The sequence below is a fragment of the Xylocopa sonorina genome, unplaced genomic scaffold (assembly GCF_050948175.1).
Source record: "Xylocopa sonorina isolate GNS202 unplaced genomic scaffold, iyXylSono1_principal scaffold0014, whole genome shotgun sequence".
NCBI classification, from domain to species: domain Eukaryota; kingdom Metazoa; phylum Arthropoda; class Insecta; order Hymenoptera; family Apidae; genus Xylocopa; species Xylocopa sonorina.
Genome location: NW_027490090.1, coordinates 316,949 through 371,727, shown reverse-complemented (window position 1 = coordinate 371,727; position 54,779 = coordinate 316,949). Strand labels below are relative to the sequence as shown.

Below are 54,779 nucleotides of genomic sequence, written 5' to 3'. Positions count from 1 at the left end.
TATGGCGCGGGATGTGGTACAATATCGGTATTGCTTCTTCGTTTTGTATGTAGCCTTTTCTCTCCAGAAACATGAATGCTTCCGCCGGTATATATCCTGTGTTAATTGTTTTTTTAATGTAATTGTCGTCCGGATGCGGGATCGGGAAAATCGTACTATTTTCTTTGATTGTGACTGCTGTTGCAAAATAATTTCTAATAATTTTTATGATAAAATTGTCGATTCGATTTATTTCGGCTGCGTTGTAAATTTTTGCATTGCTTATATATTTTTTGTAGTTTGAGCTAGCTGATCTATAGAGGCTTAGACATGCTCTTAAACATTTCCTTTCGAATATTCTGAGTTTTTCCATTTGATTAGCGGTGATGTTAAACCAGATTTGGCAGCCATACGTGAGTATTGGGCGGATCAGGAGTTTATAGCAGAGTATTTTGATTTTATTGTTTATGTGTTTAGATTGGAATAGTCGTTTATTTATCGTGTAAACGGATTTTGCTTTTTGTAGTTGCGTTATGATGTGGTGGTTGTAGTTTAGGTTGTAATCTAGGTGTACTCCTAGGTAACGAACTGTATTTTTATGTGGGATTTTTATGTTTGTGTTTTGGCTGTCTGTTATGCAAAATTTTTTGGCGTATTTTCTTATGTCGGAGTTTGTGTAGGTGGTGTTGGATATGCTGGGTCGAAATAGTATTGTTTCGCACTTTTTTGTGTTGATTTTAAGTTTCCATGTGAGTAGGTATTCTTGTATTTTTGTGAAAGTGTCTTGGAGTAGCGATTGAATCTGTAAAGGCTTGTTGTTGGCGATGTAAACCACTATGTCGTCTGCGAAGGCTATTGCTTTTTTTGTTGGGTCGTTGTTGAGGTTGAACAGGTGTAGTAGATCACTGATGTATAGGTTAAATAGGATTGGGGAGTTGACTGTGCCTTGTTGGAGTCCGTTTTTGGTTCTGAATGTTCTGATGGAGGTGGCTTTTCCTTCTGTTATTATGAATTTTTTGCTGTGAACCATGTTCCTGAAATGAAAAAGTTGTCACGTTTTTTGAAGTCTTCGGCTGGTAGGTTTGGGTACTCGTGCTTGGTGTCTGCTGAGAGGACGTGTCGCAACTTCTTTTTGGGGTTTGTTGGCCGCGGGTTTGGTGCCTGTCCCGTTGTCGGAGGGCTTTGCTGGGGGTTTCCTTCTTTCCTCTTTATACCTGTTGAGGATTCCTTTTCTACGCTTTTCCTGCGTGTCCTTCTTGGGGACGTAACCATTGTCCACGATGTGTCCTTTGGGTTTTTTGTCTGGGAGTCTAGGTATTGAAATTCCATTTCTTCTGAGGATTTGGACCTTTTTATATTTGGAGTTTTTTCGGCCAGGGGCGTGGGTGTTTTTTCATTTTTGTGTTTTTCGTCCAGTAGTGTCTGTATTTGGTGCGATAATTGTTCTATTAGTTTTGTTAATTTTTTATTTTGATTTAGTAATTCTTCATAGGTTGGTGTGGTGGTTTTTTCTCCTTTGTCTTCTGATTGCTGTTGTTGTGATGGTTTTTCCATGGTTGATGGATCGGTCGGTTCTGTGCTGTCTTTTTGCCTTTTTGCAGATAAGTTGGGCGCTGGATTTAATCTTTTTATTTGTTTTTTTCCTTTTAGTTGTTGGTTTATGATGTGTTGCTTGTGTGCTATATTTTCTGTTTCGAGTATTTTTGACTCCTTGATTAATTTAGTCAGGTTTACTAACTTTATCTCATCTTGTTTATTATTATATTTATTTATTGATGTATTGCTTGTTTTCATTTTCTTGTGTTTTCAGTTTTCCCCTCTCTGTGGAGAGGGGATTCCCCCTTTGGGGGGTGCTCTCTATTTCAGAGAGCCCTCCGTTTGATTTTTTTTTTTTTTTTTTTTTTTGTGTATAATGTGATGGATTATTATTATTTGTAGTTACGAGACACTGTGATTTCGCTGTGGTGGCACTTCACTGCACTGTGACACTTTTTTTTTTTTTTTCTTCCTCACACTTTCACTTCTGATCGGTTTCTATTGCCTTCGCTTTCTTTGGAATTCGCACTGACCTGGGAGACGTCCGCCTCGCTCGAGTGTCAGGGAAAAAGTGATCGTTGACGAAGGTGAAGCAACGGATGTTGCTTTTGTTATGTAAAGTTGCCAACGTGTTGTTCGTGGCGCGTTGTCTCCTTGTTGCGCGCACTTGTGACGTTCTCCTGGTTTCGAGTGGATCACGGCAGGACGCGAATCCCTTTCAGTCAGGTACAAGACGAAGCGATGAAATAAAATTAGTGCGCCAATGCTGACGTTCCTCTTTGTCGTGGACGCAGCGAACGCTTCTAACACCTTTTCGCCCTTCGATACCGAAAACAGAGGAAATCGCAGAGAAAATAATTCTCAGAACGGACAAAAAGGTAATAAGAGGCAAGAAAAAAAAGGTGTAAGCCAACAACACGTGGAGTTCCCAAGCGGTCACCCATCTAAGTACTATCCGCGCCCAACGCATCTTAACTTCGGTGATCGGACGAGAACCGGTGAGTTATGCTTTTTTTTTTGTAATAATGCGTTTATTGTGCCAAAATTAACAGTATTTACAAGGAGTACAATAAACAGAAACGCACAACAGTTTCCTATCTAAAACTTATAACTAGATTAATGGCTTTATTGATCTAAAGCACTCGTAATCAGATCGGTAACTTGGTATTTGGTGATTGCACTTAATGCCGCTTATTTTCTGTCTGTGGTTGTGACCTGTTTGGTAGGGGTTTCTTGGGATTTATTTTTTTTTTGTAGATTCCAGCACGCGATCGTACAAAAGGTCGATTACATATGTTTTTGTGTAGAGCTGTGTGTTAATTGAGATTAGCCGAGGTAGACTAATGAGATGGTCCTTTTATTGGAGCCACCAATATTTTTTAGTGTTGGTTCTGTGTTTGTTTTTCGTGTCGTAACTTGTGAGTCTGCTTACGAACCGTAGCTCTTTGTGCGTGTGAGGAATGTTTTTGTCGTATTTTATTGATTTGTCGCTGATTTTTCTGTTGTAATGGTATATTAGGGGTAGGTTGTTTCTGTTTTGTATTAGTTCTAAGCTGTCCAGATGTATAAATGCCTGTGGTGGGGATAGTCCTGTAAGTATAATTCTATCGTAGTAAAGTGGATTTGGATAGGTGGAGCTGTATATAAGGCTGTTCTCTGTAATGAGTGGGATGTTTGCCCAGTGATTTCTGATTAGTCTGATTATAAAGATGTCTATTCTTTCAATTTTTGCGTGTTCGTATAGGATTTTGTTGTTTATGTATTTGGTATAGTTTGTTTTAGCCGATCGGTACATGTTTAAGCACGCTCTTAGGCATCTTCTCTCGAATTTTCTGAGTTTTTCCGCGGTGTTTGCGCTTATATTAAACCAGATCGGGCTTGCGTATGTTAGTATGGGGCGGATTAGTAGTTTGTAACAGAGGATTTTGACTATCTTATCTAATTCCTTTGCATAGAAGAGTCTTCTGTTTGCTATGAAGGCTTTTTGTGCCTTATTAATTTGGATTTCGATGTGTTTGTTGAAGTTTAGGCTAAAGTCTATGTGTGTGCCTAAGTATTTAACAATTTGTTTGTGTGGGATTTTTGTGTGTGGGTTATTTGTGTCGTGTAGATGAAAATGTTTTGAGTGTGCTCGGACTGCGTAGTTTGCGTTAGATGTACTTGAGATGTATGGTCGGAATAAGATTGTTTCGCATTTTTGTGTGTTTACTTTGAGTTTCCAGGTTCTTAAGTAATTTTGTATTTTGTCGAATAGGGTTTGGAGGGTGTTTTTTATTGTTGCCGGGCTGTTGTCTTGTGTGTAGATTACTAAATCATCCGCGAATGCTATTGCTTTTTTGTTGTGTGTTGTGTTTAGTCCGAACATTAGGAGCAAGTCGCTGGTGTAAATGTTGAAAAGTAGGGGTGAGTTTACTGTCCCTTGTTGTAATCCGTTCGTCACTGTGAATGTTGTTGTCGATGTGTGATGTCCGTCCGTTGCTATAAATTTTTTGTCATGGGTCATTTTCCATAGGATTTTTATCATGTGTCTAGGGAAGTTTTTTTTTATTAATTTGTAGAAGAGACCGTCCAGCCAAATGGTGTCGAAAGCTTTCTCCATGTCTATTAAGACTGCTCCTAAACATTCGTCTTTGTTTCTTGCCCAGCAGATGTCATCTATGAATTTGGTGATTGCGTGTATTGTGCTGTGTTTATGTTTGAATCCGAATTGATGTTCCGGTATAATGTCGTTTTTCCTACAGTGATGGGTTAATGATTCGTTTACGATGATTTCAAATATTTTACTAATGTTGGGTAAGAGTGAGATTGGCCTGTAACTTGACGGATTGCTTCCGTCTTTATTTTTCTTTTTTATGGGAATCGTTTTTGCTATTTTCCAATCCTGTGGGAAATGTGAATTGTTTAGGCAATTATTGAAAAGTATTGTATAGTGTCTTGTATAATTGTGTGGTAGGTTTTTAACACTAGAACTACCGACGATTGACATATACCTACTTGTACCGGAGGGGTCAAAATGACTTGTTTCTTAAATTACTAAGACATTTAAGAAAAGACAGCAATTTTTACGGTTTTATATATTTTTTTACTTTTATGAACAAAAATTGAATATAATCTGAATAATAATAGTAATATAATAGCAATAATTTATTAAATAATTATGCATAAAAATCAAAGACATTTTTTGCAAGTTATAGTTGTTTTAGCAGAACATTTACCACAGACTCGTTTATGGCGTGTACCACAAATATTGCTCGTTTTATTATTAGTACACTGTGCGATTTGACACCGTTTACGTTTCATCGAAATATGTGTCTGGTTTTGAATAAAAAATCTTTTCTTGAAATATTTTCTCCTGTTGTCTCTTTATATAATATCCAGGCATTTATTCCGGCAAGATCTAAGATATTGTAAAACACTTGTAATGGCCATCTTCGAGATCCAGCTTTCACAGTATATTTCCCAGCCATTTGATCCGTAACATCTACGCCAAATTTGGTATTGTTATAAAATGTAACCGTTCCAGGTAAACGTTTGCCATCTTTTTCAATTTTCACTGACTTATGTTTTGAACTGAGCACTAATACTTTTTTTATTAGGTTTACTCTTGTATATGGTCAGAGTACATTTATCTGTTTTATAAAGTACTGTCGAGAAACGAGACACGTTATCCTTTTTTGATTTTGCAAGTTTAGGTAGTTCCCTCTTATTTTGTCTAATGGTGCCAACTAAGGAAGTTCTTTTAGTTAGCAGTTTTGTTGCTAATGGCAAACTTGTAAAGAAATTATCTGTTGTAACTGTTCTCCCGCAACCAATATATGGATCTATAAGTTTTAGGACAACAAATTCACCTAAAGGTACGGATAATCTCATTTCATCTTTTCCCAAGTAGGGAAATGCATTTACAACATATTTACTTTTTACATCCGACGCCAACCAGAATTTTATACCAAACTTATTCGGTTTGTTTGGCATACACTGCGTAAATCTACATCTGGCTTTGGTCGGGAATAATTGCTCATCAACTGTAATGGTAGCACCTGGTTTATAACACATCTGACTGCTTTCAACGAATTTATTCCATACCTCTGAAACTAATGCAAATTTATCTGTTTGCAATCTTTGGCTTCTTTCATTTTTCTTATCGAACCGAATTAGCCGAAGAATTTCGACGAATTTATTTCTGCTCATTGTCTCAGAGAAAAATTTCGGACCATAAATATGGAAGTTTTAGGTTTTTTTAGGTTTTGCTTCGTATGCACCACGAGCATATAAAATTGCTATAAACGCATTCAACTCTGCTAACGATACAGTCCAGTCATGGTTATTCAGAATTCGACGACCTTCTGCTTCAGTGCAACTTTTTATATGTCTCATAACACTATTGCAAAGTATCAGAGAAAATGCTGTTCTTACACTACCTTTCATGATATGTCGTTTCGCGTATGCCGTTGGACCTGGCATTTCTTTGAAAATGTTGTGTACTGGTAATCTTCCTGGTGTTGAACCCTCTTGTAGTTTTTTCCACATAGTGCCGTCAACAGATATTTCTGATTCTTGATCGATTACAGACATTTCAACATCCTGATCACTTTCACTTTCAGAATTAGAAAAAGCTTGGATATTTTTACTTTTTCTACGCAAACGTCGAAGTACTTCATCTTCACTGTCAGTATCGGATGACTCGCTTGGACTTTCGTTGTTTGAAGGAAAGTATTCCACTTGTACTTCCAACTAGATCACTTTCATCGTACTCTGTATCGGAACAATTTTGTTCCAAATTATTTATTTCTTTCAATAATTTACTCCTTTGTGCAATTTTCCCCATTGTTTCTTTCGAAGTAATTTTATGGGTTCTAATATTTCAGCAGTTTGCGATATGACTTGCACAAACATATACTTCTAAAACTTTACAGAATATAGTTGTATAGCGAATATAGTTTGTTTCTGATAGACGACTGAGTTGTATATGGCAGCGTTTCTGATGATCGACTGAAAGTAATCTGACCTCTGATCCATCTGAACGTGACCTTGACTGAAGTAAATACTGCAAGTAATGGCCAAGCGTAAACAGTAGGGTGGTCAAAATGACTCATCTCGGTATACGTAAGTATACTGCATACAAATTTACAACAAAATGATAAAAAAAAGAAAACTGTTTTACAGAATTAATTATTTGTATGTCTTAGAAAAAGTCGTGCAAAATTTCCAGAAACAAAATGTACCTGAAATGAGTTATAATTATAAGAAATGTCAAACAAGTCATTTTGACCCCCTTGGTAGTTCTAGTGTTAGAGTTAACCCTGTCCATTCTTATTATATTGTAATCTTGAAAATTAACGATCTGTTTGGAATTTAGTTTTATTTCTGACAGGTGCGTTATGTCTGGTGAATATTTGTTTAAGCATTCTAAAAGTGTATGCCTTCGTACGTTTGAAATGATTGAATTTACATTAATCTGAATAATTTCTAATGTTTTTAAATAGAGATTTTTGTTGTTGTTTCGTCTTCCTGGGTTCGCAATTTTTAATTCGCGAGGTCTATTCCTAGTGTTTCGGAGATTATGTTAATTTTTATCGAGTTTTGTTCTACACATTTTGTAATATTGGATAGATGGTTGGTTAAGGAGTTGGAGATGATTTCTTTGATTTGTTCTATTAGTGATGTATTTGTGGGAGAGTTGTCAGTTTCTGGTTCTTTTATTTCTGCGTGTGCGGTTTTTTTATCTTTAAATATTATCGCGCTGTAGGAGATGAGCGGGTTAACGAAATTATTTATTTTCTGTAATTTTTTCTCTTTCTCTATTTTTTGTTAGTAGTACCTGCGACGTTGGGTCTTGGGGTTTTTCCTTCCAGGGCCGTGGCTGTTCCTGTTTTCTGTACGATTCTGGCCTTCCGTTCTTCCTCTAGTTGTTTAGACAAATTCTCAATCGTCTTGTTGAGATTGTTTATTATTTTTAATAAGTCCTCATAACTTGGTCTTGCCGACTTCAAGAGTACTCCTCATAGAGGAGCAGTACGACGACCTCATTACAGCAGCCCAAAAACTACAGCATCCAACTACTACGGGGAACTAATCATCATGCATCTCCCCATCGATGACATCTAGCGGACCCAACGGGGTGAAGCTTCCGAAGATCGATCTTCCCCGATTCGACGGAAGAATTGAGCACTGGTTAAACTTCAAGGCACAGTTCTCCTTCATTGACAATCAGGTATGTCTCACAGACACCCAAAAGTTTTACTACCTCAAATCCGCACTATCCAGCGAGGCAGCCGAAACAATCAACGCAGTGGACTCCACGGGAGATAATTATCCACATGCATGGGAGCTACTAAATCGGACCTACGCGAACAAAAGGTTAATAATATGGCGCCACGGCGAGCTGATACTAGAAACTCCACCCATCGAACGAAACTCGTCATCGTCGATACGTCGCCTCATCAACAATGTTCGACAACATTTAAAATCTCTAAAGTCTCTCGGGAAACCGGTTGACACGTGGGATACTGTGATCATTCTGAACCTGCTCTCCAAGTTAGATCGAAAGACAAGAATGGACTTCGAGAAAACACTCGTCGCCGACCAAATCCCAACACTGGACTGTCTTCTCGACTTCCTCATGGACAAGGCCAGACACCTCGATGCAGGAGAACATAACGCAAGGCAAGCCACCTCCTTCGCAAAGATAGCCTCAAAACCTTCTACCACGGAAGCGACAAGAAGCCGTTCCAGGCCTCAACACACATTCAATACTTCCATCATAGCCTGCCCATTATGCAAGAGTAGTACACACCGGATATACGACTACGAATCATTGCGAAGCAAACCAGTACCAGAACGAGCAAGAGTAGTCGCAGAGCCAAACTTGTGCTCAAACTGCTTACGCAGGAGTCGCTCATCAAGTCAATGCAGATCCATGAAAAGCCGGATATGCATTGGCTTGCACCACTCTCTATTACACCAAGAGATTGAAGAGCCCTCAACAGGTACGGAGCCAACAGTGTGACTCAAGGAACCCGGGACCCCTCAGCACCTGTCACTAAGCGCCAACCTGACCACGGACGAAGTCATGACCATCGCAGTTATAAAGGTGCGTGGCAGGACAGGTACGCTTCTAGACTGCAGGACGTTACTAGACACCTGTTCAACAGCCAACTTCATCACTGAAGCCCTGGCAACCAAACTCAACCTGCAAAGGAAGCGCTGCTCGGTCCCGGTAGGAGCACTAAATTCACTACATACCACATGCAATCACTACACAACAACAACCGTTTAATCAAAACACTCAGACATTCGCAAGACACACACCTTCTATATAATCAAAATCATATCAACACTCATTCCTAGCCAGTCAATGAATCGAGAACACATTCCAATACCAGCGAACATTAAACTAGCTGACCCAACGTTAGCATTCGGAGCTGGACCAACCTTATCATTTCTCAGCGTAGGTTAAATCCAATTATCAAACACACCAAACACAGACTTAATACTTCAAAAGACACAGCTAGGTTGGAGAATAGGCGGCAGCATTCTCGGACATGACAACAAGGCAAAACCTGCATCTCAAACGTACTGCAGTGCCAAAATGCAATTTGATCTCGAAAGGTTCTGGAAAATAGAAGAAAACGCAACTCAAACACATCTCTCACTCGACGAAGCATTTCAAACAGCACATACAACGGCTGGAAAAGGGCAGGTACGTAGTAGCCCTGCCATTCAAAGACAATCACAACCAATTGGGCGACTCAACGCAAACTGAAACGAGACACATAAGGGAAGAACCGACGACCAACCAGGATACTACCTGCCGCACCATGCCGTCATAAAGGAATCTAGCCAAACGACCAAGGTACGTGTTGTCTTTGATGGGTCGGCAAAAACCTCGTCCGGCTTGTCGCTGAATGACAAGCTACTGATCGGACCAACCATCCAAGGCGACCTATTATTCTCACTTATCCTGCGATTTCGACTATAGAAATACGTGCTGACTGGCGACATCGAGAAGATGTACCGGCAATTCCTTGTGCGAGAAGAGGACCGCCGTTTCCAGAAGATCCTATGGAGGAACTCCAGTGGCAACATTCAACCATATCACCTCGACACAGTGACGTTCGGACTCTCCGCTGCTCCGTATCTGGCGACGCGATGCATCCACCAATTAGCCAACGGTGAAGCAGAGCAATACCCACTGGCAGCCAATACATTAAAACAAGACCTCTACGTAGACGGTGGCGGTATAAACATACGACAGTAGGCATCCAACGACCGCACACTACTGGAAGGCCTGCCAAAAGCGGCTATACGGCTTCCTCTCCAATCAGAACAAGAGGCGACAATAAAAACACTCGGCATCTACTGGAACTCACAAACAGACACCATCAATTATTCGGTAAGTCCAGTTTCCATCGGCAACCAAGTTTCCAAACGATCTATTCTATCCGACATCGCCAAAATCTTCGACCCACTCGGTCTGCTCGGTCCGGTGGTCGTCAAGGCAAAAATTCTCCTACAACAACTGTGGCTGCTGAAACTACATTGGGACGAAACCAGTTCCACCTACAATTCACACGGCCTAGCAGGAATACTAGGCCACTAAATACTAGGCCAGGAATACTAGGACAATAAAACAACACTGGACGAGGCAGACGACATCCAATTGCACTGCTTCTGCGACGCCAGTGAGAAGGCATTCGGAGCGTGCATCTACCTGCGGACGTTCAAGAGAGGCCAAGTGCAGTGTACCTTGCTGTGTAGTCGCATACGAGTTGCACCGCTCAAGGTAATTTCTTTACCTCGATTAGAGCTATGCGCCGCTTTGACGCTAGCAAGGTTATATCACTCTGTCCAACAAGCAACCAACATCAAACCGAGGAGAACAATTTTTTGGAGTGACTCGACCATCACGCTACACTGGATACATACCCAACCATCACTTTTGAAAATCTTCATAGCCAATCGAGTCTCAGAGATACAGGACAAAACAAACGCCGCAGAGTGGCGACATATCTCATCAGAGCACAACCCAGCGGATCTATTATCCAGAGGAGTGTCCCCTGAGGACTTTACCACTTAGTGAACCAGAAACTCTTCCAGAAGTCAAAAGGCAAGTATGCTTGGGCAAGACTGCACACAATCGCATTCTCTATTTGGTACAGGCCGAATGTTTCCCATCAGAAATGCAAGACTTAAAGGAAGGAAGGGTGAGACCGGAAAGCAAACTAAATGCTCTCAGTCCTTTTCTGGATCCAGATGGCCTGATACGCGTTGGAGGGCGCCTCCAAAATTCAAATCTCACTTACGATCGCAAACATCCGATAATTCTTCCACAATCACACCACATCACATCATTGATCATTGAACAAGCACATATCCGCAACCTCCATTCAGGCATTCTGTCCACTCTACGCAACATCCGCCAGAGATACTGGCCGTCCGATGTTACCGCCTCTGCCCTCCGTATTCCAACTTTAACTTATCTCAATAGCGGGAAATACTTTCCCTGTATTTACTGTTATATATAAGTAGGAATAATTAAAATATTATATTAAATACTTTGTAAAAGGATAAACTATGTATTTATTGTAGATTGAAAATACAAAACAAATTTATTTCCAAGAGTAACATTTTATGATATAATGCTAAAAACAAAAGGTTGTATCATTTTGATGTAACACTAAGATTCTAACACTTCTGTAGATTCTACTATGTAATAAATTTAAAAAATTACTAAAAGAGCAAAATAGCTTTGTTTCGTATACAAGCTGCTGAAATATAAATTTACCTTAATAGAAAGTTGTATCTCGGATTGGTAACATCTAAAATTTAATACATAAAAAAAAGAATTATTTTGCACAAGGAGACAACTTGTAATTTATTATAGAGGAAAAGGTAAAAGTTATTATAGAATTGTACAATTGTTTGTAATAAAAGAAGTTATAATCATGAATATTGTTACATATGAAACATAAGACCAGATTGAATATAGAAAACAAAACCATCCCAAAAGTGTTAAATTGAAAGGGAAATACTATAATGATGCAGACAATTAAAAAAGTCTGCGTGTAAATACTTCACACAGTTGGCTTTAAAAATCCATCATAAAAATGAGGAAAAACCAGTGTGAAACAATGCATAGACTAACGAGTAAAATTAATTTAATAGATTTAATAACCCAAAGTCAAATGGCAAGAAGAAAGCCATATATAAATGAAATAAATAGAAGAAAAGGATTGACTTTTGCCAATGACTTCATTAAAAAATTTCAAGATTGATGGTAAGATATTACTTTTACTAACAAGAGTAGATTTTTGGTTTATAAAAAAAAAGTATAGTAGTATGGAGGCAAACAAATAAAGGTTTGTAATCAACAAATTTAAAACCTACTGTAAAATACAAAGGAGGTTTTGCAATTGTATGGGCATCCATTTAGCCTATCGCAGTCAGCGTATTTGTAGTTATCAAAGACATTTGAGATAAGACCAGATATGTGAACCTTCTAGAAAATAATTATTGGAAATGTTTAGTTTGTGATGCCATAGCGTATAAGTTGTCATATCTTCCATCATCTTATAATCTCTATCTAACAAGTGTAGTTGTTTGTTTATTTATTACAATGTGTTACCATAAATATATAATTAAAAGACTCAAAATAACCAATAATAATTTACTAAAAATAATATAAGAATAAATGCGAATAATATGCAAATAAGATAGGAATCCAAAATGTATTCAAATTTGATCAACATAATGATCCTAAACAAAAGACAAGAATCGTATAGGAATATTTGTTCTATAATGGTTTAAAAGTTTTACATCCATTTTCATAATTTCTGGTTTTAAATCCCATAGAAAACTAGTAGGTTAAATTAGTCAAATCCAAATAAATTCCAAAATTGAATTACAAACAAAACTAAAAGAATACTACTGCTTCATTTTCACAACTTCAAATCAAAAGAAGAGTATGACTTCAGCAATATTTCTTCAAAATATTAGAACAAACTATTCTTAATACGCCTAAACGATATGAGATTATTAATCCATTCGCATCATATGATTAGCTGTACTCGTAACTGTTCCTACGCCATGTAAATCATATGCAATATATACAAATGCGTGTAGCTTCCTTCCTAGCTGATAAACGGCTTTTAAATGTATCCTACAGCAATGTACAAATCTAAAGTTTACTCAAAATCATTTTTTCTTTGTCTGTTACACAGTTTTTTCACAGAAAAATAATTTCATTCCTTTATACTGTAAGGAGCCAATGGAATGGTTCTGAGCGAAATTTAGTATTGCCATGCATTACAATTATGTTAGAGACCATCAGTGATAAAGATTTCATGCTTTCATTATTACACATGCAAAATTTCAGATAAAAATATTTATTGTTTTTTTTTATATGGTTTTTCTTAATATTGCTATGCTACTATCTCTGTTACTAAAAGATTTCAATCAGATTTCATAAGAAACTAAAAGAAAAAGTATGATGTCATTGGGTTAACCACTATAGATACACGATAAAATATTAAAATCACAATCTTTCATAAACTTTATTTACAAGATATTTACTTTTCATAAAATGTCTGAATATTAACCCATTAATGCCAGTCATCCATATTTAAGGACGATTAGAATAATAAACATTGAATAATTTTTGTAAATTATTCATGAATTCTTGTTATCGCTTCGTCTATGTATAAAAATGAAGTGGTGCATTTGCACCAATTTGTCTAGGTTAAAATAGTTTAGTACCAGTTGTGTGATTAACTTGACAACGTTTTGGTTAAAATATATTTTACTTGTAAATGTTATTATTGGAAAAAAATTTGATTTAAATTTCAAACTACAATAAATAATTTATTTTTTTGTAAAACAAGTAACATAGTATTTAGATTATTGTTACTTATATATAGAAATAAATACGGGAAATGTATAATGACCGAAATTAGTTGTATGTACATATGTATGTACAAAATCGTAAGCTCGTATCTCCACATTGCCATTTTGTAAGTCACTTTTCAATCAAAATACTAACATTTTACATAAACTGTTTTACTAACCTTAAAACAATCGGCATGTCCTCATATGCATCCCCAACAATAATATAACACAGCAAACAACTTACATTAACAGGCTTCTGGAAACTACTGCGACAAACTACTTTCCTTTCCAAGTGCTTCCAAGTAATAATCATAAACGTAGCAGGCAACAAAAGAATTTACTGTACTGGTATTTGTGATCGTTAATGACCCCAGACAACACAAGATAAGATGGTGGCAACACCATACCGGCACTGTAGCGACACTTCTGAAGAGTTTCAGCAGATCCGTAGTCATCTACGTCCGCACTTGTTAGCTAAAATCACAGTATACAGTAAAACCTGTTTTTGTGCGGTGGATAGGGACCGCATAAAAGAAATCGTACAAAAAAATATTTGCAAATTTTACTAATACTTGCATATAATAAAAAACTTTGTACGATATACAACCTAAAATTTTTTTATGCGGCAGACAGGGACCGCATAAAAAAAGTCGCACATAGAAAACACATCAATTATTTACGAAATAGATAAGAGAATGCTTTCAATTAAATGGAACAATTAAATTATACCTGGAAAAATTGTAAAAACATTTAATTCTTTATTATACATATACATGGAGAAGTTTCCAAATTACATTAAATAGTTCTGCTACTCGTCGTAATCCAAAACGCGCATCTTCTTCTGACGAATTGGTCCAAAATCGCTTTCGCCGCTTGAAGATAGGATTTCAATTGATTTGTTTTTTGGTACCATAATGAACAAAGCATCGCGAAGTCCAGATATATCGTCGTCAAGGAGACCACGCAATAATTAAACTGATGCCAACGCCGCTGAGATTCATATACCGCATAAAAATAAATCGCACGAAAAAAGTCGCACAAAAACAAAATCGCATAAAAAAGGACCGCACAAAAACAGGTTTTACTGTACAGTAGCGCAACTTGCCCGATTTTATGTGTTACAAAATTTAATGCGCATGCGCGAAACAGGGCACCGAATCGCAGTGCCATCTGAACTTCTGTCTCACTTGCTCTTTAGTTTTTCTTTCTCTCTCTTTCTTAGCAAACAAAACGACGATTGAATATCTAACCAAACCTGAAGCTGAATTTCGAGGGAATTCAATATCTGTTGAAAGCTGCTTGAAAGCGTTGAAGCACGTTCAAGCTATTTCGAAGATTTTAAAAATACGATATCTTCGTTTTTTTCATTAATGAAACCTTTACTTTTAAGATATTATATGTTTGTTACCGATATATTTGTATACATAGGTATTAAGTATATATAAAATAACTTTAAAATAAATTTTAAAATAAAATATACAATGTATAATATATTTTTTGTATTTTTCATTATATTTTTTCTTGTTTATCTTGTATAATATTTATGTTCTTACATTTTTATAGTTATAGTAACATGTGTATTTTATATTTTTTCGATTTTTGCTTTCTTTCCTTGTTTTTCAGTGTATTAGAAATAATACATTTATTATTTTTATTAAATTTTGATTAACTAAACGTAAAAATAATTTGGGCAGATAGAGAGTAAAAGAATGCAAGTGAGATTGAAATCCAGGTGGCACTGCGATTAGGTTGCTTCTGTCGCGCATGCGCACTCAATTTTATGGTACACCGACATCAAAGATGCCGACAGAGAGTTTCGCTACTGTATACTGTGCTAAAATGTTGGCACGCAGTGGCAGCACGTTCTAGTCACCAGCGTAGCACGCGTGCGAATGACACTGCGCCAGCACCAGCGTGACACGCGTGTCATCGTTCCATTCAAAAATTTTTTCTGCATTCGCGTAGGCGTCACATTTGTTAATGGGGAACCACCTGTTATTCCGTACAAATTAAATACGTCAGAGTTTAGATATCCGCATACGAGTACTGACAGACGTTTTGGTAGTTCTTTGCCAACATTTATAGTTACTGAGAGAGCCATATATATTTTTTCAATTCGTCAGGAAAATTCATGCCAATAGAGAGTATTAAATACGATGGCAGCATATTGTTTAAGGAAATGTAATAAATGATACATTTACTTATAAAATGTTGAACTAATTAAGTTACGTTTACTTTACTAGCGTATCACAATTTTCAGGTGAAAATATTCAACGTAATTATTTGTTTTCCTTTGGTACATATATTCTTGTGGTAAATGGTTTTATCGTTTGTAAGGATTATTAAATATAAAATATACCTTTGTTAGATGAATTTTTAACGATGAGTTGAAAAAAATATTTATAAAATAAGTGTATGTATTTTTACGATAAAGCAATTAACGACTTTTCTGAAAAAATCGCTGTAATAAGTTATAATTTATAGAAAATAATACAAAGAAGTTTTTCTATCTTTCTTTCGTGTCAGTGTATCTATTTTCGAATAGAAATAAATAAATTGCTTAGTTTAGTCATTTTTAATATTCGTTTATAATTTTTATGCAAACAGCTTCTTCATTGGTATATATTAGCCCACGCCATTGGCACGCGTGTCACTATGGTGAGCTGATAGTGTCATTGATAGTGCCATGACACGCAGTGTCGCTCCAGTGCTAGCCCTGTGCTGTTACGAGAACTGAGAGGCAGCACCGTGCTAGCACAGTGCTTAGAGTTCCATCCGGTGCTATTGGCGCTACAATCGCTGGTTGTCTGGGTATGAAACGCTACCCCGTTTTAAGGAACTGTAAAATTCACATTCTTTGAAGTGTAGAAGCGGATAAGCATAATGCATTGCACAGAACATTGCATCTTATTTACTTTGGAACATTGAAATGAGAAGCGCCATCGCATTGCATAGAGCATTAGAATGTTTGCTTTGAAACGTAGACGAGAAGTGGAGGAAACGTGCTTGTCGCTCGCGAACCTGCTACTAGAGCCTTCTATTATGTAACTTAGGCTCGGTCGGGCCGCAACAGATCGTTTAAGCTTTTGCATTCGGTGCTTTTTCAACAATTTTCAATTGCTGGTAAACGTTAGCAATAGTTTGCATAATTTTCATTTCAATAGAAAACTCTTTTGACAAATATAAATTTCTCAAAAAATTACGGTGGAATAAGTATAACCTTCATAATCACTAGTCAGTTCCCTCACAGGAGACGACCGAGTGTCATGCTAATTATTCGAGTGCAAGGGGTTAAATTCGTTTACCGAACCGATAGACATTTCCACATTTTTAGAAAACGATTGTTCGCCTCTTAAATGCCCCGTATTGTATAGATTCTCAAATGATCAATTGGCTAGTGAATAAAAAAAATATATATATCAATTTACATAAGAGTGAATTCGTATAAATATAATTGTATAATGTATAAGTATGCATATTATGCGATTGTATAAATATACATATAAATAAATTGTATTTATATGTTCGTACATGTGCAAACATTAAACCAATACTATCCTGTGTATATATGTCGTAACCTTTCATCTATAGAGCCAGATTTGTCTTGTCGTCACCTATAGCAGATTTATCTGAAAAAGAAGAGTTTATACAAATACATATGTTACTGGTGCAAATAGAACGTATATGCACTAACTATACACAATGCCATGGATAAATATACATAGTAAAGGGAGCATGAAACTTATATTTTCTAATGCATAAGATATAATTATTACATATAAATATGTACGTATAATAAAATAATCCGTTACAGATAACAGTATATAATAAATATAGTATTGAAATAAAGCTACACCGTTGTCTTTGTTAGTTGTAATTATCACATTACCGTTGTTCCTTTAATTATTGCCATGAATATTATCGAAAGCAAGCAAAATATCAGCCCATATTACTCTAAAGTTAACGAAAACCGTTGAAAGTGGCCTACATTTTGTGGATGATGTTATTAAAATTCATCAATCGATCATTTCTCACAATCGACCACCTCATCGTCGTCGCTTTCAGAATAGGATCGATCAAAATCTAAATGATGCGAGTGGTCGAGTCATACGTGTCTACGTCTTCATCGTTGGTTACAGCAGTGTGTTGGTTCGTAAATTATTTAATATCGCTTGCGAACTTCTCTGCGCTACGATTTTTCCTATGAATGCTAAAGTATATGGCGCCACCTATTATTTTTTTTAGCGAAAGTTAGAAGCATTGTCGCGATCGACTGCTTCATTTTGTTCTTATTCTCAACATGCAAAACGTTAACCAACGTTTTACACATTTTTACAATTAGTCAATCGTAAAAATATTGGTAGACTGTTTGGATGGATATCCATAAAAATGAAATGAGAAGCAAATTTTCAAATTATCCGATACAATAATTTACTAACTGCTTTTTGCAGCAACTGGTTAACGTCTTGTGATCTGAACGCAGGTGTATATTTCATGCTTTATAGTAACTGAGGAAGAACCCGAAGCGTGATCAGATTTTCCATTGGGTTTCTCATCTTTACTTCCATTTAATTTTCTGATGTTAACATTATCGCCTTTGCTAGTTTGTAATAAATCATTGGTTAATTTATAAATAGTGTGGCAATAAGAACGAATGTCCAGGGTCCTAACATTTGTCGCGGTACATTGAAACGATGAAATTGGAGCAATGTACAATTCGTTGTCTTCGTCTATCCTTTCGGAATAAGCAATTCTATCTCTTTCGTTAGCTACGTTCTCGACATGCATGTCCCTTCTACGGCCAAAGGAGTACGGATTCCTTTCCAAGTGCAAGTCGCTCATTAGACTTAATAGTCGGTTAACCGAATCCATGAACAGGATACTGATGAACGAAAAGTTTTGAGCTCTCCTAAATTGTAGCTTTCCAATTATATGTCGTTTGAATTCCCCTTGTATCCCATTGTAATTACCACTCCAGGTACTAAATATCCTCGAGCATAAACCTTCTTTCGCGTCAACAAAAAGCAGGGCAAATTCTGATGGCACGCAATATTTGGTTAACTTGCCCAACTCGAACATTGCACCATGCTGCGAGTAAAATGGGACATTCAAAAACGGATGGTTCGCGATAATCGTAGACAACGACTCGCCACCTTCTTCTGCAACTGTGGATGATGATTCAGAGTTATCATTGGTTGTTCGTTCACCGTCGGTATCACAGATCCTCAGTAAATTACTCTCAGAACGGAAGATCAATATGCCCAAGCAAAAGATGGACCAAACGTATAAACTCGGATAACGGTCATACAGATGGGAATATTTCTTTGTATACACATCGCTCAACAATCTAAACAGATATTTTTGATCTCTAAATAAAGAATGTTTCTCGTGCAGCATAGACAACACTGTTCCATCGTCTAACAATGTCATTTTTTCAATTTTTTTAAAATCTTGTTTCAATGTATCCGTAATTACGCTATCCATGACCGTCTCCTGTTTCTTTACATTAGTCATGTCAACGGTTACTCGTCTATTATTATTCACGATTTGACTGACGGAACTGCTCGTTGGATGTTGACCCATAACTTGGTTTGTACCAAGGTTGAATGTTAGATTATTTATATTCGTTGCATGCGACATTAGCCAAACACCCTCAACCTCTTGTTTCAAATTCATCGACATCGGAGTCATGCGTTGGTTCTGGTTGGACTGCCCCATCTATGAAACAAATGTAGTAATTAAGTTAAGTCGATCACAAGATCACGCACTATTTACAAGAAAGCGTTATTATAGAGACGCACGATACTAACCATGAAACCGTTAATTATGACTAAATAATGTATCGTTTTAAGAAAACTGTTAAACGATGCTTCGATAAACAATGTCTTGATCAAACAGCTGGTGTTGGATGAACTTGATATATTAGAGCGAACCAACCGAATTATAACGTTACATTTATGACATTTTTTTTTACAAGAAAATTTCAAGAGTAGACGATTTTTCAAATTTTATTTTACAAATGATGAAACAGTTCGATCTTGAAAAAATTTCAATAAAATAGATGTCACATTTCACTATAATAGATTACGCGAAAGTATACAAGTGTATAGACATATTACCAGATCTATTGTTTTTGGTAGTGATACAAGTGAATTTTTTTTGCTGTTGAGATAATTATAGGTTTGCATTTAAAAATATTGGCTAACGCTCGTTTTTAACGCTATGAACCTGTTAAAATTTATTATTATATAATAGTAATTAATAAAAGTGTTAAAATATAAAATGATCTTTTTAGCTACAAGTGGACTTATATCTCTTTCAATGATAATAGATTATAAACAATCAAAACAGGAGCAAATTTATGCCCATATTTTAATGGAAGTTGGCTTTTCTAAAATGGATTATTTAATGTAAATAATCTTGATTAAAATGGAGACATCCAAGAATTAGTTTCAGTTATGTTATAAAAGGAAATGTAAATAAACAAGTGTAAAAAGTAAATTACTTTACTAAGATAACTAAAAATAATGAATTCATTTATATTTCTTCTTTATATTTAGCCTAGTAAAGTAATAATGGTAAATTGGAGATATGCAAGACAGTAAACTCATCAAATAGAAGAGTAACTTCAAATGGCATGTTTTCTTCCATACAGATTTTTTAAAAAACTTTGCGCGACTAATCCACGCATATTTTCAGTCAATTCATAATTTCTTCGTACGCACTTGTTTTCCTATTTTATATTGCTTTTTCTAGAGATTTGGTTCAGAAAAAATCTTCTCGTTTCATTACGTGTAAAAGGAATCTAATTTGTCGGCTACTCTGCATTACTAATGGACTTGTTTCATTTTCAAATAAATAGGAAAAAAAAGAGATCTATATCTCAATGTTTAACGATCGAATAGTTGTAAAAATATGTTTTTCCGTGTTGAGCATAACAACGATAATACCCTACGATTAAAAACCTTTACCTAAAAAGTAATAGGAAGCGCTATATAAATTCTGGACATATGTTCGTACGTACATTTTTAGGCTTTACGTTGTAGTGTAGACAGCAAAATTGAGTGTAGTGTATCGTGCACAAAAAGTATAAATGAGACAATACACACTAAATAACGTTTCGTAATTTTGTTAGCCACTGTATTGTTCGAAAAGGCTTGTCTGGCTTGTCTCAGGGACTTTAATTGACATACCTTTCCATCGAAGTGTGCAACACAGGCAACGCATTAAATACATGTAAGCGCGTGATACAGCGTTGTTTTGCACTTTGACGATAAAAATTTATTACACCCGTGTGTTCGACTGAGTAATGAATCAACCACTATAGTTGCTGCTGTAAATTTGCAATTTTCTATGTAATTGTATTTTTTGTTTGCTCGCATCCTCAGTTCGCCACTATAACGAAGTAAACGATTCGACCACAACAGTTCGCAAACTTCTCTATATTATCATCGATGCGAAGGGAATTTACGTATTTACACGTATTGTACATTTCATAACATTTTAATTCAAAAATTTCTATTGAAATTATACAGATGTTATGAAAATTTGGTGTAAATAGAATTGTTCTTCGTTAAAATATTTTTACATAAAAATTAATATTGATCAATTCTAATGAAGTATTCAAATTTTTCCTACAACTCTTTCGTCGATATAAGGAAATTATGTTATACAAATTAGTAACAAAATTATTTTACAACTTCATTTTAATGATCACGTGTTTGACAGTTACTTAAATACCATTTAATTTTTCATTTAAATAGATTATCAAGATAGGAATTTTATGAATACGCAATGAAATATTTTGGTATTTAATATACTGTAACTATATCATTTAATTTTCGCGCGTCGTCACGAAGAGGACGTAAGAGTGTTTTAAGAAAAGTATTATGTCGCAGTTGTACCATTTATGTTTACTCTACTTTACTTTACTTTATTTTTTTCTATCTGTATAATATATCTAGATTAGAAAGTGGCATTTGTAAAAGTTGGCTATCCTTATGTTGCTCAAAGGAAAGCTGTTTGTTCTTTTCGTACGTACAACATACAAAGGTCTTAGAACACTTACATTGATATAACAAATTTACATATTTGACGATTGCAAAACGTACACAGTTAGGTAGAATATATATATATATATTTTATTGTACTCATATTCTTGTACAATATGCTGTTGATAATTATGTAAAGAACATTTTGATCATTTCTTAATTACAGCATCAAGTATTCTCATACAGCTTTTTCATATGTTATTAATAATTTCCATTAGAATGTTTCGCTATTCTGTATGCAACACCTCAAACAGTTCATCCGCATTCTTCTTGCTCTGTCTAAATAAGCCCAGACATGTTCAATAATAATTAAGTCAAGAATTTAAGCTGCCCAATTGTGGACTTTTAATATTTTTGTACATATTATTTTATTTAACTGAGGCTACACAAACTTGTAACTATTATACAAAAATTCCAATAACTGAACGAATTCAACACTGAGTTACGTCGCAGTTACAATCAACATATGTTCAAAATTATATGCTGAAGATAACTATCTAATCTAATCTAAGTATATAATCTCATGATTGATGCATCACTTTTGACCTCCAGTATATGAATGACAACGTTTTATTACCAGCTGCAGACAAATTAGAGTTTGGACTTTCATATGGGCCTCTTATTGCTCCGCCTACCAAGAATTTGCATTCACCAATCATGAAGGTCTGTCTTGCGACCGTCAACTTGGCAGTGAAATGTGCCTGAATAGTTGACACTGTTGGGTGCTTGTAATATGATAGTAAACGCGTAAATAGAAGCAGGTTCAAAGTGGGTATTTTCTCTTTAGTAAATGCCAATTCTGTTTCCCTACTGTAATATCTTCGATAATTTCTATATACCTTGTTGCACGCATCGATGTTTATTATTGGAGCTTTCAAGTTTACAGAGTATTCAATTTCGTTCGAAATCACCGAATACTCGTAAATAACCGTGATCTCGCAATAAATCTTGAATATCGACGATCATCGAGTCGTCTTTAATTTTCTTCGAAACCACAAACATATTTTTCGTTTGATCCGTTTCTAATTTCGTATTATCGACAGCACTTGCACGGTTCCCGGTGTCAAACGTGTTTAGACTGACGATGTCCGTCTTGAACAGCTGCTTACCTGTTCCATAAAGTTTCGTGGCTTGTCCACCATAGCGTAGTGTCTAATCAAATAATTCGCGTTGTGTACGTGATGAAAACGATGATGATGCTTGATATTGTACACATATTACTCGGATAGTTAACACCGGACTAACGCTTCCGCAGATAAGTAATAACGTTCCTTGGTACGATGATTCATTGTTCGGAACAGGTAACAACGACGATTGATCGGAGTCACTGAGAACGCCAGTTACTATTACTATGATAACTGTAATCGATAAAACATAAATTTTTTTCTGTTGCCACGATAATCATTAATGCGATAGTTACGAAATACATGCGTAATATAATGTGATCTAAGAAATGATCTCAACTTCTATCGATCTAAATATCATATCGCCTGGCGTTATGGAAAACATCGTAACGATACAATGTAGCTTCAGTCTCGTATCTTATAAAATTTTTAAATTGATCCAAATAAATTCGAAGATACAACACTCCACAAGCATTTTTACATATTACGATTTTTTATTTCTGAATTATTATTTTTCACTTATTGGTTTGTGTATGAAAGTAGTAAAAAATACTATTTAAAATGATGATGACGTGCATAATTAAAGGAAATGTAGAAATTAGGAAAAAATCAGAGACGAGGGGGTTTGAACTTAAGACCTGTGGGATGTTAGCGAGGAACGAAACACGGTATTTGTAGTAAATAAATAAATAAATAAATATCTTGTTTACTGTACACATATGCTCCAAACAAAAATGGCCATCCCTTTATGGAACTTCTCAGCAGCATAAATAGTTGCACCGTCAGCGAAAGAGTCACATCTTCCATGGTAAACGATCATCTAAAAGCTGGTTATATAGATAGTACACATATAAAACATATATAAATCGGAGAAGATATTATTTGACCCTAGTGCAAAAACGTCCGAATAATGTTGCGGGCAAAAATAATATCGGCATCTGTCGACATTAAGCGATAAAAAGGTACCTACTAACGTTGACTACGGATGATATTTTCAATTGTGGGGTCAGGTGTGTTTGTGTGCTCCTTCTAACCGTACGATATAACAACGTGTAGTTAAATTTGAAGAGAAGAGGGATCATGTATGAGGTAGAGATAGAAAAAACAGTGTAAGATCCGTGCAGGCAGAAAATGTTCTGAAGCAACCGATAAATTTCACAACACAAAGTCGTTCTTTGCAGCTAGCGATTAAACAACGAGACTTATTGCTGGAGGAGACTTTCGAAAATCACGGAACACCTTACATAGCTATATCATTAACAGAATATAACAAATAACAAATATCACAGAAAACATTAAACAAAACACGAATTCATTGAACGTAATAGTGGAAGCATTGATTTTCTAACAATGGACCAGCTCTTGAATCACAAAAATTTGCAGAACAATAGCACAAATAAATGTGAATTTCATTATCAGAAACGAAAGAACAATTTCTAGACAAATACTGCCCAAGTGTAGTACTATTATCAGAACCTAAAGTAAATCAGAAACACATATTCCATTTAAAAAAAACTAAAAACATAATCCAAACAAACAGGTCATAATTCCAACAAAGAGATGAAACAGCCATAATTCTAAAGCAACCTCTCAAATATAAAAATATACAACCAGAAAATACAATCGTACACTCATATCTTGAAACCACGCAAATACAAATAACACTACAAACCGAAATTAAAAACATTACAATCATGTAAAGTTTGATATTAATTAACATACGTAACAAACACAGGAAAAAAAGAATTCACAGTTGAGCTAAGCTAGCTATTAGAAACTCGAAAGCCTACCCAATTATTATAATACCTACTAGCAGGAAATTTAAATGCGAGACACATTTCATAGGGCAATACGATAAACGACAACAGAGGGAGAACACTGTAAGGATAAGTAAATGATAACAAAATGAAATACAGAGTACAACTACACAGAACGGAACAACCATCATTCCCAAAAACGGGGGCTTCTATCTACCTTTGCTTGGTCGACATCAGACTGGATTTTATAAACTTAACGAAAAACCAACAACTCCGTTCCCGACCATAAATGGTGACAAGATAGAGATGACGATAGAGATATGATACAAATAAAAAATTTAAATGAGTTGCAAACTGAAACCGAAGTCTACAAACCAAGACTGATCCTCAACAAGACCGACTGGCACAAATATAAAAAATTTTTCACTGACAACGATAACGCGAACATCGCAAATAACAGAATCCTAACAAACATCGAAATAGACAGACAACTTCTACAGATAAACTAAAACGTAATCTAAGCATCAGAGCAAGTAACCCTCAAAATAAATAAAAACAAAAAAACGGAACAAAAAATCAAATATCTGCGTGAAATAAACAGCCAAATCATCAGGAAAATCAATAACCTAAGCAAAATACGAATCTGCAAAAACAATCACCACACTATAAACACATTTAAAAGAAATAAAAAAGCAGCTCAGAACAGCATTCTACAATGCATTGAGCACATACTTGAAAAACAAAATTGAAAACGTATGTCTAAAAAGCAACAAAAACAATAGTCCTTTCACTGTGAGAATTGTATTCTTTAGAAATAAAGACTTAATAATTGTCGAACCCCTAAAAATCATCCACTTCAACACCGAACTGTTAAATAGAGCAAACATAAATTATAAAACCCCCAATAACTCAATCATCACTCAACAACAAAATTAAACGTAATAGCAATACACTTCGAAGCAGTGCATGTAGAATACGAGGCACCTGGTGCAGAGCAGCTAATTAACGTTATACTACTAAAAATAAACCATCTCAAACAAGAAATAAATACAGTCATAAACAATAAAAACACAATATCTAGACTCGTAGATCGAAACACATTAAAGAACTCAGACGTAAAAGAAACACCACCAAACGAAGCCATAAACCACCGTTGCAGTAAAAACAACATGATGCCGAAACCACAATTTCAATATAGACATAAACGCAATCATAAAGTTTCTAAATGACATATACTGAGCAAGAAATAAGAGCGATTGTTTCGACGCTCTGTTAATCGATATGGAAAACTTTGTACACCATATGGCTGGAAGGATTATTCTATAAATTAATAAAAAAAAACTTCCTTAAAACCTAATTAAAATGCTATGGACTATATGATACATGACAAAAAAATGCATAATAGCAAGTGGACAGTACGCATTACATCACGAGTATCTACAGTTGAAGCAGACTTCGACAACGAACGGTCAACCCACCGATATTATTCAAGATCTACGTCAGCCGTTTATCAATAATGTTTGGACTAATTCAAAAAAAGAGAGAAAAGTAACAGCCTTTGCAGATGACATAGTAACCTAGACCAAAGCAAAGATCCAGTAACGATAAACGCCGCTCTACAAACCCTATTTAATGAAATATAAGACTGTCTAAACACATGGAGATTCAAAATCGACGTGTAAAAATATGAAAAAATACATTCAACTCTTTTTTTATACAGTTCTTTTTACCCCATTTTGAAATAGCACGATTCACCAATAAGAACGAATACAATTTTTTACACGAATTTTTTCTTCTAGCACGAATCCGAAAAGAAATTTGAAAAAAGAAGGTGAAGTTCAGCTATTAACGGCTGATTTAATTCGCGAAGGGGTTGTAAATCCCAGCTCGAATGCGGTTCATCGCGACGTGTCCGCAAACTTAATATTGTTCCGCTAGTTCTAATCGAATATTCGTTCGTTTGCGTTTCTCGAGCACAATTCGACCGTTTTTGTGAGAGGTTGTTCGTTCGTTGTCAGCCGATAATCGTGTATATCTGATTGTCTATTCTGTTTCTGATTGTCTATTGTGTATTTGAAAGTTCGTCCGCTGCTCCCACCTCCGTGTAGAGGATGGACACTGTGTTGGCATTAATATAAATAATAAAAGAAGAATATTGCAATTTTTTATGTACTTTTAGCTGTGATTCTAGCAGTATGTGTCGAAAATATAAATTCCAGAACCACTTATAGTACTGTTAACCGCCTACTAGAAAAATTCGAATATGACTCGAAGTTCTTACCAACTATACGTATTATTAACATGAGATTTTACTAAATGTATGTATTATTGACACTTCAAACATTACGCTAATTTTATATCGATTGCCTGTGCCGCGAACACGATTTTTTTATTATGCGATTTCTATGTTTTACACTGCATTCATTTCTTTGCGCCATTGTAATAAAAATAATAATTTTGAAAAATGTATTAGTATCAACATTTATTCTAATTAGGTATATCTACTAATATTGGCGCTAGCGTCAAGTTGAGTGCCGGTCAGGTTTTCACGTTTTTCATACTGCAGCGGACAAATTCAGTTTTTTCGCGTGCTCTAGCTATTTTTATAATTTACGAATGTTATTGATGCGAAGAAACTGAACTTTGTAAATAAGTGACACACTGTCGTCTATTGCGTAACTGAAATTGGAGTCCCCTGATTCCAACGTTTATTTTTCTTCGATCTGTGATCATAAGTCTCCTACCGACAGTGTCACGTAACTAAGATTACAGTTCGTTACTTTCAGGTATTGTTTTTCTTAGACCGTGATCACTGTTTGCCGCTTGCAATGTTTTAAACGGCAATAGTGCGTGCTGAGTTCGATCTTTTTTAAAAAACTTATTAAGAGAAATTTATATATACATTGTGCAGTAATTTGTGACACATAATTGCTTCAGATTTCCAAGTTCCCACTTCATAGATAAAAGATATAGAAATTCGAAAAACTTGATAGCTAATTATAATCTGAAATGTTTCGTGTATATCTGATTGTCTATTCTGTTTCTGATTGTCTATTGTGTATTTGAAAGTTCGTCCGCTGCTCCCACCTCCGTGTAGAGGATGGACACTGTGTTGGCATTTATCGGAACGATGCAAATTATCAATCAGTGTGCCCCTTCGAGTATCGTTCACATCTTGTGTGCTCGAAGCGCGCGTTCGTCTCAAAAGAACGAATTCCCTCGGTGACCATTTGAGAATTTTCGAAAGGTCAAGATTTTAGTCTGGTTCCATTATGTGCACGGTTCGATGTACTGCTCCTTGCACATATTGAACTGACCCTTAAGAAATACCTCGTTTACAATACGCGATGACTATCGACAACGTCGAAATGAACTATTCTAAAAATTATTTGTGTCGAAGGTCGCGAGAGTATACGAAATTATTTAAAACATCTTAACCTCAAGAATAGCCTTTTCGTTACGAGCATGTAACAAACGAGAACACTCTTATCGAACATGTAAGAAGAGAGTGAGAGATAGGATACAAGAGAAGCAAATATTCATACTCAATTTGTTCTTTGCTTAGGATTGTTATGTTGATCTTTTATTATTATTCGCATATTACTCGCCTTTATTCTCATAAGGCTTTTAGTAAATTATTGTTGGTTATTTTGAGTTTTTTAATCGTAAGTTTATGATAACACGTTGCGATAAGCAAGGAAACGACTTCACTTGGGCTTCGTAGAAACGCAACAACATTTACTTTAAGAAGGGCAAAGACGTATATACTTGACGGACATACATAGACAGCTGTTCTGCAAAGATTACAAGACAATGGAGGCATGATAAATTAAACGTTTCAAACAATTATTTTCTAGCAAATCCATATACATAGTTTTACGTAAAATGTCTTTGATATATACGAATTCCTCAACTCAGATGGATTAAATGTATGCTCGTGTAATTACAAAACGTTTGTAGTTTAGACTTTAGCTTTTACATTTGTTGATTACAGATATTCATTTATGAACGAAAAATCTACTCTTGTCAGCGAAAATAATATCTTCGTGTCAATTCTGAGATTTGTAATGAACTCATCGACAAAAGTCAATCTTTATCTTCCATTTATTTCATTTACATTGGGTTGTTCAATCAATTTTACTCATTACTCTATGCACTGTTTCAGCACTGTTTTCAGACTGTTTCAATTATTAAATATATTCCGGCTTTCTCTTTAATAATATTCATAACTGTAACCTCTTTCGTTACCAATGATTGTGCAAATCTGTGACGACTTTTACTTTCTCCTTTATGATAAATTGCAACTTGTTTTTTGTCAAAACGATTCCTCCTTTGCAGTATTAAACTTCAAATGTTACTACCTCGAAATACAACTTATTGTTATATCTTGTGGTTGATCTTTCGGGGTAGTTTGATATCTACGTGTGGATTAAAATCACTGAAACTATTTTCGTAGTATATCACTTGCGAAAAGTGTATAATAAATGTTTTATATAGCTTCAAATATTTAAATACAGTTTTCTTAATTTTTAGTTAGTTAAATTATGGGGCATCATGTTTATACTTCACCCTCTATTAACTAAATATGTTAAAATAAGACGATTCATTGATGCGAAGGTCGTAAAAGTAGAGCAACCAGTCAGGCATTAATCCTCTGGGCTTTTTCTCCGACTTGCATAACCTTACCTCGTTACGCTTGCCAATTGGAGGACGCGATGTCCACTGTATCCCTACTTTCACTTACACTGACAAGCAGCGTGATTGATTGTTCTTTCGTCGGTTATTTTGCCTTAGTAATCGACGCAATAAAATGACGGGTACTGTAACAACGACGCTAGACATTCTTTAGCTTTCTCCCCGGTTTTTGTAAATTATGCTGCTTTAATACATTGATGACTGATTACGGAAATCTCTATCTTTGGCCGCTCGAATAATATAAAACAAAAGGAAAGAAACATTGGCTACAATTTAGAAAGGCGGGGAGGAGGGGGTGCATTTCTCATTTTATTAAAAACTGTTAAAATATAACTATAATAAACCAATTTTTTACTGTAATGTCATTTGCCTTAAAAGAATGGAAATCAAATACTCGGTCGTCAACCATACGATTATGACTAAAAACGCAAGTGTCTCTCGTTGACGCTGAAAAATTCGATGATCTTGTAGACTTCGATAACTCGTTGGCAAATTCAGAACAAAAATTAAGAAATTCAGTCTTCATGAATTAAAAAACCTCCGTTATACCAAAAGCAACCATATTAGGAGAATCTCACAAATCAGTATGACCCTTTTCACCGATTTAGATTCAGAACTAATTACTGTATTACCCATTGACGTGGTTATTAATTATTAAAATCCTTCCAATATAACACTAAAACAAAGACCAAACAAATTGAGATAATTATTGGAGTAAAAATTAAACCAAAGAGGAGAAAAATAAAATTCTTGATGATCCAACGGTGATTATCCTATGTTAACTTATATCTTAACTTATTACACTGCTTACAAATTCAATTTAAAGTTTCAGGATTCTGAAAAGGACTTGGAAAATTTCAATTGAATTATATATTACTTAACACTAGAACCTTTCATAAGAATAGTCAATATTTTTTGTTTTCAAACAAAATACAGTGATAACTAGAATCACTAAATAGAAAAATACTGCTGATGTAAAGTGAGCGTGAAAATAATTGAAAAATAACTTTAATTTGTAAAAATACTACAAACACATTCGTAAAAATGAATTTATACAATCTCTATCAGAACTTTATTCGAAGCGAAGAACATCAGTCGAGACAAATACAGGTGTGAATAATTCATAAAAAAGCCAGCGCGCGCGATATCTTACAACGTTAGTGAAGATTGGAGCGCCCACTGTATTATTAAAACGATCAGTAAGGATTCTACGATCCCCTTTCCATAAAGAAAAGAACACCCAATTAGAATCGATGAGCTGTCGGCTGAGTCCATTTCCAGGGCCAATCAGTGAAGACTATCCACCACCATCGTGCGTCGTTCTTCATTACGAGGCAGGCCGTCGATAAGTACTGTTTGCGAAGCCGTGAGTGTTAAGTGCTTCGCGAATGGAAAACTCTAAGTATTTTTTTCGATTTTGTTTTTCTTCCTCCTTCTTTTTGTTCTTTCGATCTTTGGTTTATAATCTAGAGCGTTAAGTTTTTGTGCAAGTAGCGATAATTCATAATTTATCGATTTCACGACCACGTGTACCGGTCTATCACGTAATAACTTACGTCGTGTGAAAAAACCGGCTTGTGTATCGTATTATTAAGGTAATTTGATAGCATCTACTTATTTTATCGGTTTACATACTTATCAATGTACAAAGAAATATATCTTCATATATTTGATATGCAGCGCGGCATATTCATTCGAATGTTGTCGAATTCGAGAACATTCATAATATTCATGGTAACGATCTGTGTAACGGTATTACGTTGATACATGACTCTTGTTCGCTTTGTTTTTCGTCCCTCGCCCGTTTTCTGTAAACATCTCAGGTGTACGCCTATGTCGAATAAACACGTCGCAAAAGTAATTTAAACGTTACAATTTTCTATTTATATAACGTTACATTAACGTGTTTCGTGCCGGATGGATTTTTAGATATAATACTTTCCACTAGATATAATATATTTTAGATATAATACTTTTACAGTTAGATAGTTTAGCTTCTAGCATATATTTTGCAATTTTTACAATATCATAAAAATCATAATTATCAGGGAAAGCGTGTAGAGTATGAGATGCACGACACAAAAATGAAATAAATTTAATACGGAGGGTATTCACGTGTTAACAATGTTAAAGTAATTCCAGATGCTTATGTATTATACTATCTACATATAATACAGCTTAATTATTCAATTTTTAACATACTGATAATTACTTTTTCATACGCGCAAACAATATTTTAAACTATAGTAGGGTTTGTTAAGACAAACGAGTATTAAAACGAATAATTTCTTTACTATTAGCATGCTGTAATGAACGAAATGGACAAATATGCTGTAACGAACGTTAGGAAATATAGAGGCTTTTTTATTACGATAAAGATACAATTGTATTAATAACGGCTGTTAATAGTAATATTAGAATATTACACGTCATCTTTTATTATTATTATACTTGTAGAATTACATATTTCTGCATGTATATATTGTATACAACCGTTGGCAAAAAGTATTCGGCTAAACGGAATAGTACGGTATTAACACATTCGCGTCTGGCAAATATTTTTCGTTTTTAATAATAAGTACCAGCGAAAATAATGAAATTCTGATACTGGTTGCCGTAAATTTGTATCGTTAAAGCAAGGATAAAAATGATAAAATTTGTTTTGAAATATCAATGTCGCAGGTATGTGTCGCTTAAAATAAAACTGGCTAACTATTAGTGAGCCAACTAAGCAGAATGTGAATTCATGTCAGCGGTCGCGAATGTGTTAAGAGGAATTAAATTTTTTCGTGCGGTATAAAGTAGTATAAATAATAAAATTTATGGTACCGTTAAATTGATTTAATATAAAGTGAAAGCAAGTGAAATAATAGTAATATCTGTTTATTATGTATTAAAAATTAGTGAATTTATGAAAGACTGATTGGAAATAATTATTTAACCGTCAGAAATCCTGGAGGAAGTATTAGACCTGATAAATCTTCAGTTAAGCTGATAAATAAATAAACAATTATTTATTTTAAATTCACTTTAGCTAATATTTAATAACAGTCGATCGTGCAATCGTTTTTATGCATTCTGAATTCGTTTCTTTAATAATTTTGCACTCAGTCGCGATAATTTCATCGCACAATATCTTAAATTTTTCGTAAAATTTAATTTCTCATTTTAAACATAGAGAGTAAGTCAGTTCCTTTAGAATGCAATTACTGGATGTGTCTAGTTACTTATTTTCTTACATACATGTGAGTACAAGAACATGTGATCTATACATATATTTTATTCTAAAAGAATTATTCAATTTTTTATTTAAAATAAAAATGAATTCTGCGTTGATATTTTAACAAGAAATGTGACTTATTTTATTCTAATTGTATCATAATTAATAATTAGAGTTTCTTTTATAAATGTATTTTATTTTCCAAATTGCTAGAACTGCATACAACGTTTTTTAAAAAATCGTCTTCTGAAGAAGGTATTAGAAGACATACAAGGTATTAAGTATCTCACTATAAGACCAACTTGTATGCTAAACATACAAAGTATTCTATAAAGTTACTTATAACATTGCTTTCTTGACTTGTAGATTGTGAATCTCATTATCAGTTTCGAATGTTTATGTTTGTTGATATGAAAAAAGACATTAATGTGCTAAGGATCGATAAAGATGAGATCAATCTGACATCCTCTTGGTCGAATTTTCTTGTTCTTTTCATTCATGTCCGCTTTTTTTAAATCTTTAATGGGCAGATAGAGAATATTGTAAGAAGTTGAGGAAAATGGAGTAATAACTCGTAAACATAATTTCTTACAATATATGTAATATAATAATTAATTAATATAAATAATATAATACAATTAATATAAATAATAAAAGAAGAATATTGCAATTTTTTATGTACTTTTAGCTGTGATTCTAGCAATATGTGTCGAAAATATAAATTCCAGAACCACTTATAGTACTGTTAACCGCCTACTAGAAAAATTCGAATATGACTCGAAGTTCTTACCAACTATACGTATTATTAACATGAGATTTTACTAAATGTATGTATTATTGACACTTCAAACATTACGCTAATTTTATATCGATTGCCTGTGCCGCGAACACGATTTTTTTATTATGCGATTTCTATGTTTTACACTGCATTCATTTCTTTGCGCTATTGTAATAAAAATAATAATTTTGAAAAATGTATTAGTATCAACATTTATTCTAATTAGGTATATCTACTAATATTGGCGCTAGCGTCAAGTTGAGTGCCGGTCAGGTTTTCACGTTTTTCATACTGCAGCGGACAAATTCAGTTTTCTCGCGTGCTCTAGCTATTTTTATAATTTACGAATGTTATTGATGCGAAGAAACTGAACTTTGTAAATAAGTGACACACTGTCGTCTATTGCGTAACTGAAATTGGAGTCCCCTGATTCCAACGTTTATTTTTCTTCGATCTGTGATCATAAGTCTCCTACCGACAGTGTCACGTAACTAAGATTGCAGTTCGTTACTTTCAGGTATTGTTTTTCTTAGACCGTGATCACTGTTTGCCGCTTGCAATGTTTTAATCGGCAATAGTGCGTGCTGAGTTCGATCTTTTTTAAAAAACTTATTAAGAGAAATTTATATATACATTGTGCAGTAATTTGTGACACATAATTGCTTCAGATTTCCAAGTTCCCACTTCATAGATAAAAGATATAGAAATTCGAAAAACTTGATAGCTAATTATAATCTGAAATGTTTCAGGATTCTGGTAGGAGAATTGCTAGGCCATGCAAATGTTGATGATTATAAGTGTAGCAGGCAGACTACCTGATGCGGAACAAGTAGTTACAGCGTCTTGGGATAGAACAGCAAATTTTAATGCCGTACAAACTGGAGAAATTATTCATACGTTACGTGAACATGATCAGGAACTTTCTCATGTATCGGCACGTCACGAGCGAGGTCAGTAATTCCCAGGTGTGGGATTTTAGGGAGCCTATCCATTCAATTTCCGTTTTCCAAGCGCATACCGAGTAAGTACATTCACTATTTTACTTCATTTGTTTACGGTACATATGATGAAAGTGTAGTATTGTACTTATTCAGCGCTTACAAGTATGTATTTTGAGTTGGCCTCGAATTACTTGTGTCACACGCTTCAAGCAACAACTTAATGGCGCCTGAATATTTAAGGTTGATGCAATGGTGTGGCTTAGTCAATTTTTTACAGTAATTTTTACAATGTATCTCAACACTTTTAATTTAATTTATTTTGTTTACGATCAGGAATTTATTTTGGACATTGTTTAGAAATTTGTGATATAAATTGTACGTATATTTTATCTATTAGTGGTACAAGTTCGTTAATGTTAAAAGCGAGATATTTAAAAATATTGGTAACTAATAACATGGTAATAGAATGGTTTTGTGTTTTTAAGGGTATATAATTTATCCACTCAATTAGCATTTGTTGGTATATTGAGGTTTGTGGTTAATGAGTAATTCTCTTCTCCAGTAAGAAATTAATATATATAGTAGAAAAGAAAACCAAAACTTTCTTATTATATACTCTATCTCGCTACGCATATTCTCGAAATAAAATATTTTTCTCCTTCTTGCAATCTTATCTTTCCCACTTTCAATCAAAATTATACTATTTACATGTATTCCAACAGCATTATTAAAATTGTGTAAAAAATAATATGTTTTTGATGCCCATAAATGGATTTAATCCTTACAAGTCTGATTTCTTTTTCAAAAGCAAGAATATATTTTTGAATTATTAGATGATTTGGAACATAATTTTTCAATGTACAAAGAATCATTGTTTATTTCATTTTTTTTGAGTTTTCTTTTACAGCATGTACATTACATTGTACACATTATCCGATATGCTGCATATGAAAATAAAATAATTTACTTAAACTGGTTTGCGATAGCATCGAAACAATGTATTTTACTTTACAACAATCGATAATGAAATTTCAGGAACTTAAAATGAAGTAAGTTGCAGTATACGATACATCAATTTTTTTTATGTTTCTTATAATAGTTACAAAAATTCACCATTTTCAATTCCAATTCCTATGAAATTTTGAGAAGCAGTTTCTATTTCTTAAGAAACATAATTAAACTCGACATTTACCACAAAAAACGTGATGACGTTTTCTTTTATATTCCGGCAACTTGCTTCTGGTGGCTTCTTTATTGTCACCTATCCTGGGCATGTTTTCTGCACGATCCTTTTAAATTTCTTTGAAAGGCCGTTTCTCTGATGTTCGAAATGTTATATTTACTGATGATGGAAATAATGTAGACGGTCTATCTCGTTTAGCTTTCTATATAGTTTTATCCAACGATATTATGCTCTTGGACACTCTCACTCTATATAAGTATATATTCCGATATGTACTTATCATTTCATTTAATAAATCTACACCTCCCGTATTATAATTATGCACATTTTTACTATTTCGGATCGTCTTACAGAAATATATTTAAATTCCTTTGTCCAATCTGAGTACTTTATCGTCATCTCCTGTCTCTATAAAATTCGATGTGAAACACATTAAATTGTTATCATGCTATTCGGGTACGACTGTATTGTCTTCGCTGTTCATCAGACCAACCTTTTTTTTCTTTTTGAATTCAGTATCAGATACCACTGATGATTTGGAAAACCTTTTGGTTCTAATAGTACCAGCGGCATAAATGTTTATTCCCTTCCATCTTAAAGGCAAATCGTATGATGAAAAGTAATTGTCAGTATAATATGTGGAATTGCAGAGTTTCGCGAAAACAAGCGTAATTCTAATTGAGTGAAAATTTTATTGAACGCGGTACTGCTTCTATTAGATATGAGCCATAGAAATAAACTTAAAGTCCGATATTCTATTTAACTGAATACTTTTATTACTAGGCTTCAGAAACCGTCTTCACGCTTCGAGAGCTATATGAGTTGTGAGAACACTCGACAGAAAATCTGGGCTCCTCCTTCTTAAGAAAAAATAACCACGCAATGTCTGTATGTGTTTATCTTTCAGGCCTTTCACTCTAAACTGATTGGGGACCACTCGAAGCGATAAATTTCTTCTCCTGTTTATATACAGGATTCTATTTCTTAATACAATATTCATTTTTGTTTCTACATTGACATGTTGAAATAATCCAACAGCTTGTCTCCAACTCAAATTTAAAATTGACTCTAACTCGTTACACATCCTTTTATACATTCACTCATCGTACATTCACGATTATTTTCCTCGGATTTCCATGCATTCAACCAGATACACTAAGTGTAATAAAATATAGTTATCTATTTTTTCTATGCAATTTTTTAAAACAGGCCAAAGAAAGTGCCAGCTTGTCCTTACAATAATTACAATACGTCATTACTATTTTTGTTTCATTCGTAGCGTACTTAGTACGTTTTAACTCTGCTAAGCGTTTGTAGCATTCTTTGCTTTCTCGTCTTTCTCGCGGATCCTTCGTACGAAGTTAGAAAATGTTTCCGTTTACTCATTATTACTTCATTAGAAAGATTCCCAATATTCATTAACAGATAATCAATAATTCTTTCTCTAAATTGTAAAATTTGGAAACACTTAGTTCCACATTTTTTATGAATGTACCACGCATTTACCAGACATATTCCGCATAACAGTTCTATAACAATTTTTCTATACCATTTCACTGTTTTTCGTAAACAATTGCAATATAAAGACATTTGGTCGGATAGATCTACTCCCTTTTTAGCGTCAGTGTAAGAAAAAACGATGTTTGGTTTTAATTTATCATTTTTGCTACGAATAATAACGCACTCGTGATTTGATGAAGTAACGTACGCAAAATAGCCGGTTTTTTGAAAAATCAAATTACCGTTTACAATTATTATCATAAAGGGAAAAATAGAAAAAGAAGAGGAGACGCTTTAGCGGATAAGAACTCACTCCTTCTCCTAACGTCCCTGTCTTTTGTTTCTTCCTTTCAAGTTACACTGCTCTCTCTCTCTCGTACTATTTATCGTTCTCTACGTAAACTCGACTACAGTAAAACCTGTTTTTGTGCGGTCCTTTTTTATGCGATTTTGTTTTTGTGCGACTTTTTTCGTGCGATTTATTTTTATGCGGTATATGAATCTCAGCGGCGTTGGCATCAGTTTAATTATTGCGTGGTCTTCTTGACGACGATATATCTGGACTTCGCGATGCTTTGTTCATTATGGTACCAAAAAACAAATCAATTGAAATCCTATCTTCAAGCGGCGAAAGCGATTTTAGACCAATTCGTCAGAAGAAGATGCGCGTTTTGGATTACGACGAGTAGCAGCGAACTATTTAATGTAATTTGAAAACTTCTTCATGTATATGTATAATAAAGAATTAAATGTTTTTACAATTTTTCCAGGTATAATTTAATTGTTTCATTTAATTGAAAGCATTCTCTCATCTATTTCGTAAATAATTGATGTGTTTTCTATGTGCGACTTTTTTTATGCGGTCCCTGTCTGCCGCATAAAAAAATTTTAGGTTGTATATCGTACAAAGTTTTTTATTATATGCAAGTATTAGTAAAATTTGCAAATATTTTTTTGTACGATTTCTTTTATGCGGTCCCTATCCACCGCACAAAAACAGGTTTTACTGTATTCGCTTGCTCGATTGCTCTCTAATTGTGATTTTTCGTGCGATCCTTCGACCTCCACGATCTTCCCGGGTCTCCTTGGTGGAGTGGGTTCTACGTTTTGGCATTGTTCTAAGCATCGATCGATAGATTTCGACGATTATCTCTTCCCGTGGCGACGGATGTCTCTCGGGTAGTCTCGATTCCTATAATTGCGGCGCGTCCCTTTAATCTTACCATTCTAGTATTATATGAATATCTCTACTTCATAATTTGGAATAACGTGCATATTTGCTACCTACCCAGACAGATGATAATTGTTTTGTAATACCTAGGCATACGAAATGCATACATTCAAAATATAGTTGTGACACCATCCCAAATGGTATCAAAGATAATGGACTCTGACCTTCTGCACGATGATCCTTGTCAACACATCTAACATATACCCCGTCACTTCTTAGGGGATAGTTTGTACCACTGAAAGCATATCGACCTTTTTCACGCACACCACTTACTTTGCACTTTGAACATAGTCGTGGAAACTTATGTCCACCGATGACTTAAAGTTAAGGTTCGAGATAGTGCATCAGCTATAAAACGTCTTAATGATATTGAAAATGTAGTGCCTCAATGATTGATTCCTCCATCGGATATGATTTCTATGTCAGAAATTAATTTTTCAAAAAAATTAATAGGACTGTGAGGGTTTTGACTACCCCTATAAATGCCAATAATTATTAGCTTTTTATTTGATGTCCTTAGATTTATCTATCGATATCCATCGATATGAATGTCTACTTTTAATTGTCTAATGTTACCGATTGAGATTGAAGAAGTCACTTAATAATTTCTGCTTTTGAGTCGAAATGAATATATTCTCCTGCTGGAACCACCGACACAACTCAACTATCGCTTGGCACATTGAGAAATGTTCTAACGTCTTTTGGCAAATTAGAAAAACATGAATGGGAACGCAGCAGGGAGAATATATTATTTCCTTTTTTATGCGTTATATTGTTATTCACAAAAAGAATGCTGAATGCTCATGAAATGATTGCCCTGTGGTAGTACTGGAATCAGAAGAAGTAGTTATTCCAATACTAAACATATTATCATTTTTTATATTTTCTTTTTGTCCTTGTTAAATATTAATTTTTTCTCTTTCCATCTCAATTATTTTTTGCAAATTTTACAGTTTTCAAATATGATCTGTTTTTACAGTGCATTGTCTGTTGTAGTAGAGGTGCAAGTCCTTTCACACTCCGATCGAACACACTCGTGGCAGTTTTGACCGTCACAACGCGAACTACACCGTCGGAACCGAGATGAGCCTTGAGCACCCTGCCCAAGATCCACTGCATCGGAGGAACGTTATCCTCCCTAAGGAGCACGATAGTGCCCTCCTTGATTGGGTGAGTCCCTTTTTTCCATTTGCCTCGTTCAGTTAACTCGTTTAGGTATTCGAGGTGCCAGCGTTTCCAAAAATGTTGTTTTAATTTTTGTATGTGTTGCCATGCTGATAAACGATTCGTGGGAACATCCACGAAATTTCGTTCTCGTAAGCTCGTGAGTGATTCGCCAATGAGGAAATGTTCGGGAGTTAAGACGATCAGATCACTGGGATCTGATGAGATAGGTGTTAATGGGCAGGAATTGAGAACCGCCTCGATTTCTATTATTAAGGTGTTAAAGTTTTCGAATGTGAATGGCTCAGTACCCGCGACGCGTGTTAAATGATATTTGAAAGATTTCACTGCAGCTTCCCAGAGACCTCCGAAATGTGGAGTGCGTGGAGGAATAAAATTCCATTTAATTGCTCGATTTTCCAGAAATTTTCCTAGCTGTTGGTTGTGATCGTCGGATTTGATGAGTTCCTGGAGTTCTTGCAATTCATTATTTGCCCCGACGAAATTCCTTCCGTTGTCAGAGTATATTGCCTTGCATAGTCTCCGTCGCGCGATAAACCGTTTAAGTGCGGCGATGAAACCTTCACTTGTGAGATCACTCACCAGCTCCAAGTGAACGGCCTTAACGGCTAGACACACGAAGACCGCAACATAAGCCTTGTGTTGCTTCGATGTCTTCGCTCTTTGATAAAGAACGGACTGCAATAGTCAATGCCAACGTGCGTAAAAGACCGCGATTCCGTGATCCTTGCTTCCGGAAGATCTCCCATAGTGTAGTTAACTGCTGGTGGTCGTGCTCGAATACAAGGGATGCAGTTCCTTAAGGCCTTCCACACCTGGCTTCGCCCGTCGATCGGCCAATACCAGCGCCTCACGGCATATAACGTGTTCTGGACGCCGGCGTGTAAATGACTGTGATGCTCAGATTGAATGATCAAGGTGGTTGCGTGTGCTTTGGGAAGAGGTATGGGGTTGTGTTGCGAAAATGGTATCGGCGAATGCCTTAATCGGCCCCCGACTCGGAGAATCCCATCCTTGTCGAGAAAAATGGCTAAGCGTTGGAATTTACCTCCCACGTCTCCCTGATTAATTTTCAATTTATGCAATTCCGTAGAGAAATGAACTCGATAGAGCAGCTTGATGAATGCATCGTGGACCCTGGCGAGCTCGTCTGCCGTGAGGCCCCCCTTTCCCTGATTGTTCTTTTTCCACCGAAGGCAGCGTGCAGCGATGCGTTGCATCTTGTGTCGTGAGGAAAATTTGTCAAGGATGTTGGCGTCGATCGTGGAGAGATTCATACAGGTTGCCGTCTTTTGTTCCGGAATAATAACGCAAGGTTCGAGTTGTTCCTTTGGCCACGAGGATTCTTCTCGACTCACCCATGTTGGTCCAAATTGCCAACTAGATGGTTGAATGAATTCTCGCGGTTGTTGTCCTCGCGAAATCAGATCCGCTGAGTTTTCGGAGGTTGAGATATGTCTCCAGTCAGCAGTATCCGTTCTGGACTGGATCTCGGATACTCTATTGGCGACAAATGTTTTGAGAAGATGAGGAGAGGCTCGTATCCAGTGTAATACGATCATAGAGTCTGTCCACATGACGGTACGATAAATTTTAATGTGCAGTGCTTCCTTCGTTGTTGTCAGTAAGGATGTTAAAAGTAGAGCTCCACACAATTCAAGTCGTGGTACAGATTGTGTCTTTAACGGTGCCACCCTTGATTTTGCCGCGAGAAGCTGTACGTGTATGTGGCCGTACTCATCTATCGTGCGCACGTAGAGACATGCTGCATAAGTCTTTTCGCTTGCGTCGCAGAATCCGTGTATTTCTACTGTCGTTGGTGACCGCGCGACTGTCCGCCGCTGGAAAACGAGTTTATTGAGTAACGGAAGTTGTTTATAATACTGGTTCCATTCCGTGTGAAGATCCATGGGGAGCGATTCGTCCCAGTCAGTCTTAATTGTCAAAATCTTCTGTAACAACATTTTGGCGAGAATTATAACTGGTCCCAGGAGTCCCAATGGATCGTAAATTTTAGCGATTTCCGACGTGATGAATCGTTTGGTGATCCTTGAAGTATCGGGTCGCGTTTAGACTTCGTAGGAGATGGTGTCGGCGGAAGAGTTCCAGACGATTCCCAGAGTTTTTAATGTCGATGATTCTCCGAGATGAAGTCGTTTGTTGATGGATTGTTCTGGCAATCCATCCAGTAAGGTCTTGTCGTTGGCTGCTCATTGTCGAATGTTCAATCCCGATGAATTCAATAATTCTGTCAATTCCTTGCGTAATTTTAGTGCCTCCTCTAGAGTTGGAGCCTTCAACTGACAGGGTACAAAACCTTGGACAGTGCCATATTCCATGTAGATTACGGCAGTAATCAAAAGATAAAGAGTCACTGGTCAATGTATAAATGTAACTATATGATAAAGGTGATTATAAGTCGTCATTTTATAAATTATTTAATTTCAGAGATACACAGAATACTTTAAATTGAATATATTATATGCCACTGAAATTTCTAAAATCTGTATGCAAAAAGGTGCGCTTGATACCACCGGTCGCTAACCTCAAAATGAAACTAAGAAAAGTGATGCACAGTATGCGAGATTCAACGATTCCCTACAGAATACACTGAAACTATTAGACGCAGTAAGAAGCTAAGTAAGCTCGACTTCTTGATAATTGGTACCATTGCAAGAATCAAGGCGTAAGGCATTTACTATTAGCGACCTCCTATTTACGACTGGTGATAAATTGAATTTTCTCAGGAATATCGACCATGCCGAATGAATGTGTTGCTTCTTTTCTATTTTATTCATTTTGTGAACTGTGAGATGGTACTACATGGTAACTGTTCCACTAAACCAGTTTATATTCTGCTCGAATCAACGACGAGACACGTGGTTATACCGAAGTCATTTTCTTAAGTCATAAGTCTTAAGTATCGAAGAAAAATTTTGCAGATCTTGGACGACTGCATTACCGGCCTGTGATTGGTCATTTTCTGAAAACCATCTCCCATCTCTTGTCTCGTGTTCCATGTAACATGGATTCTTATTCGCTTCAATAAGGACAAATCTTCTTTAAAGGTGCCAAACATTGAACGTTATGTAATTTGTTTTGTGACAGAATCAGTCGCTTTATTAAGGCTAATGGTGCATTTAATATTCTGGAAGATTTTGGAAGAGTGCCCACCACCATTGTCGGTTGAAATCAAAAGACTTGATCAAAGCAGCTGTACAATAAAGTGCTATTGCTTACTGTATGCTTGGCAGCGATAAGAATATAGGAAAATGCCGCAGGAGGAGGGAACATTCATTGAGCTTGCCTAGTGGTCACTACAAGTGTAAAATCGGCAATAAGAGACATCAGTTGTGTCTTATTATAGAGAGCAAAAGCCGTCTTAACAGTCACAAGCCATTTTGCTGAGTGCTGTCTATTTGATATCAGATAACATAAGAAAGTAGTTAACAGACCCAAAAACTGAGCCACTGAGTCTCTCTTCTCTGGTGAAAAGCTAATACTGTCATAGACAATATGATGGCAACCATAAATTCACATTGGGTCACATTAAGCACTCTTTCTTGACTGCTGCGTTCAACTAATAACATCTGATGGTGTCCAAGGCGAAGCTCTTTTCTCCTCATTGCAAACCCGGATAGGAAGTTGAACAAGATACCTGCAATCCTATATCAATTGTCAGTAGAGTTCTGAGCATAGCGACCAAATGGTATCCCTTTGAAAAGAACAGCATCGCCAACGACCATAGCGAACAATACACGTTTGAGAAGTATTATAATACTTCAGTGGTCATGACAAATGGTATGAAAAATGAAAGAAAAAGAAAATCGCATCAACAAAAAGGTCTGAAGCTGACTAGCAGTTACATTTTTGCCACAAGCCAGCAATTGTCACCTACAGTGCTATCTACACGTACTATGTTAGTCGAGAGAACAATTTTCGTACTAATTGGAACACGCTTCGAAGATTTATCGTTGTCCTATTCGGAAATCTTAGACGCAAGATTCGGATATCAGAAGATCGGAAGAGGTTGATCGCAGTAAATGAAGACTGTAACGAAAAAATTTTGAAGAACAATATCTAAGGAAGAAACTATCGTAGGCAGCCATTTTTCTTCGATCCCGGAATTGTCTGACTGCAGAATATTGGTCGTAGCATTTGAATATGAGCCAATTAAATATGATCCATGATAAAGTAAAACAATGCACACTGGCAACCAATTTATCAAGTCATTTCGATCACTGTCGAAATGTTCTGTTTATTAAATGCAGATTGTTCAAACTGGATAACTGGTTAGAGTATTTAATTCTGTAGGAATTCGTTGTGACTCGTAAACACTGCTATTGACACTAGAACTTGATTTACGCATAACTGAGGAACGATCGATTAATTTTATTTCTATTATTGCTTTCGCTTTTATTAGTGTAGGATGTAGATGAGAATGAAGTACAAAACTTGATTACTCAACGTTTACTGGGCGTATTTATTTCTGAATCACCCGAAGGTTCATACAAGAATGCCTTCTTAGGCCATTCGTACTAGCCTCGAGGACACCCTCAACGTCATGGCCCATTCGTATGTTTAGACAAGGCCCCGGAGTGGGGCGATGCCACAGGGAAATGCACACGGCCCTCGTTGACCGCCCGTGCACCCTGTTACCCGATATTTCTTACATTCGGCCATACTGACGTTCAAGTTTGCTCTCAGACTTCACATAATAAATAAACTTAAACTACTGTCATCGTGTCACGATACCGTCGTATCATTGTGACCGATGATGGATACCATCGTATCCCTTATCTGGGCGAGACGCATTTCGTACCCCTATCTGGCCACCACCCTGCCTGAGATACTCTTTGTATCCGTCTGGTTCGGTGTTCACCTTGATGGTATACCATTGCACCCATCAACGATTACCATCTAGGGTACGTCTCTCAACAGTACGAGATGCACTCTGCATCCCTTACTGGCCACCACCCTGTCTGAGACACACATCGTGTCCGTCTGATTCGGTGTCAACCTTGATGGTACGCCGTGCATCCACCAACGATTGTTGCCTAGGGTACATCTGTACCCATGCTGGGCACCTTGACACACCTCGTGTCGTGACGCACTTTGCGTCCTCCTTCCTTGGCCAGTCATCTCCATCGGAACCGTCGTGGAAGGGTGTTGTTTAGTCCGTCCGCCACAAAAGCCACCGCCTTCGCACGTCGGAACGTCTTGCCTGGTCGTCGGGCAAAACGGCTATTTGTTTGCCAAAGCCTTACGCCTTGGGCTTCTCTTTTCCTTTCTGCAAACACAATTGACAATACATGAGATAACGTTCAATTTGTATAGCAGTGGACCTTCTACCATAAACTACATTAAACAAAGGATATAATGGTCTAATCGTCGTGGTCAACTCCTTGAATCGTAATCCATGGCTTGATCCGGTCGGCTGCAACGACGGTTCGCAGGCGTTTCGAGCCTTCCCTCAGATCTTCCACCTCGTACCGATCATTGGGCAATATCACTCTTATCCGAAACAGTCCCTTGTATTTCGGTAGCAGCTTGCGGCTACTCTCCGTCGAGGGTTCACTGGTCACTTGCACCAGCACCAACTCGTCCACGGTGTACCTGCGAGCTTCCCTTCGCGTCCGGTCATACCGCTCCTTCTGCATCTTCTGCTCATGAGAGATGTGTCGACTGATTTCTGCTCTCAACGTAGCCAGATCTAGTCGATCCATTTCTTCCCGTACAGCATTCAATACGGTTCCTTCTGCCATTGTCTTCGCATCACACCCGATCAACGCTTTCATCGGTGTCGTGTCGATGCTTTTGTTGTGAATAGTGTTTATCGCACTTTGCACCTTCTTGACCTGCGTGTCCCAGTCCTGTGGATCTTGACCTGGGGCACTTGTCGCCAGAGCGTCAACAATGGTCTTATTGTAGCGCTCGCACTGTCCGTTTGCTCTTGGTGTAACCACCGCATTTAAATATATGTTTGATCCCGTACGTTTGGCATAACGTTGCGAATCTCCGAGATGTGAAACTTGTTCTACGATCACTTATAATCCTCGTTGGCACACCGAACAGATGCATAAGGTTCATCAGGACCTTCTCCGTATGCCGGGTCTTCTGATCCTTTACCGGTTCCACGATGGTAAATTTCGTAAAAGCATCTACTATTACGAGCAGGTATTTGTTTCCTTTCCGACTCGTTTCGAAGGGTCCTACGTGGTCGATATGTAGGATGTGAAACGGAGTCGGTATCTTTTCTATTATATTTAGCTTGCACTGCTTTTTGCCCGTGGTGTGCTTATAGTGTGCACAGTTTAAACATGCTTTCACATATTTATCCACGAAGCGTCGCATATTGGCAAACCAATAATTTCGCTGAATCCGTTCCAGCGTTTTCTCCGAACTCAAGTGTCTAGCCTCCTCATGACACAATCTACAGATCTGCAATCTTGCATTCTTCGGAACAACCCATGCTAACTTATCATTAGGTAAACATCTATACAATTTACCTCGTTTTAACACGTATTCCTTGAAATAGTGTTTTACTTCGGGAGATTTCTCGTTGTTAGCGAGAATCGTCCGGATGCGCGATAATTGCTCGTCCTGCATTTGGGCGGCGACGATCCATTCGTCCTCCGTGATGTCAACGCAGGCAACTTCGAGGGTGGTCGGCTGAGGGTTTCGGCTAAGGGCATCCACATGTGTCATCTTCGTCCCTGGCCGATACATAATTTTAAAAGTATACTCTTGAACTTCGAGCCATCATCGGCTTACACGCGGCAATAAATCATTCTTCGAAAAGGTTGTCCGTAAGGCATTGCAGTCGCTTACTACGGTGAAGTCGATCCCTAGCAGATAGACTCTAAACTGTCGCAACGCGAAAACAACAGCCATCGCCTCGAGCTCGTAGGAGTGGTAACACCTCTGATCAGCTGTCGTCTGTTTGCTGAAATATGCCATCACTGCCATTTGCCCATCTTCCTGTTGTTGCAGCAGCATTGCTCCAACGCCGATCGAACTGGCATTCGTATGCAACTCGGTGGGTTGAGCTGGATCGAAAATACGCAATACTGGTCGCGTGGTCAATTTTTCCTTTACTTGACGGAAGGCTTGCTTTTGTTCTTCCCTCCATTGCCACGGCACGTCCTTGCGGGTTAGGCGCGTCAGAGGCTCCACAAGTGCAGCGAAATTCTTAATAAATTTCTTAAAATAGCTTGCCAGTCCCAAGAATTGGCGCACCTGCTTTACATTTTCGGGTGGTGACATGTCCTTAACGGCGTCGATCTTCCGTTGACCTGGCCTCACCCCTTGCTCGCTTATTTCCCGTCCTAGGTACTCGATCTTTTGTTTGAAAAAGGAACATTTTTCCAGTCGAAGAGTCAGACCATGTGTTCGGAAAGCCTCCAATACTTTCCGTAGCCGGTCGATTCCTTCTTCCACTGTCGTCGACGGTATAATCACGTCGTCCAAGTATGGAAACGCTATCGTCCCTTTCAAAGATCCAAGGACTCTATTTATCAACCGCTGGAAAACAGCTGGCGCATTTGTCAATCCGAAGGGCATTCTTAAGAATTCGTAGTGCCCCTCCGGTGTAACGAATGCTGTTTTCGCGATGGAATTTTCCGCGATCGGAACTTGATAACTACCGATTGACCCGTGAATCCCCTTAATACCGTGTCGTCCACCAATTCGGTTTTAATAATTAATTTTTGGACGATACTTGCATGAATCAACGTGCTTGCGCTTCCCGTGTTCACCAGACTTTCTACTTTATGTCCGTTAACACGTATGTACATTTGGAACATATTAGAATTGTTGTGAATACGTTGCGTGACATTTACCTCTTTTCTGGAACAATCCTCTCGGCGGTGACCAAACTTGTGACATTCCGCACATTGCATTTTCGGTTTGCGACAATCTTTTACATATGCTTTATCAATTGGTTTATCCCGCTTCTGATTTGTAAGAAGTTGAGGAAAATGGAGTAATAACTCGATGGTTCAACGTCTACTGGGCGTATTTATTACTGGTTCAGTAAGAAATTAATATATATCGTAGAAAAAGAATCCCAAACTTCCTTATACTCTTTCTCGCTACGATTATTCTCGGAATAAAATATTTTACTCCTTCTCGCAATCTTATGTTTACCACTTTCATCTCTCCACTATACAGATGGCGCATGGATCAAAATTGTACCATTTGCATGTATTTCAACAGCATTATTAAAATTATATAAAAAATAATATGTTTTTAATGGCCTTAATCCTTACAGATCTGATTCTTTTTTTCAAAAGCAAGAATATTTTTTTTAATCATTAGATGATTTGGGACATAATTTCTTAATACATAAAGGATCATTGTTTATTTCAGGCTTTTTTGAGTTTTCTTTTACAACATGTACGTTATATTGAACACATTATCCGAAATGCTGCATATAGAAAGAAAATAATTTACCTAGAAAGATTTGCGCTAGCACCGAAACAATGTATTATATTTTGCAACAATCGATAACGAAATTTAACAAACTAAAGATGAAGTAAGTAGCAGTATACGATACACAAATTTTTGTTTGTGTTTCTTATAGCAGTTACAAAATTCACTATTTTCAATCCCAATCTCTATGAAATTTTGAGAAGCAGTTTCTACGTTTTACAGAACATAATTGAACTCGACATTTACCACAAATATGGCATATATATATAATATTTAACGTACATCCATTGGTATGAATGTCTACTTTTAATTGTCTAATGTTACCTACAGATTGAGATTGAAGAAGTCACTTAATAATATCTGCTTTTGAGCGGAAATGAATATATTCTCCTGGTGGAACCACCGACACAATTCAACAATAGCGTGGCACATTGAGATGCGTTCTAACGTCTTTCGACACATCAGAAAAACGTAAATGGTAACGCAACAGGGAGAATATATTATTTCCTTGTTTATGCATTAAATTGTTATCCATAAAACAAGATGCTGAACGCTCACGAAATGATTGCCCTGAGGTATTATTGGAATCAGAAGAGGAAACAATTATTCCAAGCATATTCTTATTTTTTGCATTTTCTTTTCCTGCTTGTTTAATATTAGTCTTTCCTCTTTCCATCTCAACTGTTTCTTGCAAATTATACAGTTTTCTAATATCATCCTTTTTTAAGAAATAATACATTTTTTTGAGTAGTAACAATTTTTTTTTAAGTAATAATGTTTTTTTTTTAATAAGTTCAGTATTTAGCGAGCCGCAATAGCGTAAGATTAGTCAGTGTTTAGCGAACAGCGACGGAGTGTACATCGAGGAGAAGAGTGAAACGCGATTGAGTATAGAGCGAGTTAGAGGAATGTTAACGGCTTGCATCAACGCAAACGAGAAGTAGAATTAATCCTAAATGTAAATAAGATACACATTTTCCTAATTTCTGTAACTCATTTTACCGGCAAAAGATATTTTAATATTCACAACTACAAAATATATAGCATTAATTATCCGGACGGAACTGCTAACGGAGGAACTGCTATTATTATAAACGAAAAGGTATCACGAAACGAATATTAAATCACCCCAACGAAATCATCAAGAGTCTTAATTACATTCCGCAACACGGAAGACTAAAAAGGAACAAGCCAACCTGCAGAAGTAAAGAATAGGAACATCATATACATATAATGATCACGGTAATCGCTATGAGCGCTTACTGCATGCGAATCATTTAATCCATCAAATTTTCTGGTTAGCTCAATGAAACTAGTTGTAGATGCAATATAGTAAAAAAAATAAATGAATAAATTACATACATACAAGCTGTGGAAAGCAAATCCGCGAATAGTATAAGACATAGTACATGTAACCCTGCGCTTTATACTTATCAGGATTTCATCTATTTTATAGATGGGCTATTCTGAATCCGGCCCCTGCAGGGGGCGCGAGCCTGCTACCACGCCACGAGGGCAACCGCGAATGTGCTTCCTATCCACTTGCCAACGAATACCCGTCCTCTGGATCAGGAGAGGAAAAACCCAGCAGTGCTGCGGCGATCGTTTTTCCGCGGTGTTTTCGCTAGAAAGTAGATAGGGACAGGATTACTATTTTATAGATGGAGCAGTTCGAACAGAACCAACGCATGCTTCACACGAAGTCTATAGGGGATAAAATTGAGAATTTTATTATGTAGCAAGTCATGGGCCAACAACCGTCGACCAGTTCCGCTAACAATAACACAGCTGTTACTTACCAATCACTAATGGGTAAACGAGTAAGCGTAGCTGTGACCAATGTAAAGAAACAGAAGACGCTCATAGATAGAATTATTACGGATAAATTAGAATGAAATTTTGAAAAAAAATGGAAGAAATTGCATTGTTATACATGAAACAATCGATATTATCTGTATAAAAAGAAATATTCCGAGCTGCATGATCGTTATCCGAGTTTTGTACGTTTGGTCCTTGTTACATTTGGCCAGATTAATCTCCCTATTTATTAAAGAATTTGTCATATAGATAGTAATATCAAAATTCCTAATCGAAGTTCCAATTCCGCGTGTAGTATTTTATCGTCTAAGCGTTTACGAACAAGCATATGTACATATGCGCAAGCACAAGTGATAATAGTTACTCCAAACGGATTCCTTTCTACCAAGGACGCGCTGTGCCCAGTTACATCACATATTTCTTATCCTCTTGCAGGGAACTTATATTTGATGGAGTTGATTAAACTACTCTTTACACCCGTCGAAGAGTCAGTGGTGATGATGAACGCACGTAAGGGATGGTAATAACGACATAGAGATCGTTAATGAAATTACACAACGCGAGAACGTGCTACCGAGCAGTATCGCGCAACCGGCTCTGAAAATAGATGCTATTGGTATCAACAAACGAAAATCCAGAACCGAGTCTATAACTTTGTTGCAATTAATTCAAATAATATGGAAAAAGTTTAAGGAGATGATAATTCAAAATACAAAATATAAATATTTGGGCTATTTAAGCTTTATCGAAGAACTGCTGAACCAAAGCAAAAGACAACGAATCATCAAAGCTAACTGTAGCAAATCTGTTACAGCCCTTAAGAATAATGAACTAAGGGACAAAAACAAAGAAGAGTGATGTTACAACTAACTCTGGAATACATAAACGAAGTCGAAACTGCAAACATGGCTGTTGAATTTTCAAAAGAAGCGTTAAAGTGCTTTCTTGCCACATATTCCGGGTTTATCATGCTTAACGATTTAGTAGAACCAGACACGATTGAAACGAATGAAAAACCTGATGGTATACTATTGGAATATACCAAAGATTTGGAATCGTTTCCCAGCAAGATCAGTCGTGCCGACAAAGCTGACATACAAGCTTTACGCTTCATCGTGCAACATGAAATTAAATTACTCTATGACTATTTACTACAAGCTGAAAAACATTAGACACCGTATACCAGACTGATAAAAAAAATGTTGACGATGTCAATACTGGTACACGATGGTCATCAATTCGTTATCCTACCGTTAACCATCGAAAAGGATATACAAACGAGTCTGATACATATTTTCAAAGAAAAAACGAGTACGTGATATTCGATATGCTGTTATTCAGGAAGAATAAAGTGTCGAACATTATAGATTCGAAAATAAACGGACTTGATACTATACAATATCAATGGATATATCAAATGCATTTCCACAGCCCCCAAATTAAACGATGCTAGTTATATTCAGAAAAATATTAATGGTTCAGGGACCACGTATACTTATAACAAATCAAATTTAACCGGGGAAATTGTAGCTTCATCCGGTAAAGATGTTCATGTCGCGTTTAGAGAGGACGACTAAAAGTTGATAATAAGTACAAAGTGTAACGTATCTGGCACAATGATGTATATGATTGCGTGTGCTGCTGATCGAGCGGTGGAACAGTCGGATAAAACGGACGTGACTACCGCTACGATACCATATAAAGGCAAACGATATCAACTGGTCGCTGATTTAAAGTCCATTCGCGTTTTTACCGAGGCGATACCCATGGAAATTAAAGATGGTAACGAGTTAGGTCATTCAAGCGTCAACGATATTTCGAACGTTCATGAATATATGCTGAAACGTAAAGAGTAAATAGTAATAGTATGTAGTAAACGTAAATAGTATAACTGTAGGCTGAAATCAGTTAGTTTTTAAACCGTTATTGCTCAGATACTAAATTGCCCTAAAGTTACTATAATAATAAGACATACCTGTAATGATGCGAGATTTGTTAACTTTACCGTCTTACTACATACAAATAAGGATACAAATTTCATCGTATTCCTAAAACACGAGAGACAGTAGTGAAATCGAATAGAAAAATTAATCTATTATTCTTAAGTAAGATAAGATGGGACTTCTTACAATGTATATATTACTAAGCTCCGTTTGTATAAAAGACGATAGGGCCTCGAAATCCTCCAACATTAGTCTCCAATGCTTTAAGTCATCGGCTCTCTGTCTTAAAGGAAATGAAGTTTAAAAAAGGTAAAGAATATCATAAACTGGCATTAGTTATATTCTAATCCCATTTCCAACAATATCGGTGTTGTGTTTCCGCATTCGACAGTTACAGTCGTACAGAAGTACCTTGTGATTGATCCACCCTAATTAATTCCCGGAGTACCTTACTATTTGCGTTCATAGATTAATAGTGAATGTGTATAACGATACTATATATTATTGATTACATACAAACAATCTGTGGAAAAAAATACTCGTATATTGTATCACATAAAAGATGTGACCTTGTATTTTATATTGTCGATCGTGTTTTTCTTTCAGGCCCTTCGGTCTAAACTGTTTGGGGACCTCTCGAATCGATAAATTTCTTTTCCTATTTATATACAAGATTCTATTTCTTAACACAAGATTCATGTTTAGTTCTACATTCACACGTTAAAATAATCCAACAAGCATACGCTAATACACATGCACGTGGTACGTACAAATGTCTGTATAATAACATAATCCATTACTATGTAACAGTCTACATTATATAATAAATATAGCACTGAAATAAAGCTACACTGTTGTCTTTCGTAACAAATTTTTCGGTTTTAAAGTTTCGTTTCGCTTACGCCACGCCATATATCGTCCATCCGAACTAGATACGTTCAATTTCGATTCGTCGACGAAAATGAAGTCACTCCATCACGGTATATGGTTTCTTTATTGCCAACCTCTCATTATAACCATTTTCTTTAAGCAATCGTCGAACTGATCGTGCATTTAACGATTTATCATTTTCATCTCGAAACGCTAATGTTACTGCAGGAGCATTTAATCCCGGGTTTCTCGTCCACTTTACAAATAATCTTCTAATTAAATTCTATTCTCGTTCTTAAATCTATTCACGATATCTGCCACCGTGGTTTTTTTTTTATTAAGCATAGCAGCGATCCGTCGGTACAATTATCCTTTTTCGTGATTAAAATATACTAATTGATAAAGATATCATAAGATAAGATGACGTATCTATTGAGACTTTCCACGATTTGAAGCCAGACAAAAAGCCAAAATGGCTTTCCACACGCAGGTCAACGTTATTTTCAGGTAAGAAGCTTCCACCTAAAACTCCAGCCATTTGAAGGATAAAGAGTTTTCTATCGGAAAGGAAACTCAATTGCTTCAACAAATTACAATATATAAAATTGAGAAATTCGTGCAAAAGTTCTTTGCTCGTTCAATATTTTTTTTTAGATAGGCGAACAGTTTCATTTTGAAACGCTTGTCAACGTATCCGACATTGACTACGATATCGCATCTCTCGCATCTACTCGGCATCATTCTCCATATAATTAGGTTAGGCTCCTGGCCTTGAGTAATAGCGTGGATTTATGACACGGACACCCGACCGTACCACTTTTCAAGATTTTCAACATTTCTATAGTTCACCGTTCTTTAGTCTCCTTTTTTGCAAGCCAGAAGTCACATGTACACTCTAACCTTCGCTTCTGAACTCAATGGTAATTGACGTGTCATAAATCCGACCCTGCAGTGAGCGAGTGCAGTATCACTTTTGGCCTTGAACTCCCAACCCGTCAAACCTTATGAGGATTTTGGGTGGACATTTCGTCTTTGGGCCGGTCAGTTATACATGGGGGATAAAACATTCCTCATTCGCCAGCTTGGTTACTTTAGTTTTAAAATAGTCTATTTAATGCATATGCTCACTAGTTTTAACATATTCGCTTAGAAGTCTCTTAGGCACCTAGACACATAGAATAAAAAATTGTTATCGTATAGAATAAACTGTTGCTGAGCAAAAACTGAAAGTAAATAGTTTCGTCTGAAATACACTACTTTCTCATTTCTAAGGTGGTCCGTCAAACGAATTACTAAAGCCATCAATAGCTTAACATGCGGCAAATATTTGTCCGATCGGCTCATTTTCTATTGTGGAAATAGAAACTTACTGATCGTTACATATGTACAAGCGCTATTGTTCCGATAGGGCATTAACATCTTTCGAAAAATCAGTTTTATAAAAATCTTTGAACAGTCCTTCCGAGACGACTATCACAAACAGGTGCTGTAGGGCATAATATATATACGGAAGGATATTGTCAGTTGAGTCGGTTGGGTTCAGACATTCGGGGAAAGGCACTACAAAGATAGTGTTACATAGTCTTCTATTAATGATAAATGCTATATTCCTAACTCTACTCTAGAGTTCTACTCTACTCTCTTCAATACCTTTTCTGAATCTAGCCAATAAGCGTTGTCTTCCTGAGCAATTATGTACTTCCAAAAATTTCGACGTCTAGTCACTTCTCCCCGTCCGAGGTGCTCTCATCCCTCGACGGAAATTTCCCGGCTCGCAGTGCCATCTGAACTTCTGCCTCACTTGCTCTTTAGTTTTTCTTTCTCTCTCTTTCTTAGCAAACAAAAAGACGATTGAATATCTAACCAAACCTGAAGCTGAATTTGGAGGGAATTCAATATCTGTTGAAAGCTGCTTGAAAGCGTTGAAGCACGTTCAAGCTATTTCGAAGATTTTAAAAATATGATATCTTCGTTTTTTTCATTAATGAAACCTTTACTTTTAAGATATTATATGTTTGTTACCGATATATTTGTATACATAGGTATTAAGTATATATAAAATAACTTTAAAATAAATTTTAAAATAAAATATACAATATATAATATATTTTTTGTATTTTTCATTATATTTTTTCTTGTTTATCTTGTATAATATTTATGTTCTTACATTTTTATAGTTATAGTAACATGTGTATTTTATATTTTTTCGATTTTTGCTTTCTTTCCTTGTTTTTCAGTGTATTAGAAATAATACATTTATTATTTTTATTAAATTTTGATTAACTAAACGTAAAAATAAGTTGGGCAGATAGAGAGTAAAAAAATGCAAGTGAGATTGAAATCCAGGTGGCACTGCGATTAGGTTGCTTCTGTCGCGCATGCGCACTCAATTTTATGGTACACCGACATCAAAGATGCCGACAGAGAGTTTCGCTACTGTATACTGTGGTGCAGGTATGGTGTCGCCACCATCTTATCTTGTGTTGTCTGGGTATACATAGACGAAGCGATAACAAGAATTCATGAATAATTTATAAAAATTATTCAATGTTTATTATTCTAATCATCCTCAAATATGGATGACTGGCATTAATGGGTTAATATTCAGACATTTTATGAAAAGTAAATATTTTGTAAATAAAGTTTATGAAA

At 36.1% G+C, this 54,779-nt stretch overlaps 4 protein-coding genes across 4 annotated transcripts; 2 read left to right on the top strand and 2 right to left on the bottom strand.

Annotated features, from left to right (window-relative positions):
• Window positions 1–7,609: 7,609 nt before the first annotated feature.
• On the top strand, window positions 7,610–8,521 carry LOC143431881 (uncharacterized). Its single transcript, XM_076908858.1, has one exon. It carries the CDS (start codon window positions 7,610–7,612, stop codon window positions 8,519–8,521), a length of 912 nt encoding a protein of 303 aa, XP_076764973.1.
• Window positions 8,522–8,760: 239 nt separating this feature from the next.
• On the top strand, window positions 8,761–11,139 carry LOC143431879 (uncharacterized). Its single transcript, XM_076908857.1, has 10 exons — window positions 8,761–8,810; window positions 8,863–8,962; window positions 9,017–9,214; window positions 9,284–9,367; window positions 9,494–9,752; window positions 9,840–10,093; window positions 10,136–10,297; window positions 10,344–10,406; window positions 10,470–10,955; window positions 11,104–11,139. The coding sequence occupies exons 1-10, from the start codon at window positions 8,761–8,763 to the stop codon at window positions 11,137–11,139; spliced, it is 1,692 nt and encodes a 563-aa protein (XP_076764972.1).
• A 25,183-nt stretch (window positions 11,140–36,322) lies between these two features.
• Window positions 36,323–36,908, bottom strand: LOC143431878 (uncharacterized). The gene is made up of 2 exons (XM_076908856.1): window positions 36,447–36,908; window positions 36,323–36,379 (listed from the first exon to the last, which is right to left on the bottom strand). Exons 1-2 carry the CDS (start codon window positions 36,906–36,908, stop codon window positions 36,323–36,325), a joined length of 519 nt encoding a protein of 172 aa, XP_076764971.1.
• A 1,771-nt stretch (window positions 36,909–38,679) lies between these two features.
• LOC143431877 (uncharacterized) lies at window positions 38,680–41,961 on the bottom strand. The gene is made up of 7 exons (XM_076908855.1): window positions 41,953–41,961; window positions 41,715–41,882; window positions 41,609–41,661; window positions 41,369–41,458; window positions 39,795–41,112; window positions 38,830–39,741; window positions 38,680–38,706 (listed from the first exon to the last, which is right to left on the bottom strand). Exons 1-7 carry the CDS (start codon window positions 41,959–41,961, stop codon window positions 38,680–38,682), a joined length of 2,577 nt encoding a protein of 858 aa, XP_076764970.1.
• Window positions 41,962–54,779: the final 12,818 nt, after the last annotated feature.

What these genes read in the sequence shown, in the direction of transcription:
- LOC143431881 (XM_076908858.1), top strand. Translation starts at nt 7,610, where the DNA reads ATGACATCTAGCGGACCCAACGGGGTGAAGCTTCCGAAGATCGATCTT.
- LOC143431879 (XM_076908857.1), top strand. Translation starts at nt 8,761, where the DNA reads ATGCAATCACTACACAACAACAACCGTTTAATCAAAACACTCAGACAT. An exon ending in CAACGGCTGGAAAAGGGCAG is followed by an intron (nt 9,215 to 9,283) that starts GTACGTAGTAGC and finishes AACTGAAACGAG; the next exon opens with ACACATAAGGGAAGAACCGA. An exon ending in AATCTAGCCAAACGACCAAG is followed by an intron (nt 9,368 to 9,493) that starts GTACGTGTTGTC and finishes TTTCGACTATAG; the next exon opens with AAATACGTGCTGACTGGCGA.
- LOC143431878 (XM_076908856.1), bottom strand. Translation starts at nt 36,908, where the DNA reads ATGATAATAATTGTAAACGGTAATTTGATTTTTCAAAAAACCGGCTAT. An exon ending in TGCTACAAACGCTTAGCAGA is followed by an intron (nt 36,380 to 36,446) that starts GTTAAAACGTAC and finishes AATTATTGTAAG; the next exon opens with GACAAGCTGGCACTTTCTTT.
- LOC143431877 (XM_076908855.1), bottom strand. An exon ending in TGTCCAAGGTTTTGTACCCT is followed by an intron (nt 41,113 to 41,368) that starts GTCAGTTGAAGG and finishes CGATACTTCAAG; the next exon opens with GATCACCAAACGATTCATCA. An exon ending in ACAGATCATATTTGAAAACT is followed by an intron (nt 38,707 to 38,829) that starts GTAAAATTTGCA and finishes TTCTGATTCCAG; the next exon opens with TACTACCACAGGGCAATCAT.